The following is a 72,089-nucleotide window of genomic DNA, read 5'->3' on the forward strand; positions in this document are numbered from 1 at the left end:
GTAGAAGGCAAAGGAGGAGCAGAGGCTTACACGGCAGCATGCAAGAGAGTTTGTCCAGGGGAACTGCCATTTATAAAACCAGCAGATCTCATGAGACTTATTTACTATTATGAGAACAGCATGAAAAAAACCTGCCTCTGTGATTCAATTACCTCCCACTGGGTCCCCCCCCCCACAACACATGGGGATTATGGGAGCTAAAATCCAAAATGAGATTTGGGTGGGGACACAGCCAAACCATATTACATAGCATTCAGGCTTGTTTTAGGAGTTAGAAAAAGAGGAAGAGGGAACTGATATGTGTGTTGTCAGCTCAGCTCCCAAGAAGCACAATTCTGCAGAATATGCCAAATATATCACAAGGTTAGCAGTTCAATTCTTCATACAAATGGATGCAATAATTTAGCACTTTTATTTTAACTGGCCAGTAAAAACTCTCACTTGCAACACAAGGACAATCTTCAAGGAATGCAGTTGCCTTCTATTTCTAATAATTTCTGAAACATGGTAGTGTATTCAGGACTTTTTTTTAGATTCCATAACTGAAAATCATAACAATAGAATAGAAAGTTCATTTTCACACAATGCCTAGAATTAAATAATGGCAAATTAACTAAATGTATAGAGCAAGCCCAAAGAAGAGTAAGAAAAATACTAGACGATAACAATAATGAAAACAGTGCTATGTGTGATGCATTGTGTTAAGATCTTTATACATGTTGTATGGGTTTCCCATTGCTGGTGTAACAAATTACTACAAATTTGATAGCTTAAAATGACACAAATTTATTGCCTTACAGTTCTGGGGGTTAGAAGTCTATAATGGTTACAGGGTTGTGTTCCTTCTGGAGGATCTAGGGGGGAATCTGTTCTCTTGCCTTCTTCAGCCCCTCAGAGCTGCCCCCATTCCATGGCTCGTGGGCCCTTACACACTCTGACCTCTGCTTAAATCATCACACCTCATTCTCTGAACTTGACCCTTCAGCCTCCCTTTTATAAGGGAGGGTCAAGTTCAGAGACCCTTTTATAATTCACATTGAAGTCTTGTGAATTCAATGGACTCACCCAGATAATCCAGGATACTTTCCCCATCTCAAGATCCTTACCTCAATACTGAAGTCCTCTTTTTCTTATAAGGTAACATATTCCCATGTCTGGGGATTGTGACATGGATGTCTGTGGGGACCATTATTTTACCTACCACACATGGATATTGTGGAAATGATGTATTATTTCTGGCCCTGCTGTATATCCATTTTGACCTTTGTTACCTATTGCTTTGAAATTCTCTTTTCAATATTAGGGGAGGGGAGTAAGCCAACTTAATTACTGGATATTCAGGGAACAGGAATGATACTATTTTACCAAGATCTTTGAACTCCATCCCAACAAATCTTTCTTCCATGAATCTAACACATCACAACACTGATTCCAACATAAAAGGATTAATTTTAATTTCCTTTTCCATTCAATTCCGAAATGCATGTTTCTTGCAAAGGTGCAAATGAGCTGTGAAATGGTAGGGTTACTAGAAAATATTTCTGAGAGAAGCAACATTCTGAAGAACTGATTCACAGGGAAGATAATAAAATTATGGCTACTTAGGGGGAATATATTTCTACTTGAGAGACAATGGGATTGTAACTATTGAATTATCTCTGAGAAGAAAGATCATTACAGGGAAATCATGACAAGATGATGTCTTTCAGCATCCTGCCCACCATCTTACATCAGTACAGCTGTGCTTTAACTTAGAGAGAGACATGGTATTCATGCTGCTTTTGGGGAAAAATAAAGCATAAAATTACCTAGAATCCTTTGTTATGAGGTGTCATTTTCTATTATGCTTTGTACACTGATATTTCACAATAATACAATTCTAAGTAGCATGCCTCTGCCTTCAGGGTAGCTAAACCATGATCAAATGAAATTTACCTACTAAAGTCTGGTTTTATGAATAAAAGAGGTCAGTACATAGATCTGTACTCTCCAAATTTCATGTTCTAGTAAAATCATTTAAGTGAGATGTAGTTGTAACATATGAAAATAACTCTGTTTCCATTTTGTATTACAACAATGGATTTTGAATCTTATATTTCAGACCTCAGTCACAAAGATAATTTTATACATTTTTGTAATTATGACTGGGGCCTTGCCCAGGTTAATTAACTTAGTTTGTCTTCTTCTACTAAAGGCCAGATCTTCACATGTGTCCTGGGACACTCTGCCTCTCCTCTCCTCAGGGACTTTAACTCTTGAGTTATTATGTCTTGATCACGCATCTTTAAATTCTCCCTCTCTGCTGGATAATTTTCTTTAGGAGGTAAATAACCTGCACTATCACCAACATTCAAAATCAAAACAAAACTAAAAGATAATCTTTCCCTTGATGCCTATCTTTCCAATACAAATTTTCTCCATTCCTTTATAGCCAAATGCTGTCAAAGGGTAGTCTATACCCACAGTGTCTACTCTCTCTTGTTCCATTCAGTATTTCTTTGTCACTGTTATACACACTTTAAACAATAATAAAAATATAGATAAAATTTAATAGTAACTCATGTAATTCCTATCCACTTTTGTCAAATCCCAAAACATTGGGAAATTTGTTTCCCAATTTTTAAAAGTAAAATAACTGGTTAAAATAAACCCCTCTCTAGCCCCCAAATCCCATTCCAAGGTATCCATGATATTCTGAATTTGTATCTACTGCTTATTATCAAGGTATTAATAAATAAGACATAGGGTGTATTAGGCCATTATTGCATTGCTATGAAGAAATACCTGAGATTGGATAATTTACATTTTTTACAGAAGAGGTTTAATTGGCTTGTAGTTCTGTAGGCTGTGTAAGCATGGCACCAACATCACTTGGCTTCTGGGGAGGTCTCAGGGAGCATTTACTCATGGCGGAAGGTGAAGCAGGAGCAGGCACATCACATGGCAATAGAAGGAGCAAGAGAGAGTTAGAGCAAGGTTCTCTACACTTTTAAGCAACCAGATCTCTCAACAATTCACTCACTATTGTGAGGAGAGCACCAAGGGGCTGGTGCTAAACCACTTACAAGAAATCCACCCACAGGATCCAGTTACCTCCCACCAGGCCTTACCTCTAATACTGGGGATTACAATTCAACATGAGATTTGGGTGGGGACACATATCCAAACTATATCAACTATATTGTAGGGATATTACACAGTTCTTAAATCTCATGTAAATGGCATCCTTCTGCAGTTTCCTTTGTTCACTTATCAATATGTTTTTGTGATTTTTTTCCATGATGATGATATATATATATGTATCTGGCTTACTCATTTTCCACTGCTGTATAGTTTTCTATTGTTTGAATTTGTGATAATGTACTTATGCTTTCTCCTCTAGAAATATACAGGTTGTTATTAATTTTGCTGTATGAAAACAAACCATGCTGCAAAAAAAGTTCTTGTAAATTTTCTTAGGCATTACTCTAATGAGAAGAATTAACAGGTTGTAGAATATGTGTGCATTCAAGTTTACTAATCAACTTAACATGACATTGCAAAGTACCTTTCCAAGGTGAAAACACTTAGGTTATTGTCTTCCTTGAGTCTACAAAACTCACCGTGGTTCCTCTGCTATTTTTAATTTTGGAGTGAGAAATTATCTTCATCCTGGCTTTATCAGTGAGAATTCTCTGCTTCCAGAATGGAGGGTGTGTCAGGTACTCAAGTGTATCATCTGCCAGAAACAGTTTTTATGTTAATTTCTCAAATTTGTGAGTGTTTAGTAAACTCATACCCCTAAATACACAATATAGTGATTATAAATTCTCAGGTGAGATCCGTCCCTCCCCCAAGACCCATTAGAGACAGGCAAGATTTCTTGTTGTTACATATTTTTCTCCTAATCCACATATTCCATGAGGGGAAGCTTTTTGAGGATCATTGCATTACGCAATTTTGGGTTTTATTTTCAACTCACTTTACCATCTTCATAGCCTTCTCTTTTGTTCCTGTGTGGTTTTCCAGACTAAGCCCTGTTGTTACTGAAATTGGCAAGCTCACTGCCAGGGCAGCGACAGGGTGCATCTGTGTTTGCCTCGTAGGTATTTCCCTGGCTTTCTCAGAAATTAGCCCTTCTTTTCAACAATATTTGAATATTTTATTCAGCATTTTGTAGCACAAGTTAGACTCATCTATGACAGACTTTGTAGCACAAGGTAGACTCATCTATTGTCAGAGAGTACATACAATCAAAAAAGATGTCAAGTCCTAATTTTTCTCTCTAGCTAGCTTTCTCTTTTAAACTCTACCTGACTTACCCATTTAGATGAGAGAATGTTTTGTCTAGTGGAAAAGTTTAACATGTTGAGTTTAACTTATCCAAAAGTAGAATCTTTTAACATGTCAAGCTTAACATATGCACAGCTTGTCTCTTGGCTTTCATAACGTGTGTACTAGTTAGGATGCTCTAGGAAATCAGAACCAATAGGGAGGATGGATTGATTGATAGATAGATAGATAGATAGACAAAAGGTGGAGATTTATTACGGAAATTGACTTCTGTAATTGTAGAGGAGGAGAGGTCCCACAACATTCTGTCTATAAGCTGGAGATCTAGGAAAGCCAGTGGTCCTATTCCTCCCAAGTCTGAAGGTCCAAGAACTAGAAGCACTATAGTCCAAGGGCAAAAGAGAATTGATGTTCCAGCTCAAAAAGAGAGAGAGAGAATTGATCTTTCACTGTCTTCTCATTCTATTGGGGCCCCACAACAGATTGGATGATGCCTGTCTATATTGGTGAGGCCTTCTTTATTCAGTCCACTTATGCAAATGCTAATCTCTTCTAGAAACATCATCACAGATACACCAAGAAATAATGTTGTATGAGCTCTCTGGGATATCCCTTAGCCCAGTCAAGCTGACATCTTGCTTCTCTTTTTCTTTGTCACTTCTAAGTCAATGTTATCATAATCTACCTAGTTGTTTAGGCCAGAAACATGAGTGTCTTTTTGACTGTACACTTCTTCTTGTCTCTATACTTGATGTATTACCAGTTGTACTGGATTCTATCTTAAAAACATACATGCCAGTTCCTGGCCTGTCTGAATTTTTCAGGCCTCAATGTGAGCTGGCTTCCAGTGGGACTTTGTCAGTGGGAATCCCTATAGGGTGATCGACCATGGGAGAGATCTATAAATCTCTTGTCTTCAGCGGCATTCTTTGCAATAGCTTCATCACCTCCCGGGCTTCAGCTCCCTCTGGACTGGCCCATCATGTTTCCCACTTCTACCAGATGACTCAGCCTTGGATTCTGCTAGTATCACTTCCTACCTTTAGTCCTCCAGCCTTAGGGTGGTGGTTTCTTGATGTTATTTCATTGTCTCACCACCAACTACGTTTAACTTCTTTTCCATTCCATTGTAGGGAAACCCAATTCTTTGTATTAATTTTTCTCATTTTAAGTTACTTAGAGTGGATTCTGCTTTTTTGGTTAGACTCTAACTGGTACAATATATTCTCCCCCCCCCACCCCCCCGGATTATTGCCAGGGAGCCTTCCCACTTGTATCCTTGCTTTCATTCTTAGCTCTCCAATCTACTCGTTTTACTGGAAAGTAGCTCATGTCATTGGATTTTCACTGCATTTAGAATGAAACATGAATTGTCTAACAAGAATTATAGGCTCACCTACAACTTTTCAGTCTCAGTCTGTACCACACATCCCCGTTCAATATTTGGTAGCTCTGCTGTTGCTGGTCCTTTTTCTTCTACTGAAAATGACAAGCACTTTTCTACTTCTGAAAAGTAGAAAACTTTCCACTTGGCACATATGATTCCCTCTGCTTAAAATGCTGTTCGCCTCTGAGTCCTAACTGAAGGTGATTCATCTTTTGGGCCTCAGTTCGAGTCACCTCCTCACAAATATCTTTTTTCTTTCTTTCTTTTTTTTTTTTTGAGATGGAGTCTCGCTCTGTCACCCAGAATGAAGTGCACTGGTGCGATCTCGGCTCACTGCAACCTCTGCCTCCCAGTTTCAAGAGATTCTCCTGTCTGAGCCTCCTGAGTAGCTGGAACTACTGGCACGTGCCACCACACCCAGCTAATTTTTGTATTTATTTATTTATTTATTTTTTTAGCAGAGACGGGGTCTCACTATGCTGTCCAGGCTGGTCTCGAACTCCTGACCTCAAATGATCCACCTGCCTCAGCCTCCCAAAGTGCTGGGATTACAGCTGTAAGCCACTGTTCCCAGTCCCTCACAAATATTTGATCACTGAAACCAAAGTACACCTGCTTGTTACCGGCTTTTAGAGCACCTTTTGCTTCCTCGAGTGTTATCACAGTTTGAAATTGTCTACTCACTTGTGAATTAATTGGTTCAGTGTCTTTCTCCACAAGTTTGGGAGCTCTGTGAATTTGGACTCGGAATGGGTCTGTTTCCCACTGTATCCTCAGGGTCCCCAGCAGTGTCTGACACAGAGAAGATGCTCGATCAATATTCGGGAATACATGTTAAATGCAACAATAGAGGGATTCTTAACGTTTATTTTTTCAAGCACATTAATAAATAATTAGTTTGGATTTGAAATTGAACACACTGGAGAATAGTTCATAACTGTGCCCAAACTGGATGGCATTTTTCTCACCGACCTGAGGTAGGATTTGATTTGCCTTCAGGTTGCCTAAGCAGCACGCTTTGCTCTTTTGCCTGGGTGCTTTTCATGAACTCTTGCATTTGATACCTTTAGAGAGTAAAATAAAACAAGAGAAGCACTGGAGCAAACTCTCTTTAAATGCAAAAGGATTTTCTGGGTCAAAAAAGAGGCCTTTTTCAAGAAATCCCCAGGAAAGCGTGGTTTCCTTACCCATTTCCATGATTCTTCTTCTCAGCAGGCTCTCCTAAAAATAGTTGCCATCTGTGGCTAAGAGCACCGCAGACTGCAGGCCCCGAGGCGGAGCAAAGGTGGGTGTTCAAGGGAGGGGCTGGCATGCAGGTCTGGCTGGAAGGAAGAAACCATCAGTAGGCTGAACATCAAACAAAAGGAGCCGTGGTTGAGTTAAGAAATTCCATGTAAACATCAGACACATTCAATGACACCTTTAGGACTCATATAAAATTTTATTTCTTACCGATATCGTTCCTTGGTCACAGAAGACCAAATATACCATGATCTATAATTATCTACCTTTCTTTCTGTTTGAACAATGCCTTGTTGCCTAGGAACTGGGGTGATAGGTATGCCATAAACACATGCTCGAATCAGCTCTTTTTTTTTTTTTTTTTTTTTTTGCTGGATGAATTTTTTTTTCATACTGCTTCTATTGTTATGAAGTTTCATTAAAATACATTCCTATTCTGAATTTGTTTGTTTGGAATAAGTAGAAACTGTGTATGCCCAATTAAGTATGAATAAAATATTACAGCTTCCATTTGCCTTTCAATTCATTATCTGACATGACTTGGCTTCTATGGAAAACAACTATTTGTGTATCACGGAAGAGTACACAGTTAAAAAGTTGTTTATCTAGCACTCTATCAGCTGGAACTCTTCTAACTGATAATTTCTCCCACATGTAGTGCAATGAAAACTAGTATTTATAATGATGGTATTGAAAAACAAGGAATTATCACAAAATTAGTGAATTAATACAATCTCATAATTTTATGTACCTGAAAACTGAGCCTCTGACAGATGATCTGCTCCCAAATTTCATGGTTAGTGATGGCTCTGGGACTGGAATTGGAATTTTCTGATACCCATGCCAATATACTCACCATCTTATCCCCTTGCCTGAAATTTCCTTCCATCTACAAATTTGTTGATTCTAAACCTACAGATCTGTCAGTGCCAGAAAATGATCTCTCTGTGGTTTTTTTGTTTGTTTGTTTGTTTTGTTTTGTTTTGAGATGGAATCTCGATCTGTCATCAGGCTGGAGTTCAGTGGTGCCATCTTGGCTCACTGCAACCTCCGCCTCCTGGGTTCAAGTGATTCTCCTGCCTCAGCCTCCCAAGTAGCTGGGGCTACAGATGTGCACCACCATGCCCAGCTAATTTTTGTATTTTTGGTAGCGACGGGGTTTCACCATGTTGGCCAGGATGGTCTCCATCTCTTGACCTAGTGATCCTCTCACTTCAGCCTCCCAAAGTGCTGGGATTACAGGTGTAGCCAGCAGCCCCGCCCTCTGTGGTTTTTTAATGTCAAAAGCACTTTTTAAAATTTTAAATGTTTAAAATTTACATTTCAATAACTTTTTGGGGAACAGGTGGTGTTTGGTTACATGAATAAGTTCTTTAGTGGTGATTTCTGAGATTTTGGTGCATGCATCACCTGAGCAGTGTACACTGTACCCAATGTATAGTCTTTTATCCCTCAGCCCACTCCCACCATTTCCCCTGAGTCCCCAAAGTCCATTGTATCATTCTTATGTCTTTGTGTCCTCATAGCTTAACTCCCACTTATGAATGAGAGCATAAAATGTTTGATTCTCCATTCCTGAGTTACTTCACTTAGAATAATGGTCTCCAATTCTATCCAGATTGCTGCAAATCTCATTATTTCATTCCTTTATATGGTTGAGTAGTATTCCAGGGTATATATATGTATATACATATATCACATTTTCTTTATCCACTTGTTGATTGATGGGCATTTGGGCTGGTTCCATATTTTTGCAATTGCAAATTGTGCTGCCATAAACATGCATGTACAAGTGTCTTTTTTGTATAATGTGAATGTCAAAAGCGTTTTAATATCTCAGTCCTTTATCTTGTTAGTCACTGTGATTGTTCATGTAATAAACTCTGATGACAAATCCCTTTCAAGTCTCCTACATAATCAGAAATCAGGTATACTGAATATTAGCTTTATTTTTTAAACCTTCATTATATTACAGTTGTCCACAAACAGAATAGATAAAAGCATATGGAAGTCAGGAAGTGTAGTAATCAAACACTCATGCATTCACCGTACCAGGTAAGAACTAGCATATAATATTTGTTGAAGCTACCTTTGTGTTCCTCCTCCCCTTTAGTGTTAAGTAAATTTGTCACTCTTGAGTCTTCAAAAATGTCTATATGTATAGGGTACATAGTAACTCTACCCAGTGCAATTAAACAGGAAATATTCCTCCATTACACTGTATTCATGCACTAATTTATGCAATGAAACTATCATTCATTTATTCAATCCTTAATACCAATGTTAAACAAAGCGCCGCTTCAGAAGATATGGAGAGAGATTATACTACATTAAGTAATATAATTTTATGCATTATAGAATACAGTATGTATATGTATAATCAATATCTATATTTTTTCTCAAGATATTTTAACTATTATCAAAGTTCAATGGGATGTTCAGCAGGACATTATACATTTCTTTGATTTTTAAGTACTAACATTAATAATATCCATCAATTATTAGATGCTTAGTCCATGCTAGGCACTCTATGACTACTGTCTCTTTTAATATTATGACAACCTTTTGAAGTAGTTTATCATTTGGACCAGGTGAATGACTGTAACAAGCATCGCAAAATCTCAGCAGCTTAACAAAGAGAGATTTGTTTCTTACTCATCTCGCAGTCCCTTTTCTTTAAGCAGTGGTTCAGGGATCCAGGCTTCTTCCTTTGGACCATTGGAGCCAAAGGTCTCATGGAACATTTTAGAGGCCAGGTCTGGAAATGACATGCACCTGTTCTGCTCACATGCCATTGACCTGAATTAATACCCGCATCCATTTGGTTCAAGTTAAGCTGGGAAGTGTAGTCTACCTGTGTGCCCAAATAGAAAATAAAATTATTTGGAAAACTCATAGTATTTTCTCTGCCACATAAATAAAATTAGGTGCTGTTTTTATTATTAATATTTTCAATTTATATTTGAGACAGTCAAGGCTTAAAAAGATAAAATGACTTGCTCATGGTAGGTAAATTGTTGAGCTAAGATTCTCAGAAGACACATCCTTACTTACTACACAATACAGTCTCCCAGCTGTTTCTTGAACAAATCAATGTTCATTATACCAGTGGTCTATATTGTTGTAACACATTGCAACTAATAAGGAAAACATGTATGGATTTCCTTTAGAAATTAAATGATTGCTTAAGTATTTTTCTAAAATAAACCAGCATACCTACTTCTTGCATATTTTATTTTCTGAGTCATTGGCTTCGAGTAAATGATTTTCAGTGTTCATAAATCAGATGAAAACAAATTATTTGTTTTAACTGCATCAGGGATAATTAATTATTGGACAATTTGAGCTTTTTAAAATTTTGCTTTGTGGAATTTAGACTCAGAGTTAAATATAACTTCCCTTAGTGATGACTAAATTAAACGAAATTACGGCTGTCTCATCTACATGGATAATTGGGCCATCCACATGAGGCACTTCCAATTCTGAATTAATCATCTATCGCTTTTTTTCATAAGCTATGTTGATATTTTACCACAACTTAGGACTAACTAAGGTGGTAAATTAAAAATATGTTTTTTCATTTTGATGATAGCGCTACACAATTTCTATATTGGTGCAAATGTTGAGTTCTTACATTTAGTTGAAAATATTTTTTAAATAACTTCATAAGTAAATGTTATACGGAACAATTCTCCTTCACCTAGGAACTATACGGAATGTCTCAACTCCTTAATATTCTCGAAATTTTTGGCACCAAGAAAGGATAATCAGAAACGAAACCAAATGTTGAGGTAAAAATCAAATAAGCACTATGTCCCTGTTCTCTCCTTTAGTGGAATTGTTCGAGGTATCATGGTATTTGATAAGCCCAAATTCATGATGTAACTTTTGAAATAATTACCAGTGAACAGCATTGTTCTCTGTTATGATTTATAGGGTTGCTCTGAAGTTTTTGTTTTCTTATGTTTTGTTTGGAAGGGAGTGTGATAAAGAGAGCACTTTTGTCCCTAACTTGCTGTAGAGCTTTTCAAAAATTGTTAAATGTCTTGTAGGATGCTTTGTTGGCAAGCATGAGATAACTATATTGACTTGTGTGCCTCAACTCTAGAGAAAACAAAATTAGTTTACTGGAGCAAAAAATGTTTTGAAAATTTATATAAATTCTACAAAGAATTGTCTAAAAACATCTGATTTTGCACTGGACACCTCTCAGCCAAAATGGTAGAATGGTCAGGGGTTGAATTGTGACCCCCAAACAGATACGTTGAAGATCTATCCCATGTACCTGATAATGTGACCTTATTTGGAAATAGGGTCTTTGCAGATGTAATCAAGTGATGAGGTCATTAGGATGGGCCCTAATCCAATGACTGATGTCCTTATAAGAAGAGGGAAGACTATATCAAGACAAACATACAAGGAGAGAGCACCACGTGGGCACAGATGTAGAGACTGAAGCCATGCAGCTGCAAGCCAAGGATTGGCCAGGATTGATGGCCCCCATCAGAAGCTAGGAAGAGGCAAGGAAATATTCTGTTACTGGAAAGGGGTCCGGATCCAGATCCCCAAAGAGGGCTCTTGGATCTCTTGCAAGAAAGAATTCAGGGCGAGTCCACAGAGTAAAGTGAAAACAAGTTTATTAAGAGAGTGAAAGAATAAAGAATGGCCATACCATAGGCAGAGCAGTCTTGAGGGCTGCTGGTTGCCATTTTTATGGTTATTTCTTGCTTACACGCTAAACAAGGAGTGGATTGTTCATGCCTTCCCTCTTTAGGCCGGTTAAGGTATCTTCCTGACATTGCCATGGCATTTGTTAACTATTATGGTGTTGATGGGAGTGTAGCAGTGATGACGACCAGAAGTCACTCTCATCGCCATCTTGGTTTTGATGGATTTTAGCTGGCTTCTTTACTGCGAACTGTTTTATCAGCAAGGTCTTTGTGGCCTGTGTCTTGTGCCGACCTCCTCTCTCATCCTGTGACTTTTGAATGCCCAAACTCCTGGGAATGCAGCCCAGTAGGTCTCAGCTTCACTTTACCCAGCCCCTATTCAAGATAGAGTCGCTCTGGTTCAAAAGCCTCTGATATTTCTATCCAAAGACTCAGAGGGAGTGTGCCCCTATGAGTGCCTTAAGTTTGGACTTCTAGTCTTCAGAACCGTGCAAAAGTAAATTTCTGTTGTTTTAAACCACCCAGTTTGTGGTACATTGTTACAGGAGTTTTAGGAAACACATAGAAATGGCTGCAAGTCAAACATGCAAAAGGGAAAGCTGTTTTTACTTATTTGCTTCTCTTTTCTCTTGGGGTTGGAGGAGAATCCCTGCCATGGAGCCAGCGACCACAGCTGTCAGGATAACCTGGGGCCTGACAGTGTGGCTTTAGGCCCTTGTGGTGGTGCCTCAAGTAACTCCAAGCAAGTCACAAAAATCAAGTAGATTAAAGACCTGAGTGTCCCCCCGCCCCTCCCCATGTTCTTATGATAATGGGAGTGGCGGTGGAATTGGTGATCAGGTGGGCTGTTTGTTACAAAAAAGTCTTTGTAGAGGATAAAAGGTTTGAAAAACTAAGCAATACATCTGCTCCTTTCTTCAACAAACCCTGTCTCACTTTCTGTTATGTGCCTGTGGTCCTCTCTACTGCCCAGGAAGCTGGGTCATTCCACTTTCTCTGATCTAAGAGAAATTGCAGAGATAAAGGAGAGCTTGGCAGTTCGGGGACTGTTCGCTGGCCTGTGGTCGGCATCAGAACCAGTACCATCGAAAAACTGAAATGATAGTTGTCAACACTAGGTGGCACCACAGCAAAGCCTGCAGACGCCCTAGTCTCCAAGGAGTGCCGCGCATCCCTGTGCTAGGAAGTTATAGGAATTCTCCTTCATCTGTGCGTGCCTCTTGCTTTCAGTAACCTACACCTTTCCTTTCAAACAGAAGTGATGCCCACCTGTGGACTAAGGCAGGGTTCAGCCTTAGAATGGGCTCATAATTCCTAGAGAATCATGATCCTGTAGAAACAGGTGAAAGCAAAGACACCTGGATGAAGGGTTGAGTAGAAAAGAAAGCACCAATACCTGTGCTTTGAGTCACTTCACGATGTCCCCACCGCCTCCCTAGCTAAGACAGCCCTGCCACTTTCCCTGCCCTCCCCATTTTCCCTGCCCTCCCCACTTTTGTATGTCCAACTGAACCCTTTCTACAAAAGTCCCTTGAGAATGCCTGTTGTTCTTCTGAGGATGCTATTGGTACTCATTTTAGACATCACCAGGAGGCACCCAGTGTGGCTGGCTCCATCTCACAAAATGTGACTTCTGTGGTCCCCATCCTTCCTTGTATTTCTGGAAACACATGAACTGTACGTTGAGTTGGTAAGATCCTTCCTGGAACTTACTGCTGACCACATTATCAAAGCCCTGTGTAGTTTTCATGGTATAAGGCAATAACTGTTACTTAAATTTATTGTTTCTTTTTATATACAAGAGAACAGGTCAACTGCAACCTATGTTTTAAGCACATTCAAAATACATTATAATTTGTTTTCATTTAGCTGTCATCAACTTAGGTGAAAGTCGTCCTTTTTAAAGACCTTTGATTTGGAAGGAGTTTTCTCATTTGTGTTACATATTATACCTTGCCTTTAAAGGTAGTCTTCAAATAAATATAATAATGAAAATTGGTTTGTATTAATTTAGTGGTAAAAATTTAGGTCTAAGGAGACACATGAATTAGGTTTCTTGAGTCAATTTGAATGCAACAAAAAAAAAATCTAGGTTTCTTATAATATTTATAACTCCTGCATTTTACAAATCTATCCATTTGAAACTGTGGGCTTACATAAATCTGTCACTTGGTACGTCAAATAATCTGGGATTGCTTACAATTTGACCATTAAGATCTTTTTTAATGCAGCTCATTTTTTAGAAAATCGTATTCAAGCATAGATTGCTGGGTTTTATTTAAAATTAAGATTTTTAAGACGCAATATTCTCTTTTATTTCAGCTTTAGATTCCTTCCCCAAACAGTAAAAATGCTCGCATAAAAATAAAATATTATGAACAGATTTACTGGCAGCTGATTCTGGGTTAAATGCTCCACCTTGTGGTTGAATAAGGAAGTTTACTTTTTAACTTTTTATTTAATGATGTTAATATGAAAGTTGTCTTCTCTTTTTGTCCTTGGAAGACAAAGAGACTGCTGCTGATGATGATGAAATTATCCATAATGTGTATATAGATTCACCAAGAAGACATGATTTGGTGGCTTCAGAAGCCATATTTTGGGGTACGCCAGAGACTCAGCAATTGACATTGGTGCCATCTGGTAAAACGTGACCAAAATGAACCCCAAGTTAGTACCCTGAAGGTTTTACCTTTTGTGTAGAAACATTTCCTAAGTCATTCTACACAATAAATTAATACTGCACAAGTAATACCTGCACATATAGTCCAGAAGTAAACGAAATGGACAGGTGCCTGTGTGCACGCCTGTGGCGTGTGTGTGTGTGTGTGTGTGTGTGTGTGTGTAGGTGGGGTAAGGGGATAGGAAATTACAGCTCTGAGGGTGAAACTAATTTAGTTCTATTTTCAGAAGCCTCAAATCTCCACTCCCACTTCTCTTGCAGTATGCAGGAAGGAGGCTGGATCCCATCAATACCTAAGGAAATCTCACTATTACTTGCTTTGGAAAATGGAAAGTTCCATTCTCATCAGCTTTCTGCAGAACCTGGAGCCATCTCAGCCAACCAGAGTTCTTTCATTGAGATGGGCCCTACAGATGCTTTCTCCTCTCTTTTCATCCTAAAGAAATGCTACCCTCATATCTGTTTTTACTTCCACAAGCTTATTTTTCTTTTTGTCACAGAACTTCGTAGGTGCATTTTAGGGCACATTAAATTTTAGCTAATACTTATTGCTTCCGAAATGATATCTGTTCTGGTTTTCAATTGGCCATTCTTGCATTGCTATAAAAAATACCTGAGACTGGGTAATTTATAAAAGAGGTTTAATTGGCTCATGGTTTTGTAGGCAGTGCAGGAAGCATGGTGCTGGCGTCTGCTTGGCTTCTGTGGAGGCTTCAGGAAACTTACAGTCATGGCAGAAGGCAAAGTAGGAGCAGGCACATAGCCGGAACAGGAGCGTGAGAGAGTCGGGGGTGAGGTGCCACATACCTTTAAACAACCAGATTTCACCAGAACTCACTCAGTATCTCGACAAGAGCACCAAGGGGCTGGTGCTAAGCCATTCGTGAGAAATCCACACCCACGATCCAAACACCTCCCATGAGGCCCCACCTCCAACACTGGGGATCACAATTCAACATGAGATTTGGGAGGGAACAAATATCCAAATTATATCACCATTGCCATTTTATTGTTTTCTATCTTCAGTAAAATAGCTTCTGACAGCAAAATGAGCCACACTAGACCTCCTGAATTTAAGGAGAAAGTTGTGTGGTTTATTAACATTTGTGTATTTTGTTGTCCTTTCCTTGAAAGTAGAAGATTCAGAAGGAAGTCCCAGGCCTCCTAGTCCCTTCCCCCTGTCTTTGCAAAGAGGATGAATACGGCAATGCCCCATCTCAGGGAACACATTCCTAACAGCCAGTTTAAAACCTTTAACACAGAAAGAGAAAGAAATAGTTTTGCTGAATTCATTCACTAGTAATATTTTGAAAGTGGTGTTTAGGCCGGGCATGGTGGCTCACGCCTGTAATCCCAGCACTTTGGGAGGCTGAGGTGGGCAGATCACAAGGTCAGGAGTTCGAGACCAGCCTGACCAACATGGTGAAACCTCGTCTCTACTAAAAATACAAAAAAAAAAAAAAGAAAAAAAGAAAAAATTAGCTGGGTGTGGTGGCACGCGCCTGTAATCCCAGCTACTCAGGAGGCTGAGGCAGGAGAATCACTTGAACCCAGGAGGCATAGGTTGCAGTGAGCCAAGATCGCACTGCTATACTCCAGCCTGGGCGACAGGGAGAGACTCTGTTTCAAAAAAAAAAAAAAAAAAAAGTAGTGTTTAAGGTATGTCACATATGTAGAACATCAGATTGAGAAAATGATGGCAGTGGGCAGGCTGGCGGGCAACTGCAGATGAAATGTGATTATGAAAAGTGTAGCATCTCTAGTGCCTTAGCCACGTGCCTGGTGATGTGTTAAGAGCTATTCAAGAATAAGCTATTCTAGTAATCACAACTCTATAAGAGGCGGCTACTAGTGTCCCCATAAAATATAAGGAAACTGAGACATGGGGTCATTGTCACATTTGCCTAATGTCATACAGCCGGAAAGTGGCAAAGTCAGAATTTGAACCCAGGGTCCTTCTGCCTCCAGCATTCATGTTCTTCATCTCAACACTCTCCCAGATTTTGTGGCAACAGTAGAAAATCAATATAGCCCTAAACAACTGTAATTTCAACAAAGATCTATGAACACCTATCATGTGTCAGGCCCGTGATGAACTCTGAGGGCACTGAGATGGATGACCTGGTCCCAGCTGTCCAGCCTCTGGTGAGTCTTTTTCAGCCTGTGAACACAGCTGTGGGAAACCTCCAATACCACACACAGCTTTCGCCCACCGGGCAGGCCCCACAAATGGCATCTAGACACCACATACCAAGAGCCGCTACCTTGCCAGCCATGAGGTCACACAACGCACTAGTCCACAGCACACAAGCTGCCTTGGCGGCGTCTCAGGCCTGCTAATTGGGACAGGTGCAGAGTGATGACAGCGGGCCACCCACAGAGCTCTGGCACACTGGCAAAGGCATGAGGAGCAGGAGGACAGGAAGAAGAGAAAGCCTGAACTGCAGCCTGGGCAATGGTGGCTGGCAGATAAAAACATACTTTATGCACCAAGAACTTGGCTATTTTTAGAATGGGCATTCCCTAATCTCTAAAGCAAACAGTAAAGCCTCAGGAAATGAGAGCCTATGAAAATGTATGCCTACGTGCAATCACCAGCCTTCCAAACTGGAAAGATAATTTGCACATATACACACATACACGCATGCACAGACACACATACTTACATGCACACACACACACTTCGATAATTCTAGTAGAAGCTGTGGATCTTTCCAGGATGTAAAGGGAGATGCTACTTCAGGGAAGACTATTTTAACAGGTTCATTTCAAATGGGTAGGTAAGAATTAGAAGTAAAAATGAAAGAAAGACCATTTCAGTTACCAGTTAACAGTTGGTTAGGAGACAGCATGAAAATGCTAAAGGAAAAGGAGCAGATGTAGAAGAAGCATGTAAAGAAATAAAGCTGACCTTTCTAGATTCTGAAGTTATCGGCAGAATTGATCTAATGTTAGTATTGGCAGGAATATTGTAGGAAGACACGAAGAGGAATGAGATAAGGTCACCTGATGGCAGGAATTTACAGTATAACAGGGCAAATCATTAAGAAATGTCTAAAGTTTTGGTGGAAAGATGCTCATTTTTATGTGAACTAATGGATGCTAATTTTCTTTCAAATGTATAACTGATATTGAATTTAAATGCTCAGCTACATGTAACATGCATTTCTGTTACAGTCTGTTAGGATCTCAGTGGGACTTTAAGAAATAATAAGACATAGAAACATGACTCATAATGAGAAGCTAAATACAAAGATAGCGTATATGATTTATATTATGCAACTTTTTTTTAAAGTTAGGAGGCAATCACAATTGCTTACTTAATCCAGGTACTTGCAATTAAACCATGAGTTAAGCATCAGATACCTATTCATTTTCTCCACATCAAAAGTTATCTGTAGGCCAGACGTGGTGTTTCACGCCTGTAATTCCAGCACTTTGGGAGGCTGAGGTGGGTGGATCACCTGAGGTCAGGAGTTCGAGACCAGCCTGGCCAACATGGTGAAACCCTGTCTCTACTAAAAGTACAAAAATTAGCCAGGCATGGTGGTGTGTATCTGTAATCCCAGCTACTCAGCAGGCTGAGGCAGGAGAATTGCTCAAATCCAGGAGGTGGAGGTTGCAGTGAGCCAAGATCACGGCCCTGCACTCCAGCCTGGGCAACAGAGCCAGACTCCATCTCAAAAAAAAAAAAAAAAAAAGTTATCTGTAAATCAAATATTCTTAGAATATTTTAATAAGTCACCTCCTTTATTTCAAAAGCTTATGCTTTGCAATGTATTTATCACAAAATACCTGACAACTGCACTTCTGTTTGGATGTTGCAAGAATAAAATTAAGATAATATTCATGAAGCCTTCTGAGGCCCTTATTATAGATATTTTAGATAAATGTTTCATTGTTATTAGAAGCTAAAGCAATCTATTAAACGCCCATGGCATTTATTTTTTAATTGTGAAAACTTGGAAGTTATTTGGTTTCTGTTGTAATTTTAATAGTTAGATTTGTAACACAAAAGATAAAGAAAATTTATTTGTTAATGTTTGCTTGTGTGTGTGTGTGTGTGTGTGTGTAGGATGACTTATGCCCCACAAAGATATTCAGCTCTTAGACCCTGTATCCCTGTGTAAGTTACCTTATGGCAATAGGGATTTTGCAGATGTGATTAAGTTATAGATCTTGAGATAGGAATATTATTTTGAATTATTCCAGTGGGCCCAGTGTAATCACAGGGGTCTTCATAAGAGGGAGAATTAGAGTCTGCAGCAGACAGCATCATGGAAGCAAGAGGTTGCAGTGATGTTGAGAAGGGGTCAGGAGCCAAGCAATGCAGGCAGCTGCTGGAAACTGAACAAGACAGAGGAATAGCTTCTCCCCTAGAACCTGGAAGAGGAACCAGCCCCGATTGCACCTTGACCTTCATCCAGGGAGACTGATTGTGAACTTCCGACCTCCAGAACTATAAGAAAATAAATCTGTGCTGTCTTAAGCCACTAAGTTGGTGGCAATTTGTTATACAGAGCCCCAAGAAACTCATACTGTGTGTGTGTATACATTCATATACTCAATGATGTCTCAGATAATAAGGTGAATCAGATCACCTGTCCCTTTGATTGAATTCAAAGTCAGTTTCTTATTAATAATTCCTTTTTTTCAAGGCATTTTGACATACCGTAGTATGGTTTCTTTTTTTTCTTTTTTGAGACAGGGTCTCCCTCTGTCACCCATGCTGGAGTGCAGTAGCTGGGTCTCGGCTCACTGCAACCTCTGCCTCTCGGGTTCAAACAATTCTCCTACCTCAGCTTCCTGAGTAGCTGGGATTACAGGCGTGTGCCACCACGCCCGGCTAATTTTTTTGGTTTTTATAGAGACGGAGTGTCACCGTGTTAGCCAGGATAGTCTTGAACTCCTGACCTCGTGATCCGCCAGCCTCGGCCTCCCAAAGTGCTGGGATTATAGGTGTGAGCCACCGCACCCAGCCCATAGTATGGTTTCTATAAAAGACTAAACAAAACAAGGGTCAGCTCTTTTTCTCAAGGACGTTATTATTTGCTGAATCTTCCACCATTACTGTACTTTAGAGACCATCTGGAATTGTTTTTCACTGGGAGAAGGGGAGTTTACTTATTTAGGGTAATATTGGTGTAAAAGAATGTAGACACAAGCAAGCGGTTACTCAATCTACAATTGTAAAGAAGACTGCTAATGTCACCATAAAGTGGCTGGGTCCTAGATTCTTTCTGCCAGCACACAAAATGAGGACAGGCAACTCTCAGGGCAAATCGAAAGTTGACAAGGTTTATCTGCAGGACCCTCCCAGACACCTTTTCTCTACATATCTTTTAAGAACAAGGCCTGCACATTTCTTGGTTCTAATATGCAACTCCTTTTCTGTTAAAATGGAGAGTATGATATTATATTTGCATTCGTACAGAAACTAAGTGATAATGAGAGAATAGGTTAAACTTTAATTTGCATTTATAATTCTTAATTATGGAGTATTTTGAGGCTATGATTAGCAATAGAAGAAAGCTGGAGAACTTCATGTGGTGATGTTGGGCATAAGACTGGTCCTGAAGTCTGCTCATGTCATTTTCAGAGTACCTTTGTTGTTTTGCTCAAAAGATGCAAAATATTCTAAAGAGTGACAACAGTCCTCTTCCCGTGGTATATTCATGTAGGCTAGCAAGAGCTGATTGTGATATATCCAAGAATTTAAAAATCCAGTTGTTACACAACTGGTAGCTTAAAATTGGCTATAGGGAGAACACTTACACCACAGAAATTGGCAAAAGCTCTAAGTCAGGGCTTTTCCCCCCTTCCCCTTCTGGGATGGCTTATATGCTCCTTACAGTTTACTTCCCGTTCTCTCTTAAAAATAATCTTTCTTCTGTTCTCCCTGAGCTGCAAGACTTTTCACCAGGGACTTTGAGTCTACCCTCACTGTAATTTCTTTTCTGACCACTGCTATTTCTTGGTCAGGGCTGGCTCAACCAATAGGTGCAGTAGACACAGTGTCTAGGGCCCATGATACTTTCAGGGGCCCAAGAAATATTTAATTTCTTTCCAAATTATATGAGAAATATAAATATAATATGTATATGCACATGCACATATGTAATATAACATGTGCATATATATGTAAAATGTGTAACGTATAATGAATCTAGCCCATATTACATTCATCTACATAACCAACACATTCATAAAGTACAATTTCTGGTATTTTGTTATGGAGGCAGGAGATCACAAAGATAAGGTGCCTAGGGCCCACAGAAGTTATAATATGGCCTCCCGTAGGCCCTCTTCAGCCTCATAGTCCAGAGTTGACTTAAAATAAGTCTTGTTTTTTCAGGATGCACTTTTATAAAATTCACCTATATGCTATAATGTGTATTGGCAGCACCACTTCAGATGCCTGGGGGATAGGCACTACATTACCCTTAGAAGCCTGAATTAAGTTCATGTTTGCATGTGCTTTTAAATATGTCTGGTTTTGATTAATACCATCTTGTATTTGTGATGCTTTCAAAAAATGGAAAAAACAGCAAAACCGATATATGGATTCCAATGAATGGAACATCTGCTACCTTTGTTACATATTTCATATTTGGTATGATCTGGCTCTGTGTCCCCACCCAAATCTCATCTTGAATTGTAATCCCCATGTGTTGAAGGAGGGACCTGTTGGGAGGTGAGTGGATCATGGGGGTTCTCATGATAGTGAGCGAGTTCTCACAAGATCTTATGCTTTAAAGGTGTTTGGAAGTTTCTCTCTTGGCCTGGTCTCTCTCTCTTGCCACCATGTAAGACGTGCCTTGCTTCCCCTTATGCCATGATTGTAAGTTTTCTGAGGTCTCCCAAGCCATGCAGATCTGTGAGTCAATTAAACCTCCTTTCTTTATAAATTACCCAGTCTCAGGTGGTATCTTTGTAGCAGTTTGAAAACAGACTATACAATATTCATGCTCAGTTTCCTACTTGCTTGTAATCATTCAATCCAATAGTAAGAATTTTAATGAAATATTCTCCCTTTGCTATCTTCTAGTTTATTCACATGTTCCCTCAGAGGTTTAGGTGTTTTTTTTGTTTGTTTTTGTCTTTTGGTCTTTTCTTTTCTTTTTAATTTTTTTTTGTTTTCTTACTTTTTATTTATTTACTTTCTTTTTTGGAGAGCCAACAGATAATATATATTTTTAAATTTATTTCAATAGCTTTAGGGGTACTAGTGGTTTTGGTTACATGGATGAATTGAATAGTAGTAAAGTCTAAGAATGTTAGTGCACCTGTCACATGAGTAGTGTACATTGTACCTAACAGGTAGTTTTTCATCCCTCACCTCCCTCTAGTCCTCCCCACTTCTAAGTCTCCATTGTCCATTATACCACTCTGAATGCCTCTGTGTATCCATAGCTTAGCTCCCACTTACAAGTGAGAACATGCAGTATTTGTTTTTTTATTGCTGAGTTACTTTACTTAGAATAATGGCCTCCAGTTCCATTCAAATTTGCTGCAAAAGACATTATTTCATTCCTTTTTATGGCTGAGTAGCATTCCATAGTATGTATGTATAACACATTTTCTTTATCCACTCATTGGTTGATAGGCACTTAGGATGTTCCCATATCTTAGAAATTGTGAATTGTGCTGTGATAAGCATACACATACAGGTGTCTTTTGGATATAGTGACTTCTTTTCCTTTGGGTAAATAACCAGCACTGGGAGTGCTGGATCAAACGATAGCTCTACTTTTAGTTCACTGAGAAATCTCCATACTGTTTTCCATAGAGGTACTAATTTACATTCCCACCGGCAGTGTATAAGAATTCCTTTTTGCGGCTGGGTGTGGTGGCTTATGCCTGTAATCCCAGCAGTTTGGGAGGCTGAGGCGGGCAGATCACAAGGTCAGGAGATCGAGACCATCCTGGCTAACATGGTGAAACCTCGTCTCTACTAAAAATAGAAAAAATTAGCTAGGCATGGTGGCGGGCACCTGTAGTCCCAGCCGGGACTACACCCGGGAGGCGGAGCTTGCAGTGAGCCGAGATTGTGTCACTGCACTCCAGCCTGGGCGACAGAGTGAGACTCCGTCTCGAGAAAAAAAAAAAGAAAAAAAAAATTCCTTTTTCATCATATCCATGCCAAAATCTATTGCTTTTGACTTTTTAGTAATGACCATTCTGGCTGGGGTAAGGTGGAGTCTCACTGTGGTTTTAATTTGCATTTTCCTGATGATTAGTGATTTTTTTTCATACGTTTGTTGGCCATTTGTATTTCTTCTTTTTAGAAATGTACATTCATGTTATTTGCCCAGTTTTAAATGGGATTATTTGTTTTTTTCTTGCTGATTTGTTTGAATTCCTTACAGATTCTGGATGTTAGTCCTTTGTTGGATGCATAATTGCAAATATTTTCTCCCATTCTATAGGTTGTCTGTTTACTCTGATGATTATTTCTTTTGCTGTGCAGAGGCTTTTTAGTTTAGTTAGGTCTCACTCACTTGTTTTTGTTTTTGTTGCATCTGTTATTGGGCCCTAGTCATAAATTCTTTGCGTAGGTCAATGTTCAAAGGAATTTTTCCTAGGTTATCTTCTCTAATTTTTATGGTTTCAGGACTTAGGTTAAAATCTTTAATCCATCTTGAGTTAATTTTTGTGTATGGTGAAAGATAGACAGAGATTCAGCTTTAATTATCTATATGTGGCCATCCAATTTTCCCAACACCATTTACTGAATAGGGTGTCTTTTCCCCAATTTATGCTTTTGTATGCCTTGTCAAAAATTAGTTGGTTTTAAGTATTTGGCTTAATTTTTGCATTCTCTATTCTGTTCCACTGGTCTATGTCTCCACTTTTACATCAATACCATGCTATTTTGGTTATGATAGCCTTGTATAATTTGCAGTCAGGTAATGTCATGCCTCTGGATTTGTTCCTTTTGCTTCAGATTGCTTTGACTATTTGGGCTCTTATTTGGTTCCCTGTGAATTTTAGGATTGTGTTTTCTAATTCTGCATTAGATCTGTAGATTGCTTTGAGAAGTATTGTCATTTTCATGATATAGATTCTTCTAATTCATGAACATGGAATGTATTTCCATTTGTTTGTGTCACCTATGATTACTTTCAGCAGTGTTTTGTAGTTCTCCTTGTAGCAATCTTTCACCTCCTCAGTTAAGTGTATTCCTAGGTATTTTATTTAATTTTTTTAGCTATTGTGAAGGGGACTGAGCTATTGATTTAATTCTCTGCTTGGTCTTGCTGGCATATAGCAGTGCTACTGATTTGGGTACATTGATTTTGTAACATGAGACATTTCTGAATTTGTTATTCAGATCTAGCAGTCTTCTGGAGGTATCTTTAGAGTTTTCTAGGTATAAGACAATATTATCAGTAAACAGAGACAGTCTGACTTCCTCTTTTCCAATTTGGATTCCTTTTATTTCTTTCTCTTGTCTAATTGTTCTGGCTAGGACTTCTAGTACAATGTTGATTAGATGTGGTGAAAGTGAGCATTCTTGTCTTGTTCCAGTTCTTAGGGGGAATGCTTTCAATTTTCCCCACATAGTATGATGTTGGCTGTGGGTTTGTCATATATAGCTTTTATTATTTTGAGGTATGTTGCTTGTATGCCTAGGTTTTGAGGGTTTTTATTGAAAAGGGATGCTGGATTTTAACTAATGCTTTTTCTGCCTCTATTGAAATTATCATGTTGTTTTTGTTTTAGTTCTGTTTATGTGATGAATTACATTTATTGACTTGTGTACCTTGACTCACCCCTGCATCCCTGGAATGAAATCCACTTGATCATGATGATTATTTTTTAGGATGTGCTTTTGGATTTGGTTTGCTAGTATTTTATTGAGAAATTTTGCATCTATATTCATCAAGGACATTGGTTTGCAATTTTCCCTTTTTTTGTAATGTCCTGGCTTTTGTATCAGGGCAATATTGACTTCATAGAATAAGTTAGGGAGGATTATTTCTTCCTCAATATTTTGGAATATTTTCAGTAAAATTGGCACTAATTCTTCTTTGACAGTCTTGTAGAATTCGGTTGTGAATCCATCTTGCCCTGGGCTTTTGTTTGTTTGTTTGTTTCGAGATGGAATCTTGCTCTGTCACCCAAGCTAGAGTGCAGTGGCGTGATCTCGGCTCACTGAAACCTCCACCTCCTGGGTTCAAGCAATTCTCTTGTCTCAGCCTTCCAAGTAGCTGGGACTACAGGCGCTCACCACCATGCCTGGCTAATTTTTGTATTTTTAGTAGAGATGGGGTTTCAACATGTTGGTCAGGCTGGTCTTGAACTCCTGACCTCAGGTAATCCACCCGCCTCAGCCTCCCAAAGTGCTGGGATTACAGGCGTGAGCCACCGTGCCCAGCCAAGTTTATTTTTTTTGTTGGCAGTTTTTTCATTATTGATTCAATCTCACTGCCTGTTATTGGTCTGGTCAGGATTTCGATTTATTTCTGATTCAAGCTAGAGGGGTTATACCTTTTTAGGAATTTACCCATTTCCTCTAGTTTTTCTAGTTTGTGTGCATAGAGGTGTTCATAATAGACGCAAATGACCTTTTGTATTTCTGTGGTGTCAATTGTAATGCCTCCATTTTCATTTCTAATTGAGCTTATTTGAATCTTTGCTTTATTTTCTTGGTTAATCTAGCTAGTGGTCTATTTATTTTTTTAGAGAACAAACTTTTTGCTTCTATAATCTTTTGTATTTTTTTGTTTCAATTTTGTTTGGTTTTGCTCTGATCTTTGTTATTTCTTTTCTTCTGCCAGCTTTGGGTTTGGTTTATTCTTGTTTGTCTATTTCCTTGTGGTGTGACATTAGGTTGTCAATTTGTGATCTTTTCGACTTTTTGATGCAGGCATTTAGTGCTACAAACTTTCCTCTTATCACTTCTTTTGCTTTATTCGAAAGATTTTGATAATGTGTTACTTATCATTCATTTTGAAAATTATTTACATTCCCATATTAATTTCGTTGTTAACCTAACAATCATTCAAGAATGGATTTATTCAATTCCATGTATTTGTATAGTTTTGTGGGTTACTTTTTGAATTGATTTCTAATTTTATTCTGCTGGGGTATAAGAAGATACTTGATATGATTTTGATTTTTAAGATGTATTGAGACTTTTTTAATGGGCCACTATATGGTCTATCTTGGAGAAAGGTCCATGTGCTGATGAGAAGGATGTATATTCTGCAGTTCTTGGGTAGAATGTTCTGTAAATGACTCTTACATTCACTTGTTCTAGAATTCAGTTTAAGTCCTGTGTTTCTTTGTTAAGTTTCTGCATTGATGATCTGTCTAGTGCTATCAGTGGAGTGTTGAAGTACCCCACCATTATTGTGTTGCTGTCTATCTCTTTTCTCAGGTCTAGTAGTAATAATATTATGAATCTGGGAGCTCCAGAGTAAGGTAAGGTGCATATATATATTTAGGATTGTCATATCTCCTTGTTGAATTGATCCTTTTATCATTATAACTTTCTTTGTCTTCTTTTAACTGTTGTTGCTTTCATGTTTGTTTTGTATGATGTAAGAACAACTATTCCTGCTCATTTTGAGTTTCCATTTGTGGGAAATATCTTTTTCCAATCTATTACCTTGAGTCTATAAGAATCCTTACATGTTAGGTGTGTCTCCTGAAGACAGCAGATATTTGGTTTGTAATTTTTTCTATCCATTCTGCCTATTTGTCTCTTTTAAGCAGAGCATTTAGACCATTTACTTTCAACACTAATATTGAGATGTGACATATTGTTCCAGTCATCACATTGATTATTACCTAGTGACTTTGTTTTCTTTTTTGTGTTACTGTTTTCTAAGCCCTGTGAGTTTTATGCTTTCAGGAGTTTCTATTCTGGTGAGCATCAACCTTTTGTTTCAAGACTTAGAACTAATTTTAGCATTTCTCGTTGGGCTGGTCTAGCATTGACAAATTTCCACATCATTTGCTAGTCTGAGAAAGTCTATTTCTCCTTTACTTATGAAACTTAGTTTTTAAAATTTTTTAAAACTTTTATTTTAGTTTCAAGTGTACATGTGCAGGTTTTTTCTATACATAAATTGCATGTTGTGGAGGTTTGGTGTACATATTATTTCATCACCCAGGTAATAAGCATAGTATCCAAGAGGCAGTTTTTCAATCCTCCCTCTCCACCATCTACCCTCAAGTAGGCCCCAGCATCTATTGTGAAACTTAGTTTTGTTGGGTACAAAATTCTAAGCTGATAGTTATTCTGTTTATGGAGACTAAAGATAGGACTCCAATTCCTTTTTGCTTGTAAGGTTTCTCAGAGAAATCTGCTGTTAGTCTGATAGATTTTCCTTTACAGGTTACCTGATGCTTTTGTCTCACTGCTCTTAGAATTCTTTCCTTCATGTTGAATTTAGATAGTCTGATGAATATATGCCTTGGTGGTGTCCTTTTTGCTGTGAATGTCCCAGGAGTTCTTTGAGCTTTTTGTATTTGGATGTCTAAATCTCTAGCAAGGTCAGGGAAGTTTCCCTCAATTATTCCTTAAAATAGGATTTCCAAACAGTTTGCTTTTTATTCTCCTTCAGGAAACCAGTGATTCTTAGGTTTGGCTACATTACATAATCCTATATTTCTTGGAGACATTTTTCACTTCTGATTCTTTTCTTCTTATTTTTGTCTGATTATGTTAATTGAAAAGTCTTTCCTTTGAGTTCTGAAATCTTTTCTTCTACTTGGTGTAGTCTATAGCTAAAATTTTCCACTGCATTTCATAGTTCCCTAAATGTGTCTTTCATTTCCAGAAATTATCATTGTTTTTTCTTAAAATATCTCTTTAGAACATTTTTCATTCATATCCTGAATTGTATTTTTAAATTTATTTATGTTGGTTTTCACCATTCTCTTGTATTCCCTTGAATAACTTAATAATCAACCTTTTGAATTCTGTATCTCATATTTCAAAGATATCATCTTGGTTTGGCTCCACTGTTAGGAGTGAATGTGATATTTGGGGCTGATATAGAACCCTATTTTTTCATATTGCCAGAATCATTTTTATGGTTCCTTCTCATTTATGTACTTTTTTTCTAATTATTTTTGAATTTACTTTTTATTTGACTGGCTTTTTAATTTTTGTTCCTCCTTGAGGATGTGACTTTAACATTTATAAGTTATTGTCATCTACCTTTGGCTGTGGGTGTTTTCAGTGGTGAAGACTTTGTGTGAGTTTTCGGTTGTAGAAAATCCTTGTGTGATGAATTGCTCTGATGAGGATTTAGTAATGATATGCTGGATGTGTGAGCAGATTCACTGTCTCCTGTGGGGCTGAAATGGCAGAGGTCTCAGGAAGCTTATCTTGTTTCCCAGTGGTGTGCACTTTTATAATGTTTTCCCCACTGTTTTACTCACTGGGTTGAACAGTTCAGGCTTTGGGCCATTAGGAGGTACCGATGAGTAAAAACTGGCCAAGGAAAAAGCAGGTGGGTAAGTTCAACACCCGAGTGGTGACCAGAGGTCCCAGCTGGGGAATTTCTCAGTGAAATGCACTGAGGTCTTTTCAGAAGGAAGGGAGAAAGCCACCATACCTCCCCTCCAGGAAATTGATCCCAGTTACACTCTCGACCCCATGTTCCAGCTACTCAGATTAGACAAGCACCTCTTTATCTGCTTCATGTAGAGAGGGATTGTGACTCTACCTCTTGTGCAAGCCAAGCCTGAATCTGGAGGGCACTCCTACTGTGGGGATGCATCCTGAAGTGTTCCAGAAAGGCTGTCTACAGATGCACCCATGCTGAGCTCCCATGGGAGACATTCAGCTGTGTCTGGAGTGGCAGATGCGGGGGAGAAGAAATCAGTATTAGTCAGGGTTCTCTAAAGAAGCAGAACTAATAGGATATATGTATATAAGGAAGGGAGTTTATTAGGGAGAATTGACCCACATGATCACAAGGTAAAGTCCCATGATAGGTCATCTGCAAGTTGAGGAGCAAGGAAGCCAGTGGTGGATCAGTCCAAGTCCCAAAACCTCAAAAGTAGGGAAGCCGACAGTGCGGCCTTCAGTTGTTGTTGAAGGCCTGAGAGCCCCTGGCAAACCACTAGTGTAAGTCCAAGAGTCCAAAAGCCGAAGAACTTGCAGACTAATGTTTGAGGGCAGGAAGCATCCAGCACGGGAGAAAGATGAAGACCGGAAGACTCAGCAAGTCAGCTCCTTCCACCTTCTCCTGCCTGCTTTATTCTAGCTGCATTGGCAGCTGATTAGATGGCGCCCACCCAGATTGAGGGTGGGTCTGTCTCTCCCAGTCCACTAACTCCAGGGTTAAACTCTTAAGGCAACACCCTCACAGACACACCCAGGAACAATGCATCCTTCAGTCCAATCACGTTGACACACAGTATTAACCATCACAAAGTCCCCTTCTCCAAGACCCTTCATGAGCACCAGGGCTGCCTAACCGTTGAGGTAGACCCCACAGACTTTCCACACTGAGTCCAGCACTGCTCCTGTGACTCTGCTGAAAGAAACTTTCCACAGTGAAAAGGTAGGGACTCAAGGCCTGAAGTCTGGTTTCTTTTGTCCCATGGAATGCTCCCTTAATGTGATACATTCCCTCTTTTTCTAGGAGTAACAGTCCCTGAGCACCAGCCTACTGTGACTCCTGCTGCTCCTCTGGGTCTAACCACCTAGTGGGGCTGCCATACTTTGATGCTGGGAATGTCTACAAGGGATCGAGTGATGTGACCTGTCCTTCAAGTCTCCCAGCACCAGATCTGATAGGGGTGAGAGAGGAGTCACGTAGATTCTGTGAGATTCCTTGGTTATAAATAGCCTTAGTGTTGTGGCCTTCACAAATGCCAGCTGTACTGGTCATGTAGACAGATTCAAGACCTCCTGGTTAGCCAGTGTGACCACAGTCATGTTAGTCTCTGTTCAAACTGGGGTTGTACAAAAGTTTTCTCCTTTGTGAGCATGGTGTTATGGAACCGGCTGATATTGAATTGGGTTGTGTCATTTAACCTCCAGCCAGGAGGTGGCGCTTGCAAAAGACCGCAAGCTGTGATAGTAGCAGTGGAATTTTTGCTTTTGCTTGTCTTTTGTTACCAAGGAGGTGCTCTGGTGTTTGAAGCAACGTGTGGGGCCATGGAACTTTCAAATGTCTCTGTCCATTGTGTTACCCTACAAGGACAGGTGGAGGAGCAAAGCCAGGCGGGGGCTGGGTCAGGCCGTCTGTGCTCTGGCTTCCCATGGAGAGTAACAAGCAGCTGCCCCAGTGGAAATCAGAGGTCAGTTCCCTGGCCCCTGGGGTAATGTTCCACAGAGGAGCACAGCTGCTTCTGTTGCACAAAAGAATCCACATGGGGAGTCAAGTGTAGCAGGTGGCGGTAAGCCCCACTCTGCTCCCACACATTTGGCAAGGCAGGTCTCACACCAGCAGTGTTCTGCTAGCAGCAGCTAGCTGGGTTCCAGGCAGCCTGCAGTCAGAACTTCAAATTGCCTCAGGCCGTAAGCTTTCCTGACCAAGACAGAAACTGGGCTTTCAGGCCACGTTCGTGAAGCAGAGGCCCTCAGCTCATGTGCCTGTGGCTATAGCACACTTCCCAGTTACCCCTTAGTTCTGGCCGATGGGGTTCATCTCCGCTGAAGATTATATCGCAAATCTCAGTCGGGAGCTTCTCTCAAACTGTGACTGCCGCCTGAGTTAGCTGGCAGACTTCTGCGATCTTCCCTGTGAGACAGGATCAGGAATGGCTTCCCTCTGTCCCTGCTGGGGCCTGGGAGAGCATGTAAAGCTGTCCAAATGCTGCTCCTTCTCATATGTTCCTCACCACCCACTAAATCAGTTGCAATTCTAGATAGAGTTAAGGCCTCCCCTCGTGGCCTGGATTGCTGGGATCTTCCATGGCAGTGTGCGTCATGGTGGCATTCTCTCCCGCTTCACACACTGGAGGCTCACAGTTTTCCACCTGGATCATGGTATAGGCTGTTGCCCAGCACTTCTTTCAAAGGGTCTGTGATTTCATTCAGCTTTTCTAAGTTCCCGTGTTGCTTCTTGGAGAAAAGTTCACAGCGTGAATCTCTATATTTTGTCTTTCCACATGGGCTCTCTTAAAATTTGTGATGTCATCTCCATGTGGGATGAAGCATGGAGGCATGCTAACAATGCCTTCAATTTGCTATGGGGGGGAGAAAACTATTTTTAAAATGTTTAATGAACACTTAATAATTGTACATATTTATGGGGAGCAATGTTATATTTCAACACATGTATACATTGTGTAGTTATCAAACCAGGGTATTTGACAGTTCATCACTTCTGATATTTATCACTTCTTTTTGGTGTAAACATACAAAACCCTTTCTTCTGGCTATTGATACATACAATACCTTATTGAGAACCATAGTCACCCTACTGTGAAATAGGACAACAGAATATATTCTTCCTTTGGGTGTTACTTCTTTTTAAAAAAATATAAGTTGAATTTAATCTTTATTAAAGTCTTGACAGTAGAGCACTTATTAGAGATGCCAACCAGAGCTGGTAACTCTGTGGTAGGGTTTGAGGGAAGGTGTGAAGCCCCTCTTTCTCAACAGTATCTGAATCACAGGTTTCACACGTGTCCTGTGAAGAGACCACCAAACAGGCTTTATGTGAGCAACAAGGCTGTTTATTTCACCCGGGTGCAGGCAGGCTGAGTCCAAAAAGAGTCAGTGAAGGGAGATAGGGGTGGGGCCGTTTTATAGGATTTGGGTAGGTAAAGGAAAATTACAGTCAAAGGGGGTTGTTCTTTGGCAGACAGGGGTGGGGGGTCATAGGGTGCTCAGTAGGGGAGCTTTTTGAGCCAGGATGAGCCAGAAGAAGGAATTTCACAAGGTAATGTCATCAAGTTAAGGCAGGAACAGGCCATTTTCTCTTCTTTTGTGGTGGAATGTCATCAGTTAAGGCAGGAACCAGCCATCTGGATGTGTACGTGCAGGTCACAGGGGATATGATGGCTTAGCTTGGGCTCAGAGGCCTGACAACAGGCACTTGAAATTTCCCAATAAGAATCATTTTCTTTTTTTTTTTTTTGGTCACAGTCATGTTAGTTTCTATTCAAATTCTTCCTTCTCTATCCTTCCTTCCTGCCCCATCATCCTCCCCATCCCTTCATCCCATATGGAGATGACATCACAAATTTTAATGTACATAGGAATCACTGGGGCAGTTTATTAGGAATGCACGTATCTGGGCCTCAGCTCTAAGGATTCCAGTTCTGTGTAGGCTTAGGGTGGGACTCGGAATCTGCATTTTTACTAGACCTTATTTCATGCTAATGCAGGCTTACATTCTTAGTGGCTTATACAAAAGTATTTTCCAGATACTTTGCAAATCATGAAAAGTCCAGAACCAGGATATAAGAAATTTAGAAGACTATTGATGAAGACAATGGAATATAATATTAATAGTTGCCGTCAACTGACAGCATAGAACATACTTGACGTTTAACACATGCTAATTTTCATCATTATACCAGTCCTGGAGGATAGGTGCTATTGTCACCATTTTACAATGAGAAAAGAGAGGCTGAAAAGGAAGAGTAATTGCCCATCTTCTTACACAGTAAATAGTAAGAATGAAATCTGAATCCAAATGCAATCCCAAAGTCCTTCCTTTGAGGAAGAGAGGAAGTTTATCTACTGACTCTGATAACAATTAGTGACTAAGGCCATTTCTTGAATCAGTAATTCTTAGCCCTTTATAGAACCTAGAAGACACCCCAAGTCTAAAAAATGGTTTTTGTTGTTATTGTTGTTGTTGTTGTTTGGTGTGTTTACCCGTGTGAGACAAAGTAACAACATAAGAAGCCACGCTTCCTCGTTTCTGTTTGGCAGCATGATTTCATAAGCCCCTAACTCTGTGTTGATTTGTAGTTTTTTGGAGGGATGCTTTGTAGATAAAATAGGATACAGTGCAAAGACTTTCATGTCTCTTGCTTGAGTCACTATATTCCTTAAAAATAAATGAGCCACGCGTGGTGCCTCACACCTGTAATCCCAGCACTTTGGGAGGCCAAGTCGGGTGGATCACAAGGTTAGGAGTTCAAGTTCAGCCTGGCCAAGATGGTGAAACCCCATCTCTACCAAAAATAGAAAAATTAGCCTGGTGCAGTGGTGGGCGCCTCTAATCCCAGCTACTTGGGAGGCAGGAGAATCATTTGAACCCAGGAGGCAGAGGTTGCAGTGAGCCAAGATCATGCCACTGACCTCTAGAATCTATAAGGAGATGTACTCTATAGTCCTCAGTAAGACTGTGGGTTTTTCTCAACTTTTATTTTAGTTTCAGGGTTACATGCGCAGGTTTGTTCTATAGATAAATTGCATGTCGTGGGGGTTTGATGTGCATATTATTTCATCACCAAGATAATAAGCATAGTACCCAATGGGTAGTTTTTCAGTCTTCACTTCCTCCCGGCCTACACCCTGTAGTAGTCCCTGGTATCTGTTGTTCCTTTCTTTGTTTCCATGTGTATTCAGTGTTTAGCCCCCACTTATAAGTAAGAACATGTGTTATTTAGTTTTCTGTTCCTGCACTAGTTCACGTAGGATAATGGCCTCCAGCTCCATCCATGTTGTTGCAAAGGACATGATCTCATTCTTTTTCTATTTTCTTTATTTCACTCATTTATCTAATGATTAATGATGTTGAGCATTTTTCTTTAATTTTTAAAAGCTTGATTTTTTTCTTTGTCAATATTCATTTGATGTGTGAGATGAAAATGAGATCCTAAACCTCCCAAATGACTGAATGAAACCCCTCTTTGCCAAGGGGACTGCTGAGAAACCTTAAAAGCTACATTTCCCACCAAGACAGGATGAAGGGTATGACACATCTCATTACAACCCCTCTCTCAGTAACTACCATTGGACTTTCTTCCCTAAGGGCTAAACAGAAGCAAACCCAGTTGACGGCCTTGCTTCGCCACTGATTTCAATTAACTGACTGGTACTGCAGCCAGACTCCCCTTCCTCCTTGTGGTTTCCACAAGCAGCTGATCAGTTGAACAACACATCCCTTCCTGACTTTTGACTACTGACCACAGACTGGTTCTGGCCAGTTGACAGAGCACAGGTTTCCTCTTTGTCCTCTATTTCATGTTTTGACACATAGAGCCCAATTTTAATGCATTTACACATTAAGTCTCTGCCCCAAAGTGAACATGGGAAATATGGAACATGCATGCTTGCTTAATGCCCCGCTGTGAGAATATTCATAGCTCCTTCTACAACCTGTTAAATATGTATACTTAGCCAACTCATTCAGCATAAATTTCTGTGTCATCCTTCTTCCTTCAAAGTGCCTGTTTTTGGTCTCTAATGGAGGCTACACTTCCCAGCCTGTAGGATGGCCATCCTGAAGGCTTCAACCCTTTATAAGGAATAAATCTCTCTTCTCCAAATTTATGGATCTTGTGATTCTTCAGTTGACAGATTGTTCTCCAGTGCTTTCAGTTAACAAGTTATGAGCTCCTTCTTATTTTTATTTGACCCCAAGTGAGTGTGTTCTTTCTTGGGTTTGTAGAAAAGGCAAGTTCCTGTTCTACTGGGTATAGATTTGATTAAATTGATCTGGATACTGGACACGTTCTGTTCAGCCACCTCCAATCAACATATAAGCAGCCACTGTGTCTTGCTTAGGCTACTGCTATAGCTCCTAAACTAAATTGCTGTAATCCACTCTGTGCCCCTCTCGATGCAGCCAGCATGGGGTTTTCAAAATGTAAACGTGATCATGTTACTATTGCTCTCTCCAACTCCCTCCCTTTCTCCTGTAGGATTTGTTTTAAATTGCTTTTATGATTAAAAAAATGAAGTTCACTAGCGTGGTCTACCAGTCCCTTGGTACTCCCACCCACATTTTATCCTTTCTGCTGCATGTCTTTATGCCATCCTTAACAACTGCTTCAGCAAACTGTGGCTTCCACTTACATTTCCCATTCCCTTCCCAGAGCAGGGCTTTACCCTTGCTTTTGTGGAGGCATGAGATATGCTTCTTTCCCCTCATTGCTTAGCTACACCACTTCCTCCGAGAGATCCCAATTCATGCATCACTTCCTTGATTTTGATAACTCAATTGAAAGCATCTTCACTGCTACCAGGAGCACCATGCTCTCTCCCTTGTAGCCCTTTCTCAGTGGTATGTCCACATTTGCTGGTGTGATGACTGGATTTTATCTGTTTTCTTTCTGTTTGTTTGTTTTGTTTCAAGATGGAGTCTCACTCTGTCGCCCAGGCTGGAGTGCAATGGTGAGATCTCAGCTCACTGCAACCTCCGCCTCCCGGGCTCAAACAATTCTCATGCTTCAGCCTCCCAAGTATCTGGGATTACAGGCACATGCTACCATGCCCAGCTAATTTTTGTGTTTTTAGTAGGGACAGAGTTTCACCATGTTGACCAGGCTGGTCTCGAACTCCTGACCTCAAATGGTCTTCCTGCCTCGGCCTCCCAAAGTTCTGGGATTACAGGTGTGAGCCATGGCACCCGGCCTATAGCTGTCTTCTGTATGTGACCATAAGCTCCTTGGGGCAGGTACAGCATCTGTTTTTAGTCATCATTTTATCTTGAGCATCTAGAACTGGCATATATTAGGTGATTAATATTTATTGAGTATGTGCGTAAATGAAGGAATGAAATTGGTATATATGAACTTGTACATTATGGATAATAATGGTTAATCATTATATAAATGTACGTACATCTAAAACACTACATTTGGGCAGGTTTTAGGGAGTCATCAGCAGTACATGAGGCCAGTTGCTTCTGAATGGGCAAGGGAATGTCATGGGTCACTCTTATACTTCTTCACTATGAAAATGTTTTTCTGATTAATGTCTATGGAGTGTGGACTTTCATGGCTGTAAATCAGGTATCCTATAAGACCCCAAATAGGAGTGTTGGCTGAACTGCTGATCAGGAAAGGCAAACCACTTATTTATTACCATGTATTAGGTTGGCACAACAGTAATTGCAGTTTTTGCCATTAAAAGTAATTGCAAAGACCGCAAAAGCTTTTAACGGCAAAACCTGCAATTACTTTTGCAGCAACCTAGTAGTAAGATGGCAAATTATATACAATATATACTTTATTTAACATCCTGATATGTAGCTACATTTTAAAGGCAAATGCTTTAAATGCACCACCTATTTGTATATTTATGTTTGTGTATGCCTAAAGCATATAAATGTATATAAATAAATTTTTACCACAAATCGTTAAGTGAATAATGTACAAAAGGCATAAAATTCAAATTTTTTTTCAATACAATGACTAAATTAATTTATACCCAGGTTAACAGGGGTTCCTTGTGTTTCCTAAATATTCTGTTAATGCGTGTGTTTAAGAGTGGTATAATAGATGAATATAAGAAGATTTTGTTCTAGGATTTTTGACTTATAAAACCCCCTTCATTTTTATTTGTGGGAAGCCCAGACAGGTCACTGGGGTACTGACTCAATACACAGAAATAATCTGAGGCCCATTGCCCATTTCAGTCTTTCATTTGATCCAGCAGTCAATGCAAAGCCACCTCATCAAGAAGCTATAGAAGCAGTAGCATATCTTATGAAAGTTGCAATTCATTTATTTCTAGGGTCTCTTTTAAAGTTAATGATTTCCCATGCAGACTCTTCTACTGACAAGCACTCAGTATTTCTCAGCTAGTCGCATTCCTTCCCCTTCACACACATTACTATCCATTTCACAACACTCTTTAGAGCCAGCCACTCTCTAGAAAACTGTAATTGCTTACCTCTCTTAGGAAACTATCCAAGCCCTAAGCCCTACCAGGAGCTGTTAGAAATTTCCTTGGCTATTCACAAAATTTGTTTGTTGATGGCTTAACCTCAAAAGAAAACAGATTTTCCAAGCAAGTTATAACAAACCTGAATAGGCTCTTGAAATATGTAAGCCACATCCAGAAATGAAATCAGTTCAAGTAGCAAAATTAATTGTTCTTGCCCGTATATGCCAGCTAGCAAAAGATAAAAGATCAAATGTTCGTACTAAAAGTAGATATGATTTTGAACTAGTACATGACTTCAAACACCATAGCACTTCCTAACTGCCACAGAAAATCCTATGAAAACAAATGAAAAATTTTGTATATGCTTCACTATTACCTAAGGGCATAGACACAACAGTAATGGAGTTTAACAAAAATGTTTCAGGATTTTATCCTCAATAGCAGAGATAAATTGGCAGTGATATTGATTCAACATTAGTGGGTAATGTAAAGAGTATTTCCAAGAATGTTTGCATGTTTTGCTACCTTAGTCAGTGGGGCTGCTACAATAAAACATCAAAGACTGGGTGGCTTCTAACCAACGGAAACTTATTTCTCATAGTCCTAGAGTCTGAAAGTGTGAGATTAGGCTGCCAGCATAATCGGATTCTGGTGAGGGCCTTCCTCTGAGTTTCACTGTTGTCTTCTTGTATCCTCATATGGTGAAAAGAGGGTGAGTGAGCTCTCTGGGGTGCTTTATACAAGAGCACTAATCCCATTCATGAGGGCTTCACTCTCATGACATAATCACCTCCAAAAGGCCCTACCTCGTAGCTACCATCAAAACAAAGGTTAGGATTTCAATATCTGAATTTTGGGAGGACAACAAATGTTCAGTCCATTGCACCCATCTACCAACAACATAATTCTTACAAGATGGTAGAAGTGAGAAATCAGTAGGAACCACATGGGCTATGAGTATGTTCTGGTAACTGTTTATTTTCAGGATGGATTGAGACTTTTCCTGCAGTCTCTGATATAATAGGCACACTTTGTCCTAAAGGATGGCAAAAAGAGTGACTTCTGAGCTGGGACTTCTGTTGCCCTTTTGGAAGGCCATTGCAGTATTGTGCAAGGCCAGTTGCTTCTGAATGGGCAAAGAAATGTCATGGGCCACTTCTGGACTCCTTCACTATGAAAAGTGTTTCCTGATTGGTGTCTGTGCTGTATGGAATTTCACAGCTGTAAGTCAGGCATTCTATAAGCCCCCAAATAGGAGCTCTGGCTGAACTTCTGCTCAGCAAAGTCAAACCTATAACCCAAAGGTGCCTATCTTGGTGAGAACAAATATTGATCCTCTGTGATGGAAAGTGACTTGCTGATTTCCTTTGAGGAACAGTGCTATCTCGAGGCTTTTTGTTGGTTTCCTTTGCTGATCAGTCGGACTCTCAGATGCAGCAGTAGCTACATCCGTGTTGGTCAATGAAAATCCATGTTGTAGGGCCCAAATGCAGCCTATATGTTTGTCACTATGACCACTCTGGCCATCATACTGTACTGGAGTGGCCAATGACAAAGGCAGGCTGATGTCTCCTGGCTAAGTTTTTCCATGTGTTTGGTTGCTCAGTGCCTCTTCCATGGTGAATGTTTTAGATGATGTTAACACTGAATTCACATGTTGTGTGACAATCTCACTCTCATGTGTCAACCATGGACCTCTACCTTAGAATTTCTTGTCTTTGTTCTTCCAGTTCTTTTCCTTCCGAGTACTTGGCCAGACATCCAGGCCAGTGGTCACTTCAGGGAAATCTATACATATTCTCACCTTGGGCCACTTCTCCTTCCATACAAAGTGAATGACTAAGAGCACTACTCACAGCTCTGCCCATTGGAAAGAATTTCCCCTTTTGCTCTTTTGCATGGCCACTCCTATGTGTCTGTAGTGCAGCCACTATCCATGTTGGCCCATGTACTGAGCCAACCCCTCCATCAGCCACTTTTTCCTCATCTTTCAGCTGTTGGAATGGTACTCTTCATAGAACCATGACTACAAGCCAGTCCCAAGTGTCCCTCTTACCACCTGTTTACTCAGATCACAACTGGTACCACTTGTGATAGTTCAGGCCCTCCAACAAGCCCCCTCGAAGATTTTACTAGGGGAAATGCCTATGATAAAACATACGGAAGAAGAGCAGAGAGGCTGGGAGAGTCATCATACCCCATGCAAGTCTGAGCCTGAAGGAAGGAAAGAGAAAAGGAAGGTTGGATGGAAGCATCACAGACCAGTGTGCAGTCTAATGGAAGTCCAGCAAGAGACCACTGGGGAGCCCATGAGGCAGAGTTGCCGGAAGGAGTTCCCTGTATCCTAGGGTCAAAACTGCCTTAGCATCACTGAGTCTATGGGAAGCATGGTGTCGGCTCAAACATGGTGATGGATTTCAAAGAACAGCCAGGGACCTCAGTCAGTTGCACTGCCTCTAGTTAGAGTTCTGCGAGGTAGATTCTCATGGTCACCAAAATATCCTTATATAGGTTCCTCCTGATGATTGCCTCATATAATTAACCCAGATTTCAGTCTTATAAAAATGAGCCTGGGCCAGGTGTGGTGGCTCATGCTTGTAATCCCAACACTTTGGGAGGCCAAGGCAGGTGGATCATGAGGTCAGGAGATTGAGACCATCCTGGCCAACAAAAATGTCTCTAATAAAAATACAAAAATTAGCTGGGAGTGGTGGCAGGTGCCTGTAATCCCAGCAACTTGGGAGGCTGAGGCAGGAGAATTGCTTGAACCTGGGAGGTGGAGGTTGCAGTGAGCTGAGATCGTGCCAATGCACTCCAGCCTGGGTGACAGAGCAAGACTCTGTCAAAAAAAAAAAAAAAAAAAAAAAGAGCCTGGATGCAGTATCGATAAACACTTCTACCCAAGTTATTCAACCATTTCATTGGCCTGTGACTTGTGCAGTCTCACATAGCCCTGCTCTTACAAGGGCTCCGTACTTGAGGTTTAATGCTTTGGGTTAAATGCTTTGGGTTTAATACTATGCTGTTGCCATCTTAAAATTCTGAATAATTTTTTTTTTTTTTTTTGAGACGGAGTTTCGCTCTGTTGCCCAGGCTGGAGTGCAGTGGCACGGTGTCGGCTCACTGCAAGCTCCGCCTCCTGGGTTCACGCCATTCTCCTGCCTCAGCCTCCCGAGTAGCTGGGACTACAGGCACCCACCACCATGCCTGGCTAATTTTTTGTATTTTTAGTAGAGACGGGGTTTCACCGTGTTAGCCAGGATGGTCTCGGTCTCCTGACCTCGTGATCCGCCCGCCTTGGCCTCCCAAAGTGCTGGAATTATAGGTGTGAGCCACCGCGCCTGGCCCTGAATAATTTTTTTAATGAATGGTCCCACCATTTTATTTTTTTCTGGGCCCCACAAATTCTGTAGTCAGACCTGTCAATCCTACCAGCAAAACCTAGCCCATCAACAATGAGGACAAATATTAGGATTATCAGTGCTGAAATATTCAGCTTGTTCTCTTTAGAGATTTTCCAGCCAGCTTTGCAGCTGCTATTTAACTCCACTCTAAAATATTTCTCATTTTAAGAAACAAATCATCAGCTCATTTCTATCGAGATGTTCAATGCTTATATTCCCAGTGACTTCTATACCCCTTTAAATCACTGCTTGTTTATAAGAATACAACTTCTGCAACAAAACAGTTTAAATTCATTAGCTGGGGTTGTCATGGTCAATTGCATAGTGTTTTATTTCCTTTTAGCTAGCTACAGGGCAGTTTATAATGAACACATCTGACTGTGCCTAAATAAATATTGCATATGATAGTTCAAGTAAAAAATTCATGACTGAGGGGAAAAGCCAACCAGATCTCTGGAAAGAACCAAGATGTTCAATGTTGAGGTATATTTTCATTGCCTCGCTTTGGTAACTTAGACTCTTGTCTTGAGGTACTCTTTCAAGAACTAATAACTACCTTTTTTTACCTGGTGACTGCCTGAGTTACATTTGGCCAGGGGATGATTTCCAGGGTCTTAAGTGCTATTGCACGACCACTGTCACATCAGACGATTCAACAATTTCTTCTCTAACAAAAGGAGCAAAAAGGACTAACCCAAATCCAATTGCAATTTTCTCTAGACAAACTCTTGATTGGCAAAATTATGGAGATGCTAATGACCTGGATATTGTACATTCATATTCTTCACAGTGATTGTCTCTACCCTTGGCCAAAAGAGAGTGTTGAGAGAGACAAAAGTACTCTTGCTGGCTATCAGCTGAGCTGGCCTGGCTCTAACAACTAGGCCATGGTGTTCCGCTGAACATAAAGAATATCACATAACACTGCATCAGACAAGGCCACTCTGCCTATGATAGCACAAGACAACAACAAACCACTCCATATTTATATCTGACTGAGCACAGCCAAAATCAAGAACACAGTGCAAACGAAGAAATAATCAGACATCCCTCTCCCTTAGCTAATACGAGTAACTAGTACTTCCTTACCAATTCTAGTGTGGCTCTACTTTATTTCTCCTGCCTTTATATAAAAATAATTAATACACTTCAAACATAGAACAGCCCTTACTTGGACAGCACTTAATTCAGAGCAAAGCCACGTGTTCTCAAATCTTCTACAAAATCATCGAACATAAGCTCCAGTTCTCTAACCTCCCGCTACCACCGTCAACACAGAGATGCCCCATGGCTCACTGTGTGTTCTTCCTCACAGCAAGAAGCAATTAAACTCACCTTTGTTTGACTACCAGTTTGTTTCTAGTAGACTCTGACTAGAGGACATTGATAGTTCTTATCTCAATTCTTAATTATATCTTTCTTTTTTTAAGTTATTTGTTAACATTGGGTTACTTACAGATGATAACAGCAAGAATTGTGTTGATTTCATTCACTTTGCATGTGCAAAGCCTGGTATATTGAAATCTGTTAATAAATACTTGTAGAATGAATGGGGTTTAAAGGAAATCTGAGAATAGGAAAAACACAATATATTTGACTTGAAAATTTTTTAAAATGATCTTCTTTTCTATGTAATACTGTATAAACCAGTTATGCCAAAGTTTGACAAGCCTAGAATCAACATCCTTACTTTATAAAGACTTACCTTAAAAAGATAACCACTACAATGGAATATTATTTGACCATAAAAAGGAATGAAGTATGTACTGATACCTGATACAACAGAGATGAATCTTGAAAACATTATACTAAGTGAAAAAAGCTAGTCACAAGAGACCATTTGATATATGATTCTATTTATGTGAAATGTCCAGAAAAGGCAAATCTGTACAGAAAGTTGTTTAGTGGCTGCCTAGGGCTGGGGGATAGAAGGATTGGATGTGATAGCTAAAGGGCATGAATTTTTTGTGGGATAATGAAAATATTCTAGAATTTTTTGTGGTGATGGTTGTACAACTCTATGAACGTGCTAAAACCCATAAATCATACAATTTAAATGGGTGAATTATATGTATATAATTCATATAATTATTTGTATGAATTTATATGTATAATTTATATCCTTATGTACATATAATTATATGTATAATTTGTATCCTTATGTATATGTAATTCAATAAGACTATTACCCCCAAAATAACCATCAATACAGCATTTTATGTCTACTAGAGATGTACTTTTGATATTTTTAGGGACATGAAAGCACATTATTAATATAAAGTTGTGCAAAATATGAAGACACAGAAATGACTACACAATGTGATGTGAAGTATATTTATAGACAGACAGAGAGGTTTAAAATAAAATGCCTTAAAATGTTAATGCTATTTTAGCTGCATTTCAAGTGATTTTTATTTTTAATTACACAGTTTTCATATTTTCCAAGTATTCCATGATGAGAAGATATTACTTATAGTCAGAAATATTTTACAAAAATATTCTAAGTATTATAATTTTTTGTGACATAGCTTTATTGTTAAATAGAAAAAAACTTTTGGGTTCTTTCAAAGCAATCATACTTTACAGAGGACACAGGAAATACATATTATACATATACACATTAATGATTATGAAAAGGGTATCTTTTTTGACACATAATGATCACCTTCGCAAGAGAATAGTATGTCAGAGATTGACACTTTCTTTTTTTTTATTCGTATACTTTAAGTTCTAGGGTACATGTGCACAATGTGCAGGTTTTTTACATTTGTATACATGTGCCATGTTGGTGTGCTGCACCTGTTAACTCGTCATTTACACTAGGTTATCTCCTAATGCTATCCCTCCCCCATCCCTCACCCCATGACAGGTCCTAGTGTGTGATGTTCCGCATCCTGTGTCCAAGTGTTCTCATTGTCCAATTGCCACCTATGAGTGAGAACATGCGGTGTTTGGTTTTCTGTCCTTGCGATAATTTGCTCAGAATGATGGTTTCCAGCTTCATCCATGTCCCTACAAAGGACATGAACTCATCCTTTTTTATGGTTGCATAGTGTTCCATGGTGTATATGTGCCACATTTTATTAATCCAGTCCATCACTGATGGGCATTTGTGTTGGTTCCAAGTCTTTGCTATTGTGAATAGTGCCATAATAAACATACATGTGCATGTGTCTTTATAGCAGCATGATTTATAATGCTTTGTGTATATACCCAGTAATAGGATGGCTGGATCAAATGGTATTCCTAGTTCTAGATAAGACTGACACTTTCTGATGGCATTTGGTTATAGCACTGGAGTAAAATTACCAGCAGAATTAAAGACAAAATCTTAATTTTTCATAACTCAACCCTGATATATCTTTAAAGAAGATGGGATAAAACGCTTGCCACTGCATTTATGGCTTCCCAGAATTTTAAAAAAAAAACAAAACCTTGAGGTTAAAAAGTCTAAAAATCTTCTTTAAAACATAATTTAAGAATATCTCAAGTGCTTTTTAAAAACTCTAAATGCAAAATACTTATAACTTTTGCAAAGAAAATGTTGAAAGCTAACAAGAACTTGTAGAGAAGGAAAGAAAGATTAATTTTTAGAGGATGAAGCTGGAAAAATGTGGTTGCCTATGAGAAAGAATACGAGAGAAGAGCAACAATTTTGGTAAATAATTGAAAAACTCTGTGTTATAGGATGCAGTAGGCTGCTAATGCAGTCCTTAACATGTGTACATAAAAAATAAGCAACACAGTTCCTGTCCTCAAGAGGCTTCATGCTAGCTGGGGACACTAAACAAAGACAGGTTCAAAAATACTTAAGGATGTTTCTGGAACAATGTGTGACTAATAGCAAATTCACATTACAAATATGAACAAGCACTGAGAATATGCAGCAGAAGATAGAACCAGCCCTGCAATTCACGTCCTGCAAAGCAGGTAGGTAGAGTAGGAGGACATCCTGGGGCACAGGCATAAAGGCTTTTTGGGACCCAGAAGTACATTTTATTCTCCTCTGAGAATGGTCTTAACAGACCCAGCTGCCCCAATTCATTGATCCTCCTGTTAAGTTTTTTTTTTTTTTCAAGACGGGATCTGGAGTGGCACCCATCACAGCTCACTGCAACCTGGAACTCCCAGATTCCAGTGATCCTCCCACCACAGCCTCCAGAGTAGCTGGGTCTACAAGCACATGCCACCATGCCCAGCTAATTTTTTATTTTTTGTAGAGATAGGGTCTTGTTGTGTTTCCCAGGCTGGTCTTGAACTCCTGGACTCAAGGGACCCTCCCACCTTGGCCTCCCAAAGTGCTGGGATTACAGACATGAGCTACTGCACCCGGCCAGAAGCATTCTTAAATACTCCTCCCTATCTAGTCACCTGTGCTTCCATTTCTCTGCTTGCCATTACTTGGTTTTTACTTTGGTGTTACTTCTTCCCAGAATCTCAGTTTGGTATGCACTAAATGTTTGTGTCCTCCAGAATTTATCTTAGGAGCCCTAATCCCTGTTGTTACAGTATTTGGAGATGGGGCTTTGGGAAGGTCAGAAGAGTTTGATGAGGTCAGGAGAACAGAGCCCTCGTGATGGGATTAGTGCCCTCATAAAAAAAGATACCAGAGAGTTCCCCACAACTCCTGTCAGGACCCAGCAAGAATGTGGCCATAGCAAGCAAAACCCTTATTAGAAACCACCATTCTCGACCTTGATTTCAGACTTCCAGCTTCCTGAACCCTGAGAAATAAATTTCTGTTGTTCAAGCCACCCAGTCTATTGGTATTGTGTTATGGCAGCCTGCGTTAATACAGCACACTTTCTTCTGACTCCTTAAAGACTTTACTTTTTAAGACATTTTAAGTATTGGAGCTCTGGTAAAAAAAAAAAAAAAAAAAAAAAAAAAGAGAAACTAAAGAGGTAAAAAGTGTAATTAGTGTGTCTGTAAATTTTGTAAAATTCTGCAGTCGAAAGCAAGGATGGACTTTGTCTCTCCTTTTTTATTTTACCTCATATATCTTAATTTCTTGACATGAGTTGTAGATTAATTTGATGTTTGATTCTCTTAAAATAGAGATAAGGAAAAGAATTTTCCTGTTTGCTGTGTTCATTATAAAAAAGGAATGGCTGGAAGAAACAATGATTTTGCTATCTTTTCGTTTCTAAACATTTTTGAAAATTTGTCTTGGAGAGACCTTTTATATGCATACTGAATGGTACTCATTTAAGTAGCCGATATCAAATCACTCTTTCTAGCAGATTTACTTGGTCAGTTTCATAAAAATTTCTTTCGTAGTAAATCCTCCTGGAAGGCACAGGAGGAGGATCACATTCTTAGAACTCGGCTCTTGTTTGTTGCATGACAGGCGTTTCCACTGTCCTGGTGTGCATCTGGCAACAGCTGCAATGAACCTTTTTCAGAATAAAGACGTGTTTATCACAGGCCATGATGAGGAACTTTGAGTCTTCATACAAGTGTTAAGTACAAGAGCTGGAAGAGACATAATTTACTTTCTCAGCGGCTGGTTGTGCCCCCGGGCACTCCTGCAGTTCACCTGTTTTGGCATTTCAGACAGTGCATGCTTGGTCTCCAAAGTTAAGGAATTTGTGCTGCTATCTCTAATTAGCAGTAGAATATACTTATTTTTCCAGCCTTGGATAAAATCATCCTGCTGCTTAGTCTGGCATAAAGCTTCTATCAAAGTTCTGGTTGAAAAGAAAAGACATTTCCAGAGGGTAATTTAGGAGACACGCTCTATGGCCACTCTTCTAAGTAATTTAAATGTAATCTTTGGATTAAAATATCATATGATGGCTGCAAAAGTCAATCGCAGCACCTCAGTATGCAATAAATCTACCTTCACTGGACCGTATTCTAATGTGCAGCTTGGGGTTTTTATCAAAGCCAAACAAATTGAGGAACTGGATTTGTTATTAACACCACTTTTATGAACATTGTGCATTGCATCACTCTATAACTCCAACCTCATGTCCCAGAAGAAAATGTATCTAAACATTTGGAACACCAGAGCCTTTGTATGGATTGAGGAACTGATGTATTTCTTCTCTCAAGTAAAGCAGGAATGAGGTGTCACATTTTCCCCTTCACTTTGGATTCTAGGATGTATAGTTATGGTTTGTATCGATGCTAACTTAAGGTGTAGTATATTTGCTTTCCTTCTTTTTATTTTGTTTTCTTCCTTTTCTATGTTGTTGTTTTTGTTGTGCTTCCTTTTTCCAATAACTCCCTTTATATCCTTTTGCTTTACAGTGGAAAAGAACAAATTTATAATATATATACATATATTTTTTTTCGAGACAGAGCCTCACTCTTGTCACCCAGGCTGGAATGTGTTGGCTCGAGTTTGGCTCACTGCAACCTCCACCTCCCCGGTTCAAGCAATTCTCTTGTCTCAACCTCCCAAGTAGCTGGGATTACAGGCACCCGCCACCACGCCCAGCTAATTTTTTGTATTTTTAGTAGAAACGGGGTTTCGCCATGTTGGCCAGGCTAGTCTTGAACTCGAGACCTCAAGTGATCAACCCGCCTCGGCCTCCCAAAGTGTTGGGATTACAGGCGTGAGCCACTGCTCCCAGCCAATTTGTTTTCTTTTAAATGAACATTAAAAATGAGAACTGTATAAACCTAAAAAATTTTTCTCTCTTCTAAAAGTTCAACTCCATAGGTCCCTCTCATGAAAGAGAGAAATCAGCGCCCATCTAACCTGGGCAATAGAGAGCAGGCCACTCCAATCCTCCTCACAGACATTTCCAGATGCTAAAAGTCTTGTTTGTAAGAGATATAAAAACCTGATGATGGTCTCCTTCCTCCTTTCAATAATATGTGACATTTCATGAAATCTAAAGTCAGTTACAACTGTCAAAAGGCTTGTGATGTTAAGCTCAACTCTACACAAAACTTTGACATACACCTTGATATTGTTTCTGTGGACTTATGAGTAGGGCATAGAAAATTTCAGTTTGGTATTTTAACTGAACTTTAACCTATCTTTAAGATAGATTAAACATAGCTAGCTTTAGATGTTCTTCTCCATATTTTTAATATTTCAATATATGTTATATATTTCATTTCTGACAAAAAAATTAGCTTCATACAAAACAAAAAAGAATTGGGCTAGGATGAATTTATAAATATAGTCAGTTTTTGTTTTCCTTTTAACCACTTCACAGTGATTTGCTTCATTTGTTAGGGTTGGTCTAATACAGGCATTCTTTTATAATTTGTCATCTATATCAATTCATTTGACATTTTCCTGAAGTATCCAAAATGTGAAAGGAAGAATACATGGATAATCGATCAGAACTGTCTTTGTAGGTTTCAGGGCATTTCAATGTGGAGTTTCCCTGCGTTGACATTGTCATTAGGATTAACACTTGTAGAAAACCCAATATAAAGCACAAGACCTGAGATGATGGAGAAGATCTCAGGTGGATGCAACCAAAAATTGAGGCCATTGCTGTTCTCAGCTTGACATCTGTATTCTGCCTTCTCTTTATACCATCTTTGAAGGCTTATTCGCTGTGACAATTCCTGACTCACAGATGTGTTTTGAGCCCTTCTGAACAGAGTAGCTAACTGCCAGGTGGTGAGATTTTTTAAAATAGGAAGCTAGACAGAGAGTTTATTTTCAGAATCAATCAATCAAGCCCTACTATACATGACAATAAAATAGGCATAAGAGAAAATTGTCCTGATAATTGTCACAGGCTTTGATGCTAGATGCTTAGATCTCTTATAAATTGTAGTCAGTGGGGCTTTGGGTCATATTTAATTTTATTTAGAAGAATTAATGTGCCATTTTAGCCCCAAATTATTAAATTTAAATATGTGCCACTAAATCTCGAGCCACATCTGAACTTAATTCATTTAATGTTTTTTGGTGGCAATTTGGGTGCATTCCCAATGATACTGCAAATATATGAAAGGAGCGAATGAACTGAAATATGGTGGAGGAACTGAGCGTTCTCCTTGCTCTTGAGCTTGTTATCATTGAACAAGCCTGAAGGGCTTGCACAAAGATTCTTGCTTAGAAATAGAGCTTCTTTAATCTAATTACTGGGTATATACCCAAAGGAATATAAATCATTCTACCATAAAGACACACTCATGTGTATGTTCATTTTAACACTATTCGCAATAGCAGGGACATGGAATCCACCTAAATGCCCATCAACGGCAGATTGCAGAAAGAAAATGTGGTACATGTACACCATGGAACGCTATGCAGCCATAAAAAAAATCATGTATTTTGCGGGAACATGGATGGAGCTGGAGGCCATTGTTTGTAGCAAAGCGACACAAGAGCAGAAAATCAAATGCCACATGTTCTCACTTATAAGTGGGAGCTAATTAATGAGAGAACACATAGGCACAGAGAAGGAAATAACAGACACTGGAGTCTACTTGAGGGTAGAAGGTGGGAGGAGGGAGGGAATCAGAAAAAAATTACTATTGGGTATTAGGCTTAATACTTGGGTGATGAAATAATCTGTACAATAAACCCCATGACACAAGTTTACCGAGATAACAAACCTGCACATGTACCCCGTACCTAAAATTAAAAAATTAAAAAAAAGACCGTCTTGTGACCTTCCTGAGAGAAAAATTATACCACACTGTCTAGAAAGCTTATCTTCTACTAAGCAGTCAATTTCAGGAGCATGCAGAATATTAAGAGTAAGTGGACAAACGCTTAGCCACTCAGAAGTGGAAACTATAATGAGAAGCCATTAAACAATACGAAGACTGTGAATACTATTTCTGTTTTGTCCAAATAATTCTGCTTCTAGGAATGTATATAAAATTATATGCAAAATGTATGATAGTAGGATTCTTTTTTTAAGTTTTATTTATTTTAGTGACGAAGGCTCACTATGTTGCCCAGGCTGGTCTCAAATTTCTGGACTCAAGCAATCCTCCCACCTTTGCCTCCCAAAGTGCTGGGATTATAGGCGTGAACCACGGTCCCCAGCCTAGAATTCTTAGTATTTGACAAACATTGGGAATAACTTTGATGTCCAGTGATATGGAATAAGTACATGTATCATTCGGGAAATTCCCTTCCCTACTTTTCTACGTAGGATTATTTATTTCCTGGACCCTGCGTTGCTCTCTTTTTTTGGTTTTACTTATTTGTTTTGCTGGATCAGATCTTCTGGGGGCTCTTCGACAAAGATTACAGAGAAAGGATGCAAACACAGTAATGTTTTAGAAACACAGTAATGTTTTAGAATATTTTTGTCTAAAAATGGCTTTAATTTGTACTTATACTTAATGGTTTGATTGGATATCAAATTTAGTTTGAAATATTTTTTCTCTGAGTTGTGAAGATATCATGCTCTTGACTTCTTGATTTCAGTGTTGCTATTGAAAGTTCTATGTCATAATTTTTCATCCTTTTTATATGACCTTATTCCAGGGTTCTGATATTTCACAATATGCCTTAGTGAGATTACTCTTTTCTATATTGTACTTTGCTTTTTGATGGACTCTTTAAGTCTGAAGTTTCATGTTTTTTTAGTTCCAAAGCTTTTACTTATATTGTTTTCTAATGTATTTTTTTTCTCTCTTCTCCCTATCTTGAACTGGACATTTGACTCCCTGGACCGGTCATCTAATTTTGCTAACTTTTCTTTACAATTTTGCATCTCTTTTTATTTATGTTTTATCTTAAGGAAAATTTATCTCACTTTATTATTCATTCCTTTCATTGACTTTTTTTATTCTTGCCATCATATTTTTTGAATTTCCAGGAATCTTTTCTTTTTTTAAGTATTGCTTTTTTGTTCACTATTCCATATATTAAAATTATGCTCGTTCAATTTTCCTTATCCATAAATTTCTATTTTATATTATCATTTGTCTTTTACAGCTGCTTTTTGTGCAAACTTCTTAATATATGTAGGATAGTAAAAAGAACATACTTTTGTCATTGTTGATTTTTTCTGTTGTATAGTTGGTGACTATTCTTCTGCTTCTTTCTTTTATCTTTCTTTCAGCTTACATGCCTTTTTTTCTAAAATTTAACAGTTACCCACTCTATTACTTATATCTAAATAAATTGCAAATTGAACAAATACTTAAATATTTAAACAAAAATAAAAATTCTGAAAATTCATGAGGCAATTCGTTTATAACCTCAGAGTGAACAAGGCTTTTTAAACTGTTTTAAAATCCAAGGCAGCAAATAAATTAACTTTAACTACGTTAATATAAAAATCTTCAATGCAAAAAAATCATTAATTATGATTGACTCATCATTTCTGCTTCTGGAAATCTATCCTATAGATATCTATACTCTCCATATAACATTATGAAATTGTTTATAACATGAAATACTGGAAGTATGTGTTAGTAATGAAATTATTATTACTGTTGAATAATATGTAGCTAAAGAAAAACATGGCAATGCTTCCTGATAACATCAAATCCAGGGTATATTGTTAAGTGAATAAACCAAAATGCAGAATAGTGAATATAGCAAGCCATTTTTTTGTGCAAAAGGGAAAAATTAAAAATAAATATATTGTATTTTCTTGTAATTTCATAAAGAAACATTGAAAAAAATAAGAAAATAAGAAAAGTAGTTTCTAAAGGTGGAAAAAAAGAGAAGAGCTTAGAAGTAGACAGGATAGGTGAGAGACTTCTCAATGCATGTTTTCGTATATTATTTTGATTTTTGTACCACATGAGTTTATATTCTATTCATTTATTAATATCAAATATATACAAAATAAAAATAGTCAATAAAATTCTAACAAATATGTGTGAAACCTTTATGGAGAAAGTTATACAACTTTTAAAAGAAATAAATGAGATATATTGTATTCATGAACTGTAAAAGTCAGTTCTCCTCAAAATGATTTATGGAGTCAATTCATGCTTAATCCAAATTTTAAGATTTTTAGTGGAACTTGTCCAGCTGATTTAAAAATTTTAATGTCAGTTCCAAGATCTACCAATAGGTATGATAATCCTGAAGAATAACAAATTGGAAAGACGTGTGTTCTGCCAAATACGTAGACTTATTTTAAAGCTATAGTAATAAATACAGTACAGTCATAGAACAAGGATGGACATATAGATCAACAGAACAAATAATGAACTCAGAAACACTCTATGCATAGATCTAGACATAGCAATCTTGCTTGTGTGGTAGGGATGTTAATATGCACCACGTATCCATGTGCTGCCACACAACAGATCCCTTCACTTAGGCTGGAACCATGCGACTAGCTCTGACCAATGGGCCATGAAGAGAAGTGATGTATGTCACTTCCAGGCCCAGCCAGTTAAAACCTATTGGAGGGACAAATAGAGAGTCACTAAGCTATGGCAATATTCAGTTTCTTGGTCTGAGTAGAAGATACAAAGATTTTGTATTATTAGTTTTCTTTAAAATTTAACTATATTATTTTCTATATGTTTTTTCCCATTTGTTGTGAATGATACGAATTAGAATAGGTGAAGAATGGCTTCCCACAAATATTCTAGGCACGCAAAGAATTTTTTGTCTATTACTGCTGTTTGCATGGCGTATTGTCAAATTTCACTACTTGGTATGTAAAAGATGTTTTACAGTAATGGTTTTATTATGGATTTAACCTTTTATATGGATTTAACAATATAAAAATGACTCACCTTACTCCCTTTAATGATTTCTAACTTAAAATGTTATTTCTATTATTAATTTTAGCATTGCTTTCCTTTGTTAGTGGTTTCCTTGTAGAGATTTTGCTTCTTACTTTATTTCTGAATTATGTGTGTATAATTTTTAATGCATATGATTTTAAGAAACATTTAATTAGATTTAAAAAATCTCATTCTAAAGTTTTACTCCTTTAAATGGCAACATGTTCTGCAACCCAAATGTGCTATCAAAACAGTATGGTTGATTTTACTTCTGCCATTTTGCTTTATACTTCCTGGTTTTTAATGTTTGTGACTTTTCTGCTTTTACTATGTAAATGCTTTTGCTCATTGTTATCTTTAGCTGTTTAGAAGGTAGACACCATGCTTTGAATTGAAGAAGTTGTTTATTATCATTTTTCAAAGCTGTGTGTGTCTATATGTATGCATATATGTATGTGTGTGTAAAGATGGAATTATGAAATGGCTATTTCTGTAGAAGCTGAGAGTTATGCAAAGATTAGGACTCAGCAAAGAGACAAGTGGTCTGGCAAACAAACATGGGCTTGCAACATGCTTCAGGGCACTTCACCTATGAGGGTCTGGAAAAAAGAAAGTGCGCTATTAGAAAGTACGATTTGCTTCCAAATGCAGCTGCTGGCTACTTAACTCATTCCACAGGCACAGCTGTGGCATGCATTTGTAGATTAGAAAGGCTCTACAATTTTTTAGATATGATTAGAAAGAATAATATTTGGCACTTCTGAGTTGCAATTGCAAGTTACATGATTTTAATGTGCTATAGTGTTACAGCAATATACTGGCTTTATATGGTCAGGCCCTGGCCCAAGGTGGAGCAGTGGTATGTTCATTGCCTGCCACAAATTCTGGATTTGTGTTAAGGTCCAAGGTGGACACTGGAAGGGCTGGCCTCAGAGTTATATGGCTTGCCCACGAGCTCTAGCAATATACCATATGGACTTGAGGTTGAACAAATGTATGCACAGGAGGAAAAAATCTTCCTTAGAAATCAAGTTTCTTAGACCTAAGCAATTTCTTATAAAAAGATGGTAAAATCAGACACAAGGCCCAGAACTGAAAACATATGCTGAAGGGAAAGTGTGGAACTGGTAACACAGGTGGTCACCATAGCAAATTTCTCATCTTGGACCAAAAGAAGCAATGAATCAAATATGGCTTAGAGAAGTATTGCATGCACAAGAAGCTTTTCTCCCTCCAGACATGGCCAATATACAAAAAAACAAACCAAATTTGTAAATGTTCTATGAATTAATCTCAAGCTGGAAAAATTATTTTCTTCTTGAATGTAAATTCTCAGCTTCTAGATTCTTGACCACTGGCATTGACCAACTGGCATCTCATTGAGCCTGAAGCCAATATGTTTTTCTCTTTTCCACTGACATTATGTGCATTTGTTATTGTTGGCAACATTAAGTACTCAATAACAGGAAGATAAGTTTGGCTAGGATAGTAACTGAGGAACTAGGGATAGCTTGTTTTCTAAATATTGCTTGTGTGGGGTTAATGCTGGGATAATCTTGTGTCTCTTATTAAATCTTTAAATCCTTAATAAGTGAGGCTCACGGGATATGTCTGGCATTGAACTAACCCAGACTGTGAAGCTCTTAAAAAGTCTGCACACATTCCACTGAGAAAGGTATTTCACCACCCCACATGATACAAAACAAACAAACAAACAAACAAAAAAACTACTGTGCCTGAAACTGAGAAAGATAAGAAATTTGAGAGGCTAATTATTGATATTTAAATTGAAATTTTGAACTCTGAAATTTAACTTGTGTGACTAACATTTTTTGATTTTGGATTTTAGCTTCTTTAGATCTTAACATCTTTGTCCTTTAATTTGCAAGGGAATTTAAACTTTGAATTTTCTATTTTGGAGCTTGATGATGGGAGAACATTTGTCCAGCATCTCTATAGCACTTTTTAATTATTTTTGTTATTATAGTAACTTTATGCATGCTAGTATTGAATACTGCAATGTCATTCAATCTCATTTCAGACAGTTGCTTCTGGGTACATAAATTCCATAGACATAAGTTCATTGACTGGGTCCTTTTTGCTGTAAAAAGAATGTTGACCAGAAGCATTGTGAGGTGAGCTCAGCTATGTGATAATGAATGAGGCATTGACTAAGTTCACAGATGGTCTTGATGAAAGTAGCACAGAGGGTGGGGAGGAAAATCCACATCCAGAATGAGTCTGTTAATATGGGAACAAACTGAAGCCTCCTCCATGATGGAAGAGATCCAATGTCATCAAGCTTCCACTAGTTAACTGGTTGCTGTCTTTTCCTTATGGTGCCAGTTTTAAAAATTAACTTTGGTCTCTCTTACTGATCACTTGGACAATGAGAACTGGTGGTAGTCATATCTGCTTTTTAAAGAGGAAATACGTATTGTTGTGCCCATGTGTAACCTCTGGCTCGGCATCATTGACACTTTGTTCATAAGCTATTAAACAGGCACTGGCCAGCTTGGGAAAGGGATTAATTTATATCCACTGAACAGGTCATCTTGTGCAACACTGCACTGAGTTCTTATGTAGTCAGTGTGCTGTGGGGAGCATTTATATGAGACACCGTTACTCTCCCTTGGGCAGATTCTTAAAAGTCCATACCCCCTTACGTCTCAGACATTTTTGTAACAAATATAATCTTGATTTTCTTCCAAGTTTCTAACTATTTGGTCAAACCATTACTTACTGTCCCTGAATCAGTATAGATGTATAATTTCGACCATCTTTCCTTCAATGTATACAGCCAGAGGAATACAGCCTTGGGAATCCTATTCTGTCTGCCCTCTCCCCTCAACGATAGCTATGATTCCACAGAAGTCCCTATCTTTCTCAGTGTTGGACTATTTACAAACTAGATTCCATTTTTTTTTCTTCCTGAAAAAGTTAACTGGTCATGGAGAACAGTTAACTGGTCATGGAGAACTCACCATGCAGCTATAAGTTACGAATTAGGGAGAGATGTTCTAGTAGTGGATGTGGGAGTTGTAGAGGTATGAACAATCTGCTCATAAAAATTGCTCGTGCATTTGGAGCTGGCTTTGTCCTGACCTTGTTTATAACTTTGCTCCTTCATGATGGAATGCTGCTATATCACACTCATTTTGTGACTTAGAGGACCAGATAAGAGCCAGGTCATGATGGGGAGAACAGGTCACATGGTCACGTAAATCCTACGGTCAGGCATTCAGGCTCTTCAAGGACTCAGCAGTAAGCCAGGAGCTGTGTGTGAGTATTTGCAGAAAAGAGCATGGATTCTTCAAAATCCCTAGGGTCTTACACTGTGACTCTCATCCTGGCTTGCCCCAAGATCCACACAGAATCTTAAGCTGCCATAGACACCTTGAACACTGTTTTATCTGCTAGGTTATGAAGCCCAAATGGCAGAACAATTTGCACTTTAGCCTGAACCAGCTGGAAGTCTTTTCTTGATATGACCCACAGTGAAAGCTGCCATTCTTACAGGATGCTTGGTAAATGGGTCAAAAGGGCTTACCCAAAATTATTTGCCTGCAAAATACAAAAAAGAACATTATTCCTCTTTCTTAGTGGAAAGGAGTGCAAAATAGAATAAATTTGATTTCCCATTGTATTGGGATATTTTTCTATTCCCCAGACCCTCGGACTTTCCAACACTTTCCTAAAGTAGCACACATCTAATTTTTTTTATGTGTGAGATTATTCTCCGTGTATATTTGTCTTACCAGAACCATGAAACTCATTACTTCTTGCTCATCAGGCACTTTTGGCCCCCTTTCATCCAATAGAGTGAAACAGCTTATTGGCCTATGTCCTGTGGATATGAGACAATAAGATTCTTGTGAAATACATAGTACCAGAGTCAAAGACTGATGTGACCTTGTCCAGAATAGTGAAGATGCATTGCCATTGTAGACAAATGAAAAGAAATCACTCTGGTGACTTAGATATTATATGTGACAGATATGGAGAAACAATAATTGCATAGGAAGAATTATATACTGTTGATTTATTACAGTAAAAGGACAAAATCTGGATATCGCAGCTGAAGTCACTATTTAATTTCATTTAAAGTAAATCTGCTTTCATCTTGCAAGTCACAACTCTCAACTGTGTATGCCTTCCAAGCAAGTTAAGTGAGAATGTAGAGGAATTAGTATAGCTTCATCTCTCAAGACTTTCAAGAATGTAGTATTGCTTCTACGTTATTTATCTTGTGGAGTGGAATAGAATTCTGTGAGCCCTCCCACCATAATGACTGCCACTCCATGTTTCAGGGAGCCAGTGGAGACTAGGGATTTTATTTTCAACTATGCATTCAGGAGGTAAGTACTTCTTCCTATGGAATGAAATGAGCAAATTCACTGAACTCCTGGCCCCACTGTAAGATGGACTTGGTCAGAATGCTCATAAACTGCAACTCTAGTGGACTATGGCAGGTGTGGATTTATGGAGATTGGCCTTAGTTCAGAATCACATACTAGAAATCACCAAAGTTATGGGTATTTATCTTTACTGCTGTATATTCACCCTGATACATAGTTCTAGGTATCTTTGGGAAAGACCAGAAGAGAGATCAATAGTGCCTACTTGTGGCTGTGTCACAGAGTCCTTGAGGGTATCAAGCTTCTCTTTATTCATGAAGTATGGAGACTGTAATCCATAACTAGTCTCCAGATGAGTTCTGAAGTATAAATCTGGAAATTAGGTATGGGGTTAGGCCTCTCTGTCATTATGATTCAAATATTACCTTCATTAAGTAGATTTAGAGGTTTTATAGTCACAGTTACTGAGATAAATTGAGACCTAAGGCTACTTATTATCTAATTCAGTTTTAAGAATTTATAATTCGTGTAATCATTGCTACAAATTCTGAAGGTTAAAATGTGGTGATCACTTTGGTCTTGGTGTCAAACACAGAAACTACATCTACCTTCTCTTCATTGGAAACATGGAGTCTAATTCAATGACAATATCCCCTAAAGCAGATGCTGCTAGTGCTCCAGGCACATCCTTGCTGATTCCTAACCTTGAAGGACAAAGGTATACAATGTTAGGATAAAGTGAGATGGTTACCCAGTGATGGCTTTCAAAGAGTTGAAAATCCCATAGTCCATTTTTATTTGTTACTTGGTGCATGAATTAACCAGCATGGTTAAAAGCATAGACAGTATGAGATAAATCTACTCCTATCACCTGAATTTGTGCATAATGTAAGGAAAAAAGGCAGACTCACAGACAAGTTCTATTTCAAAATCAACAGAGCCAACCCGTGGGTAGAAAGGATAAGCAAGCTCCTAGATTGCATATTTGTCTAAGATTATGAAAGACTGTAAATTATATGCCCAGAGCTTTAGAATCATTAACAACTAAAGAAGATTCACAATACTTATCAGTGGGATAATCTGATGTTATCAGTTGGAAAGTTTGGCTTAGAGTACAATGACATAAGGCTTCAAAATATCTCAAGGAATTCTGTTGAGCCGTGGCTCATAGAAGAGTATTTCCCAAGAGTGGTGGTGTGCTTTTGTAAAATAGTGTTACAAGTTTCTCGGTCTAACCCCACCCTTTTGATATGGAGAGACTATCTAGTATTGTATTATTGTACTTGCCTGGGATTGATTTTCAAAATTAATTTATTTGTTGGGATGCAGGATGATGTAGAAATGAAATGCTTATCCCAGGAATCAAAATCAAAGAGAATGAACACGCAGCCCTCTGATGATAGACACAAGGATGAGAAGGCATTTCACAATCACTGGGTTGAATTCTGTGCCATCTTGTGTGTCTTTTCCTCATTGTTGTCTCATGATATAGATGAGAAAAGTAGGAAAACACACAATCAAACACTGGTGTATGGGTTTTATTAATGTTACATTGAGAACTGTAACACTATGATTATACTTTAGGATCAGCAAAATTGACAAAAGAAATGCACTGGTTATACTAGTAGTTATGACATACCGTAGGTTATTTGAGACCAATGGGCATACAATTTTGATAAGCAGAATATCAAGATTATTTCTAGAATGGAGGTGGGAGATTCTTTAAAGACAATTAGTTTCTAATTAATAAATTATATGCTGTATTATTTTCTGTGCTGTATAAAAATTGACCACAAATTTAGCTGCTTTAAACAACACCCACTTATCTCATCATTTCTGTGGACAGGGAGTCCAGGCATGGTTTAGCCACATCCTTCTCGTTGCTGCAATCAAGGTGTTGGCCAGGGGTTAGGTTCTGATCCGAAGGCCCAGCTAGGGAAGGACCCACCCAAAACTCACTTGGTTATTGGCAGACTTAATTTCCTTGTGGCTGTAGGACTCAGCAGCTTGCTTCTTCAAAGTGACATAGGAAAGTGTAATGGTTGATTTTACGTGTCAATTTGGGATGAGACTGACATTTAAATTGGTGGAGTTTGAGTAAAGTACATTGCCTTCCTTAATGTGGGTGTGCCTCATCCCATCAGATGAGAACAAAAACCCCACCTTCCTGAGTAAGAAAGGATTCTCCAACAGATGGCTTTCAGACCTCAACCACAGTGCCAGCTCTCCTGTGTCTCCAGCCTCCTAGTTCACACTGTAGATTTTGACTCACCAACCTCCATAACCACATGAGCCAATTTCTTACAATAAATTTATTTCTGTATGTATACAAATCCTACTGGTTCTGTTTCTCTGGAAGACCCTGACTAAACAGAGGGACTCTAGAGCCAGACAGCGACCAAGACAGAGTCACCTTACATACAGAATTGTATAAGAGAGTGACATCAGATCTCCTTGGCCATATTCTATTAACTAGATGCAGGTCCCAGACCTCACCCACATTCTTTGGTTAAAGATTATACAAGGGTGTGAACATCAGGGCACTGGGAATCTTGACAGTCACCTTCAAGTCTGTCTGCTACATCATCTAGCCCATTAAGTGAGAAACTGTGTAGAGTGATGGACAAGGCCTGGGCCTTCAACACAACCATGAATTTATATTCTGGGCCTTCAGCTTGTATCTATATAACCATAGGCATTTTTCAGTATGGCAAGGGGATCTCCAAAGGAGAGGAGCCAAATCTGGAGCCCCGATGGGGGTGATCTGGTGATTATCTGTGTGAATGCAGGAATTTATAGATGAAGATAAGGGTGATATAGTGGGAAGATGGAGTGAATCATTCCCCTGGGAAGCTGTAGAGATCAGAGCGACAAGGCAGGAAGAGGGACGCACCCTTTCTACTGAAAATGAAAGTGCCATTGGTACCCTCAGGCCTCAGAATACAGAGATGGATGCTAAGAAGCTAAAGGAGTTTGAGTTGCAGGAAAGGGAAGAGGGTAAATTATAACACGTTCTCAGCTTTTAAGGATCATGGAAATTGGTTCCCTTGCTTCTTACCCAGCCTAGGGTAAAAAAGGAATCTATACTTGCACTGTAGTTCCAGAGCAGACTCAGGCTAGGAATGTGAAGTTGCCCATCTCAGGACAACTCAGCTGGGAGGTGGAGGTTGTAATCACCCAAGGTGTTCTTCTTGTCCTCTGCACAGACAAGGCTGGCCAAGGCAGGAGAACTGGAGTTATCACTCAAATCAGTCTCCCTGAAGAAGGCTTGGAAGTTAATGTTTTTATGGACAATTTGGTGGGCAGGGGGCTAGGAAATGGATGCTGCTGACTGATTGGGGATGTGGAAAATGATCCTTGTGCACAAAGTGGGCCTCTGGGTGGGGCCATATGACAGGTGAGTCATGAGTTATGGGTCAGAGTGAAGTCAGCCTGAAAAACATCCCAAAGGAAAAAACAACTGGTTGGTCACGGTGGCTCATGCCTGTAATCCCAGCACTTTGGGAGGCTGAGGCGGGTGGATCACGAGGTCAAGAGATCGAGGCCATCCTTGCCAACATGGTGAAATGCTGTCTCTACTAAAAATACAAAAATTAGCTGGGCGTGGTGGCATGAACCTGTTGTCCCAGCTACTTAGGAGGCTGAGGTGATAGGATCGCTTGAGCCTGGGAAGCGGAACTGTCAGTGAGCCGAGATCATGCCATTGCACTCCAGCCTGGCAATAGAGTGAGAGTCCATCTCAAAAAAAAAAAAAACAATCTTAGGTTTGACAGTAGAGATATTTTCTATATAAGTAATTGGGGAAGTCGCAGATCTTGTGACCTCTGGCTACGTGACTCCTGAGTAGTAAGAGATTATAGAAACCAGACCTTCATTTTAACAGATTTCAGCACCCCCCCATAATCCTAACCTTGTTGCCTTTCATTAGTTTTATAATGGCAGTATAGCCTGTTTTACCTGGATCATCCTTGCTTTAAGGTGTGAAAGGAGAGTAAATCTTCAGACCCCCAAATCACTACGCTAAAAGGAAAGGTCAAGCTGGGAACTGCCAAGGGCAAACCTGCTCCCCATTCTATCCAGAGTCATCCCTCTGCTCACTGAGATAAATGCATATCTGATTGCCATCTTTGGAAAGGCTAATCAGAAAGTCAAAAGAAAGCAACCATTTGTCTCTCATCTACCTATGACCTGGAAGCCCAATCCTCGCTTCCAGTTCTCCCGCCTTTCTGGACTGAATCAATGTTCATCTTACATATATTTGATTGATGCCTCATGCCTCCCTAAAATGTATAAAACCAAGCTATGCCCCGACCACCTTGGGCACATGTTGTCAGGACCTCCTGAGGCTGTGTCACGGGCATGTGTCCTTAACTTCAGCAAAATAAACTTCCTAAATTGACTGAGACCTGTCTCTGATATTTGGGGTTCACAAAGGTTAAACTATAAATTCCTCCCACAGTTAGTTTGGCCCATGCCCAGGAATGACCAAAAGCAGCTTGGAGGTCAGAAGCCAGAAGGAGTCAACTATGTCAGATTTCTCTTACTGTCATAATTTTTCAAAGGCAGTTTCAAGGTCAAGAGAGCAGGAACAGAAGGTGTTGACAACGATGTAAGCAGTACCAAATGTAGCAGCAATGAGGGCGGTAGTGGCCACATTCCCATGGCCTGGAAGAGAGAGGCTTATGAGGAGAGTCCAGTCATTCATCTGACACTTTCCAGTAGGGGCTCCCTAAAAAACTTGGTTTTGTTGCCAACAGTGGAACTGTCCGCAAGCTCTGTATTATACTTTTCCAGGCTGATGGAAAATTTGAAATCTTAACTCACAGTGTTGTTATGAGAAGACAAGATATGATGTAAAAATTTCCAGTATATATTTAGAGCTCATTAAATACCATTTTTATTTCTAATTGGTGAAAAGAAACTTCCAGACTGGTATCTACTTGATAACCCCAAAATATTTTTGAAGTTGAGATCATTGAATTGACGAAAATCTTTTCACTTAAAATAAGATTCAGACAAATTCAGACAGCCAAAGCAATCTGCACAGTTTTTTTTTTTTTTTTTTTTAACTCTAAGTTCTCGGCTTCCTTCATGATTTGCATGTGACTGGAAATTGATTGAGAGATATGACAAAGCACATATAAGAGAAAATTTTGGGGGGTCTTTTTTCTATTGAGTGAGGAAGAGAGAGATGTGTTGGTGGGTTGGTCCATTAGAATTAAATTTGGATCTTGGGAGGCCAAACAGATTTGCTGTAGACATTGATCTAGAGCTACCCATTAGCAAGTATAATTCAAAGACTGAATTGAATCTTATTAAAAGAGATAAGGCAGAATAGTACTCAAGGCATACTAACAAAAATGAGGTATGGGTTGTGACCAATCGCCAAAAAGAGTTGAGAGCTAAATGGAACATAATCCAATGGAAAAATAGTAAAACCATCCAGGTAAAACAGGCTTCATGGGTGTACACCCTTTGTGGGGCAAGACTCTGTGTTGTACAGGGCCTCACACACACACACACACACACACACACACACACACATACACACACAGCCTTATGCTTGGTTTAATTTTCTGCTGTCATCTTGGAATTTTTAATATTTTTAAAATAAGGGACTTCTCATTTTCATTTTGCACCGAGTCCCACAAATTTTGTAGCCAGTTCTGCTTTAGGGGCCCAGGTATTTTATAAAGGTGAGGGATTAGAAAAGGAGTCTTCTAGCAGGATGGCTTCAGGGACTCTAGGGTAAAGGACAGAACCCTGTGGGGCATTGGTTACAGGTAAATGTGCCAGTTAACCTTGAATAACCTGCTACTAAGTCTTCAGGGTCCATGTTTACCAACTGGAAAATTTTCAGTCTAATAATTATACTCGTACTTTTTTTTTTAACTGCTGGTACCATTAAGTTGAATAGTTCCTTGAAAAGTTTTTACCATTATTCTTTTTCCAGCCTCCCAGAAATCATTTGTCATTCTGTTTATTATTAGTCTTCTTATCAGGTTGCCAGATTAATTAAGTTAAAGGGAAGAGCGGTGGGCATTTTAAAGGCGAAATCTGTTTAAATACACACACACAAACACACCCACAGTTTGTGTTAATATCCTAGAAACAAATTCTATTGCTTTTGGTGTGATATACACAGTGAAGGCTCATTAATATGTGACACATCACTCTGTGTAGATGTGTCCAATGTCTTGTAAAACTAAAACTTGCTTTTTTTGTTTGTGTGAGACAGAGTCTCACCCTGTCACCCAGGCTAGAGTGCTATGGCTTGATCTCGGCTGACGGCAACCTCTGCCTCCCAGGTTCAAGTGATTCTCCTGCGTCAGCCTCCCGTGTAGCTGGGATTACAGGCTTGCGCCACCATGCCTGGCTAATTTTTTGTATCGTTAGTAGAGACAGGGTTTCACCATGTTGGCCAGGCTGGTCTCAAATTCCTGACCTCGTGATCTACCCACTTCAGCCTCCCAAAGTGCTGGAATTACAGGCATGAGCCACCACGCCCGGCCTAAAACTTGCTTCTTAGGTAAATTTTTAAACATGGTTTCCAGAGGTTGTTGACATTAGCTGCCAAAGAGTGAAAAACAATATCCAGTATCAAGAATAAAGACAAATGAAATACACAGGCGTACCTATTTATTCCTTTACTATATAGACAGTTTCAGATGGCACTTCAGTCGTACAGGTTGAGTATCCCTTTTCCAGAATGCATAGGACAAGAAGTGTTTTAGATTTTGGATTTTTTCAGATTTTTGAATATTTGTGTATACATAATGAGGTATCTTGGGGATGGGACTCAAGTCTAAACACAAAATTCATTTATGTTTCATAGACACCCTCAACACATAGCCTGAAGGCAATTTTATACCATATTTTAAATAATTGTATGTGTGAAACAAAGTTCGTGTAATTGAACCATCAGAAAGCAAATGTGTCACTATCTTATATCGGTGCCCAAAAGGTTTGGATTTTGGAACATTTCAAATTTTTGGATTAAGGATACTGTACACAGTTTATTTTGAAAAGTTGTAAATAGTGGTGGCCGGGTGTGGTGGCTCATGCCTGTAATCCCAGCACTTCGGGAGGCCGAGGCGGGTGGATCACTTGAGGTCAGGATTTCAAAACCAGGCTGGCTAACATGGTGAAACCCAGTATCTACTAAAAATCTCAGCTACGCAGGAGGCTGAGGCAGGAGAATTGCTTGAACCAAGGAGGCGGAGGTTGCAGTGAGCCGAGATTGCGCCACTGCACTCCAGCCTAGGTGGCAGAGCGAGACTCTGTCTCAGCAAAAAAAAAAAAAAAAAAAAGTTTTAAATAATGTTTACATTACTGTTTTGTCAAAGGTCTTTTTCTCGTCACTATCTCTCTCTCTTTCTCTGACACACACACACACACACACACACATACACATTCTCATAGCCTCACATGCGTACATTTATAGTTCACCTTCTGTTCTCTCTACCATGTTCTCTTTACCAGGCTAAGCCAGCAATGGAAAAATAATAGGAACGAGTGGCCCTTCATCAAGAACCCATGAAGCCCAGCCTATGTTTTCCATTTTGGGCCAGGAAGTAGCAGGAGACTTACATCCTGTGCTGTTAATATCAGATCCTCTCGGTGATGCTTGCTCACCATCCTGGAGTCGTGGAAGTGGGTAGTTTGCAATGCACCACACCATTGTATACACCCTTTCCTTCTAATCACCCCACCCAGTGAGGTGACCTGAATTGGCCTCCTGGGACCAAGCAAGGGTGGATTATCTATGTGGTCAGATTTCATGCCTTGATAACTACAAACTTACTGGGACTCCTTACCTCACCTAATTATTTAAAAAAAAGTCAACAAATAAATATTTTGCCTATTATGCTATTTAGCAGAAGAGAGACAAAAGATTCATTTGGATTAGATTTTTTTAAAGCCTATCACAACCACCAACACAAAACAAAGGCAACATGCCCCAACCAGATTCACAATGAAACACACAGTAGTTATTTTAGTCAGTAAGATTCAAAAGTGGTGCCTGAATTCTTTAGAGAATCTATGGATGATCTCCACGGCTCCCCACCCTTAGGGGAATGAGCTCTCTGTAGCCAGTAAGGAGGTTGGGAGCAACCCTCATAGTGCAGGTGTTTCTGAGTCATCACAGCAACAGACAACCCACAAAGCTAAAGATGTCTGAGATAAGATTGTTAATATTTTTCTTGCCCTAAAGAGTCTGTTGAGGTGAAATCAGTGCTCAGTCATCACAAAGAGCATATCTCTCCAAATGACTGTGAAGTAACATTTCATGAGGTAGCCAATGTTATCTCGTCAAAACCATCAGCATCTTCATTCTTCCCTCTCCATTTATGTACTCTTTTACCCACTCTCTTCTCATCTCCAACCAGTCTGGTTTTAAACTCAGAGACTGAATGATCAGCTGACTAGACCCATAACAGGAAGTCCATCATTGTAATAATGTAATAACAAATTATCAAGAATCACAAAAGACATCAGATTAATAAAATGGAAAGGGCATTCATTTTGGCACTCAGGATAATTTTGGAAACATTCTGGGAATTATAAACTTTATTTTATTCTTAGAATGCAACCAGATTGAAGGTTTTAGTAATGTAGCAAGCAGCCATACGTCTTCATGGCTATCCAAATTTTGAATAAATCTTCCTGGCACCTATTATGATATTAAGATATCCAAAGTTGTTGATATTTAGATTTTAGATGTTTCCAATATTTGGTCATATTAAACATTAAACATTAAAAAATTTTCTCCTTACCATATCAGAACTACCATTCTAAAAACCTGACCGTGAATAGATGGTAGGTAAGAAGGATAAAATACACACACACACACACTCATGCACACATGTATATATATTTTTAATTTTTTGAGACAGAGTCTCTGTCACCCAGGCTGGAGTACAGTGGCGTGATCTCTGCTCACTGCAACCTCCAGCTCCCAGATTCAAGAGATTCTCCTGCCTCGGCCTTCCGAGTAGCTGGGACTGTAGGCACGTGCCACCACACCCGTCTAATTTTTTGTATTTTTAGTAGAAATGGGGTTTCACCATGTTAGCCAGGATGGCCTCGATCTCCTGACCTCTTGATCCGCCTGCCTCGGCCTCCCAAAGTGCTGAGATTACAGACGAGAGCCACCACACCTGGCTATTTTAAATTTTTTATTGATACATAATAGTTGTACATATTCTGGAAGCAGATGTGATATTTTGATACATGTATACAATGTGTAATGATCAAATCAGGGTATTTGGGATATTCACCTCAAACATTTATCTTTTCTTTGTGTTGGAAACATTGCAGTTCTTCTCTTGCAATTATTTTGAAATATACAATAAATTATTGTTAAGTATAATTTCCCTACTGTACTATTGAATACTAGAACATATTCCTTCTAACTACAGTTTTGGTTAAAGGGTACAAAAACACACACGTATATTATAGTATGCATATGACATATATGCAATATATGATATATATAAAATGTATTTTTTGTGACCCATGATCTGACATGTGATGTCTGTCTGTAGAGCAGAATACTAGAAATTGGAACCAACCTAGAAAATTATAAACATATATTTTATATATATGTGCAATGTATTTTATATATAAATAAATTATATAAATATATAATTATATATGCATTATATATGCAAATGAATTATATAATGTATATATAGTACGTATATGTATGTATTATGCAAACCATAGATATTACATTATATATATTATATATGTTGCATTTTACATATAAAATGTATGTTTTATATATATATATATAATGCAACATCTTTAGTTTTCTAGGTTGGTTCTGTTTTTTAGTATTCTGTTCTACAGACAAAGATCATGTGTCAGATCATGGGTCACAAAAATTTATTCAGAAAACATATTCTTTCAAGCCTCCCAGGTCAAGCTCAACCTTTAGGGTGTGAAGGTCTGGGATCAGGCCCTGGTCTAACTTCTCTAATGGACTTGCTGTATAGTTCCTAGCAGTTAGTTAAGTTCAGGACTTCAGTTTTATTTTAACATTTCAAAGATAAGGACGGGCTAGGTGTGGTGGCTCACACCTGTAATCCCACGGCTTTGGGAAGCCAAAACAGGAATATTGCTTGAGGCTGGGAGTTCAAGACCAGCCTGGGCAACATAGCTAGACCCCATTTCTATTTAAAAATAAAAACTATTAAAAATTTCCTGGGTGTGGTGCATGCTCCTCTAGTCTTAGCTACGTAGGAGGCTGAGGCAACAACATCACTTGAGCCCAGAAGTTCGAGGTTACAGTGAGCCATGACCCAGCCACTACATTTCAGCCTAGGTAACAGAACAAGACCCTGTCTCTCTCTAAAAAAAATAAAAATAAAAAACATAAAGATGTACACTTAGCTTATGCACTTCACAGGATTATTCTGAGAAACAATGGGAAAACTATAAGTGAAAGCACTTTGGAATTTGTGAATCATTTCACAAGTGTTTGTTTCTTTGTCCACATTTGTATCTATCATTTAGAGGGGGAGAGTGGTTGAATTCAAATAATTGTTCAGTGGAGTATTTGTTTTTCATATGTTTTTCATTTGTTTTTCATAATGTGATGCAGAGCAAAAAGTAAAGAAAGGTCATTCTAATCACAGGTTCAAAATAATTTCTGAAAAGACAAAGATTGTATTTTAAACATTTAATAATGCATTGCAGATGCCTAGTAAATGTTAGCCAATTTTTAAGTTTTTATAGAATAATCGCATATCTAAACTTTAAGTTAATAAAGACAGTTTTAAAAAATGTGTTTCACCGTGACAGATCAAACACAAGGGGGCGTCTTCTACATTTGTTTTAAAAGATTTCCTGATGCAGTCTACCTACAAAATGGTTTTCATTCGAATTGCTCTATATATGCATGTGACAGAGCATACTTACTAAAATGTATTAGTTCCAAATATCACATTCTCTACACATGACATTTTTCACATTCGATGCATAAAATACTCTCCAGAGTGAACTCCGTTTTGGCTTAAAAATAATTCAATCATATTTTATGACTTAAACTTAGAAAATTCTAACAAAAAGAATAACATTTACTAGACAGTACGTAAATACTCTGAATTTTAAGGCTTTAAAAAAATAAATCTACCCAAAACTTTAAAATGTCTCTCTCTCATCTATCCCTTTTCCCTATTTTGCCCAGCTATTGTGCAAACCCTAGTTGTCTTGACAGGTTCAGAGGACACACAGTTTGACTTAAGAAATGGCCGAGGCCTTGGAAGAGGAAATATACAATCACAATCCTCTTAGGTATGGGGTATGTAAGGAGCAAGTTTTTAGAAAACACACATAGATTGAGTTGTATTAAAAAAAAAAAATAGGCTTATCTTCTGCCTTTCATCTGGAACTTTGGGATGGATAGGAGTAAACATTTAAGCAGAGAAATAGAGACTGTGTGTGTCTGTGTATGTGTGTGTGTGTGTATGTGTGCGTGAACCTGCATGCGAGAGTAGTGTCAGTGATGGTAAGTGCTATGAAATGAAGGAGGTCAATGAGACAGGGCTTGTGAATTAAGGCCTTTGTTAAGGAAGTTAAGAAAGGCCTTTCTGGCCGGGCGCGGTCACTCACACCTGTAATCCCAGCACTTTGGGAGGCTGAGGAGGGTGGATCACGAGGTCAAGAGATCGAGACCATTCTGGCTAACACGGTGAAACCCCTTCTCTACTAAAAATACGAAAAATTAGCCGAGCATGGTGGTGGGCGCCTGTAGTCCCAGCTACTCGCGAGGCTGAGGCAGGAGAATGGCGTGAACCTGGGAGGCGGAGCTTGCAATGAGCCGAGATCGCGCCACTGCACTCCAGCCTGTACGACAGAGCGAGACTCCATCTCACAAAAATAAAAGGACAAAAAAAAAAAAAAAAAAAGTCCTTTCTGATAAAGTGATATTGCAAAAAACTCTTTAACCCCAGATAGCAGCAATATAAAACTGGAGCATGTTTGATATCTTTAAAGAACCCGAAGGTGCCAATGTAGGTACAGCAGAGTGAGTGAGCAGGACCATAGTTGCATATCAAATCAGAGAATGATCAGGGAGCTGATTAGGTAGGGGCTTGTGGTTTTTTTGTAAGGACTTGGCCTTCACTCTGCATAAAAGAAAAAGGAAAAACAGAACCTAATGAATGGTTTTGAGGAGATTATTGACTTCATCTGACATTTGCTTTTCAAGGTACTGTTGGTCCTTTGCATCTACCAGGTTCATATCCATGGATTTAGCTAACTGCAGATAAAAATATTTGAAAAAAACCAATAAAAACAACAACACACTAACACAAAATTATAGAAATAAAAACCAATAAAATTTAATAACTATTTACATAGCATTTACATTGTATTAGATATTATAAGTAATCTAAAGATGATTTAAAGTATGAGGGGATGTCTCATAAAAATACTACGATTTTATATAAGGGACTTCAGCATCTTTGGATTTTGGTATGGGAGGGGGTTCTGAATGCTGAGGGAAGACAGTATTATTTCAGATCAAGTGCAGTGAATTGATTCCACGAAGGCGAAACCCATTAAAACACTATTCCAAAGTTGCAGGTAAGGAATGATGGTGACTTAGACCAGATTAGCAGCAGTGGAGGTGATGAGAAGGAGTTTGAATTCTGGATAGAGTCAAAAGGGTTTGTTGATAGATTAGATGTAGAAAGTGAGAAAAGCAGAGGAGTCAAGAATGACTCCAATGTATTAGTCCCAAGCAACTGGAAAATGTAACTGCCATTCACACAAATGTGGAAGACTGTGGGAGAAACAGATGTGAAAGGGAAGATAAGAACCTTGGTTTTTATGAAATGGCTAGTAGGCATTCAAGTGGAGATATTAAATAGACAAATAAACATAAGAGTTGGGAGTTTGAGGATGAGGCCAAGCCTAGAGATTTAAAAAAGGACTCAATTATGTAAAGAATGAATTTACAGTCATTAGGCTGGATAAAGTGCTCCAGGATATCAAGACAGGAACAACAACAACAAAAAGGTCTTAGTGCTTGAAAAATTAAGAGTCCTGCAAAGAACACTAAAAATAATGGATCATTGAGATAAGAGAAGAATATTTTTAAAAGTATCCCAGAGACAAAGTGATAAATGCAGTTCAGGGAGAACATAATAATAAGTGAAAGAAAATGTGTCGGATTAGTCAAGTAGGATGAAGACTTAAAACTTGGGGATCAGTGATGAACTTTTCCAGAACAGTTCTGGAGTTGTAATGTGAGAAAAGTCAATTATAGTGGGTTCACAGGAGTGCAAGAGTTCTTCTAACAGAAACATAGTAGACCAAATATCCTGAAAAACTCTTCAAATGAGCTAAAACATTGATAAAATGTGAGATATGACAAACATTTTTAAAATTTTATGGTGGACTGACAAAGTAAGAGTTTTCTTGAGAGCCAACAATTTTTTAAAAAATGGAATCAGAGGTAAGTGCTGAAGACAACAGTTGTCTTGGAAGCATTTACTTGGTGGTTTTTTGTTTTTTGTTTTTTTTGAGATGGATTCTTGCTCTGTCGCCCAGGCTGGAGTGCAGTGGCGTAATCTCGGCTCACTGCAACCTCCGCCTCCAGGGTTCAAGTGATTCTTCTGCCTCCACATGTAACTAATAATATAACACTGCAAAAATAATTTGACAAATCCACTCTTATTTTGAGATTTTTTTTCAACAAAAAAGTCAATAGGGATGTGGAAGATTTGAACAGTTAAGAACCTTGAGCTAGTCAACATATACATTGAACACCGTACCCAATGTTTAAATCATATATATTTATTTTCCAAAATACATTTGTAAAAATTGACTTTATATGAGAACATGAAGACATTTTCAACCAATTTTAAGGATTTGATTTTTTACACACCCACATTCTTTAACTATAATGCTGTTAAGTTAGATACTGATAAGAAAAATATTAATAATTAGCCTGTATGGTTAAAGTTTAAAAACCAACTCTTGTGTCAAGAAAGAAATTATAGGATAAAATAGAAAATGCTTAAAACTCAATAATAATAATAATGTTACACATATGCTAAATAGTGAAACAAATGAAATACAGTGAGAACTGTTCATACAAGGTCATGTGTAGCCTTAAATGCTTAGAAAAATAAATGAGTAAACCAAACATTAAGTTACAAAATTACTCAGAGTTTCTCAACAGGTGTGTTATTGGTCTTTGGGGAAAAACAATTCTTTGTTGAGCAGGAATGTCCTATGCATTACAGGATAAATACCACGCTAGGCTTCACCCACCTAATGCCTATTGCACTCCAGGGTTATTGTGAAAAGAGAAAATACCTGCACACATTTTTAAATCCTACCAAGTAGGTGACGCTACCTCCGGTTGAGAACCACTGAATTAGACAAAGAACAAAAGACTAAACCCAGAGACAGACATGTGAGATAAGAGCAAAAATAAAAAAGAGTGAAAATTAATGCACAAAAATGATAAGTTACAGGGGTCCAAAAACCAAAAGTTGTTTCTGGAAAAGTACTACTAGTAAAATTAGTATGAAAAGTTTGATCAAAAGAGAAAATTTTTAAAAAAGAAATCAATATAAAAAGCAAAGCAGTCTACATAACTGTAGACTCAGTAGAGGCTCAAAAAATAATAAAATGATACTATGAATAGCTTTATGCCACTAAATTTGAAAAGATAAAATAAAAAAATATATAAATATACATATGTACATACATATGTATCTCATATATATAAAATATGTGTGTATGTGTCTTTATAGTCAGGAGGAAATAGAAGATACAAATGTTCCTAAACCAATTTGAAAAGTTGAATTTGTATTTTTAATCTTTCTTACAAATAAATAATTTGCCCAGACTATTTTTAGGCTAATTCTACAAAACATATATACATTTTTTGTTGTTGTTTTTGGAGATGGAATCTCGATCTGTCACCCAGGCTGGAGTGCAGTGGCGCAATCTCAGCTCACTGCAACCTCCGCCTCCCGGGTTTAAGTGATTCTCCTGTCTCAGCCTCTCGAGTAGCTGGGACTACAGGCACGTAACACCACGCCTGGCTAATTTTTTGTATTTTTAGTAGAGGCAGAGTTTCACCATGTTAGCCAGGAAGGTCTCGATCTCCTGACCTCATGATCTGCCCACCTTGGCCTCCCAAAGTGCTAGGCTTACAGGCGTGAGCCACCATGCCCAGTCACATATATACTTTTATAAGCAATTTCCAAGAGGTCTGAATAATAAGAACATCTCTCCAACTCATTTTATGGAGCTGGCATGATCTCAGTAACAAAACCAGAAAAGCATAAGTGTGAGAAATTAAATTATAGGCCAATTTACCCATGACTGTTACGGCAAAAATCCTAAATAGAATATTGGCAAACTAGGCTGACAAAGTAAATAAGCAAATATATCACAATGTTGAGTTTAACCTAGCCGTGCAAGATTGGTTTACGATTAGAAAATGAAAGCATATATATAAAACCACATTAACAGGTAGGGAAAGGTATGTTATTGTCTCCATAGACATAGAAAATAGTATTTAATAAATTTAACATCCATTTATGATAAAATTACATAAGTACATCATAAGCTGGGAGTAGAAGAAAATCTCTTTCACCATTTAAAGATTATCTATAAAATGTTGCAAACATTAATCGTGAAACGTTAAAAGTGTTCCCTTTAAATTTGGACCAACACAAGGAAATTCACTACCATTTTATCTACCTAGTACTGTAATAAATGACTTAGCCAGTGAATATACCTGGAAAACTTATAAGTCATAAGAATTGGTAAGGAAAGCATAAAGTTGCCAGTATCTGTGCTTTTTATGATTGTTGATAGCTATATGCACAAACAGATCACCAAAAGGAGAACTTAACGAATATGCTGGAGATGACACCGATACAAAATTAATGTTGCTTACCAACAGGTAGGAAATGAAAATACAAAAAATAAAAGCTACTATTTCCCTTATATCTATATCTGTAAATATAGTATCTATCTATCTATATCTATCTATCTGTCTATCTATCATCTATCTCTATCTACATTTAGATCTATTAGTGTTTGTTTCCTTATTCAGCTCCTTAGAGACCAATGTTTTTACATTTTAATCTCCTTTGTCTGTGTTCATATTTGTCACTTTCTTTCAAATCCTTTTAACTATTTCTCCATTTATTTTTGACTGCTAATTTTTTTTTTTACCTTATCTCTCTCTTAAGTCATTAAGTTACTTTTTCGGCTTTTGTGTCTCTTCAAACTTTGTCCTCAATTCTGAAATAACTTTTTTATTTCTGGTATTTGCCTGAACTTTGTCAGCTAATTTCTGAAGTTTTGTGACTAATTTATGTTGCCCATTTTCTTACAGTTTCCTAGCCCATTTTGAATAAGTAGGTTATGGTTTTGATCCATTTTTGGGTGCGTCTGTCAAGTATGCTTTTATTGTACATAAAGATGTTACTGTGCTTTCTTTTTCCTCAAAATATCTTCATTTGGGATTTGATTTTGAGAGCTTTCTGTTTGTCATTGTGAGATTGATTTTTCTGAACTTTTAAAAAGAAGTAGTGTTTAAGATAATTTTTCTCTCATTTGGTGTTTTCTCATAATGCTCAAAAATAAAACAGCAGCTTGTTTTTTTGTGAACTTTGTTTCTA

The sequence above is a fragment of the Pongo abelii genome, chromosome 22 (assembly GCF_028885655.2).
Source record: "Pongo abelii isolate AG06213 chromosome 22, NHGRI_mPonAbe1-v2.0_pri, whole genome shotgun sequence".
In the NCBI taxonomy this organism is placed as follows: Eukaryota; Metazoa; Chordata; class Mammalia; order Primates; family Hominidae; genus Pongo; species Pongo abelii.